Below are 72,089 nucleotides of genomic sequence, written 5' to 3' on the forward strand. Positions count from 1 at the left end.
GCTCGCTGACGGCGTCACTCTGTGAGTAACCAACTTGAGGAGGGAGCGAGGCTGCCGCCCCCTGAAAAAATCCCCCAGTTGAATTCCCAGGCCATTTTTAGTGTTCACTCGCCAGATTTAGTAACACACAACCCCCCTGTTACCCCTCACAACCCAAGCCAGCCCCTGAGGTCAGCGTGAGGGGTCAAAGGTCAGGTGGCCATTTTAAAAACTACTACGAATGCTGAAGTTAAAAATAGCAGATGGGACAATACTTCCTTGGGATGAGCAGTCAGCAGCTTCCCTGACTTGTGGAGCGTGGCGGCTATTTTTTGCCCTGGAGGACTGGGACAGGAAGGTACGTCTCACTTCCTGTTAAGGGGGCTGGAGTGTGCGATGGCGAGTCATCGTTGTTTTGACAACGGAAGCCGCGTGGATGTTGGTGTTTTGTTTTGACGTTCCTTTTTCTTCCTTCTTTCTTCTCTCGACACCCGTCACGTATTTGCCCCCTCAGGGGAGGCAGGTGGCCTCTTTAGCCCCGGGGGTCAGGTGAGAATTTATGCCCATTCATGCATACACAAGCAAGCCAAACGAATGACACCTTGCCCTGAAAGAATGCCGTCAAGTTGACACTTCACCCTCGTGATTGGCCGTGCGACGCCGAGAACGTGTTTCGTCTTGATGTCGGAACAGCGCTCAAAGGCACGACCTGCCGCTTCACCCGCGGTCAGAGCTCAAGGTGCGGATAGAGAACCCGGGCAAGATAATAAACTTTCTCCTGGCTTGCGGTTACCCCTGGCAACCAAAGGCTTGTTTGGAGAAGCACGAGGAGCGTGAATTGATGTTTTGTTTTTTCACAGTAAAGCTGTGTGAGTTGGCTGCGGTTTGACTCAAGGTAGCCTGACCGAAAATAAAGAAGTCACGAACATTTCATGCTTGTGTAATAAACCCTATCCAATTGACTTTCTATTTCTTTACTTTAGTTGAGTGCTGCATCCAAAATCAACTGGACTTTTATCTGGAGTTTATCATAGCTACAAAAAAGAAAAATGACATAAATAAATAAGGCATCTATGTTTGTTTATTGTGCGAGTAACACACCTAATGGCAGGGACTGAACATGGATAAAGTGCATGTTTGTTTTGAAGACGTGACATCCGCAACCCTGACCCTCCCCCCAGCCCCACTCGTCCCGTCCACTGACTCCTGTGCAGGGGCTTGACGCTGGGATGAGACATCATGAGTGGTGCATCCACTCCACTCCAGCTTCCTTCCTGCTGTCTGTTATAGGGGGCACTCCCAGGGTGGGCCTGTATTGTCTCTCCCCTCCCCTCCCGCATCTGGCTGCATCTCTCTGGGAAGCTGCTGAGCGGCCTCCAGGAAATGATGTCTGCGGGAAGGGAAGTGCCGTGGCGGTGGTGGTGGCACAGGTGGAGGATGCCGGTGACTAGCCGACCACTGGTGTCCCAAACCTCCCCACACCCACAGCCCCCAAAGTGGGGAGATGACCCTGAGCCTATCTCCTTAACCCAGTCGGAAGGAAAGGGCCAGCATCCGACTGTCATCTGTCCTCATCTGCCTGCCTGACGACAGGACCTCTCACACCTGCCACTGGTGCAGGAGGAGTGCAGACAGGGCTGAGAAAGACAAGATAAGCAGGAAGAGACTGATGTCATCTTCACTGACTCTGTTTAGCAGCTTTCCTCCAAGGTCACTGGCACACATGCGTTCCATAAGGAACCTCAAGGCAATTTGTAATTCTTGAAAATTAAATAAAGAGGAAAAAGAGGAAAAAACTGAGACTTTAAGTCATAAAGCAAAGTGGGATGCCCACTTTGTGTGCGACATAAGACATAGTGAGATTTTCATTTCCAAGACAACAAGCTGTCTTTTATGATGAGGACTTGTTGGCAGGGCGCAGGAGATATTTTGAAAGTGAGGGGACCAAATTGTGAACACAAACCCATAGTGAGATCAGATTTCCAGATATCGGATCGCCATCTCTGGCCCACTTTTCGACCATCATATTTTAAACTTGCCAGAATATTAAGATAATACCATTGATTGTTTTCAAAATATTTTTTGATTAAAATGGTCAAAACTGTGAGATGAGCACAACGCCAGATCTGCCCTCAGACCAGCTTCTTGCTATGTGCAATTCTACTTTTATTTAATTTTTTTAGATTTATTTTACACTACTTGGGCCAATGGTAGAATACTCTAAAAGCAACATGATGTTGATATTTTATGAAGCCATGAATGAATCATCATGCCTATGATCCAAACATAGACTACATGATCAAATAGCCTAGTTAGGCCTACAGTACCTAAATTGTCTGGTATAAACCAAATCAACTCTCCACTATGTGTCTGCAGTTAATATTTGTGCAATGTTAGAACATGTTGGCTTAACAAGTTACCAGTCCAGAACACACAGAAAATTGCAACAGAAAGTTGCCTTTATAATCAACTACTATTTGTTCCAACAGCATTTAAACAAAGCATTTATAAAATTGAAAAAAAAATATATTACATAAGAAGTAAAATAAAATACTGTTACTGTAGTAACTGTACCACATTATCCCAAGCTTCAAAGAGCTCCCCATGTCTGTGACAGCCAGACGTGACACCGCTAAATTCTCAGCTTGTTTATACCCCACACTGAACGCGTAAGAAAGGCCCATCACTCTGGGGTGTGGTAGCCTACTCTCTGGGTTTTATGCACCAAGGTAACTGAAGTATCCAATTTGTGTCTTGAAATTATGTTTGAAATAAATGTCTTAGAACAAAAACTTTGGGTAGGCCTATATACTTGTATTTTATAGTTAGGCTAGTGAAAACGAGTTGATCAGTAGGCTAGTTGAGTTTGTTATCAATAAACATAACAGCTAATGTCATGTTGAGCAGGAGATAGGCTACCATAAATCCTCAAATTATGCCCGGGATTGATTCTATTTATAGCCGGACAAATAAAGGCAGGTTCCCATATTTGCCTATACCATACCAACAATTGCCATCAGTCCACCAGCACTAGAAGACATTGCTTCGATTTAAGTCAATGAAATAACACCTCTTCTTAATATTTTATTATATTGTTGGTTGGATTAATAAAGTCGTTTTCCTACCATGGGTCTCCAACACACGCTCTCAAGCTCATTGTCTTGCCGCCCCTTTCGAGCTAATTGCCAGAGGCTGAAGCCTACTACATTTAACGCAATTGTTGAGTGACTCAAGGCATTCCAGCCTACGAATTTAATAAAAAGTAGCCTACTAAATCATGCATAATTAAACAATAACTCAATTTAGGCTACTTGGCTACGCAAAGGTTCTATTACAGCACAACCCCTATTCAATGGCTGTCTTGTCTCGCAATAAACAGCGGTGGAAATCCCGACACTTTTTCAACTGCATGAAACATAACAGTGAACCATCAAATATCTCCCAGAGTTCAGTGCCCATCAGTCCCAACATTTAGCAATATAATCAAACAGTCCAAAAGTAAATTAGATCCCAAACCAAACTGAAAATGTTATGCTTTTGATGGCCTACCAGTATGCCGCTCCAAACGAAAAGCATCTCTAATGATGGTTGTTAGTAGACAAACTGGCTTCAGATATCCAACAGAGTGAATATGAGATTGTGCAGTCTTACAGTACTGTAGATGGCTGTGGTTAGTGATGTGATGCTGTTAATGGGGAGTTTTACATAGTTAGCGCAAACCCTATAGGTTATTATTTATTTAGCGTATATAAGGCTTTTTTTCCTTATCAAAAGTGAGGGGGACGACGGCCGTCTCTTCAGCACTGCGTGGGACATATCCCCCACGTCCCCCGTACCTCCTGCTCTGAATACCAGACGGTGCGTGAAAATCCCAGACGAGAATGAGTCCCAGAGAAAGCGAGCAGTGCATGCTACTCCTGCTCCTAGCCCAAGCATTAAGCGCCATCTTATGGTCATGTTATGTCATTACAATCTTCAGCAAGAATAGCTTCCGGTTCACAATCAGCACTTGTTTACAGAGAGGTATGGACAATATGTTGCAGTTTATGAAACTTATTGGTCAGCTAAAGGTAAGCCACCTACGTTTAATTAATGCTTGAGGGTATCAACCAACGTTCACATAATTGTCTTTTAGAGCTTATGTGTTTTAAACTTAGGCTACTCTTAGATTTTGAAAATGCGAGAAAACATACCATTAGAGCATAGCTTCTCAAAGTGCGGCCCGCGGAAACATTTCTGGCGGCCCGCATTAACATCTGTAAAACTCTTAAAACTGTACAACTGTACTGTGTACTTTGAAAAGAATGAATCTCCGTTTAGTGGTGTTTAGTGGCCGTCAGGTTTTCCTGTGGTGCTTTGGTAGCTGGAATTGGCCCTGAATAAGGCCTATGCTGATAAGAAGCAAGGCACACTGAGACTTTGTTCTAAATACTGGTAAGCTTGTACTTGAAATGGACTGCACACAGGACTGTTATATCCCACATTAGTCTGTTGAAGGTAGAGAACCCCAGGGGTTGTGTGTGCATTGCAATTTTTTTAAGATTTTCACAAGTTTTGCCAGGTTTAGCCTCAGTTATGAATTAAAATGTGTTTAATGCAATAAATATACTGTAAACTGTAGAGATGCAACCTGGTCATTAAAATGATTACAAATAGGATTTATTTTCCAGGTTTTTTTTTCTCCACCCGCCCCTTTGGTGGCCCTCAGTTCAATGTTGGGTTCCTGAATTGGCCCTCATCAATCAAAACTTTGAGAACCCCTGCATTAGAGGATCATTCAGTAGGCTACATTACATAACCTAGTCTACTTTCTATACGTAGCGTGTGCCACGCACGGGCTGGGTGTACAGAAATGTGAAACAACCGGAGAGCGTTTCAGATCACATGTACAGAATGTCCATGATGGCTCTTACGATTGAAGATCGCAACCTCAATAAGGACAGGTATGTATTTCTCAGAAAATATGTGCTGTTAGAGTTATATGGAATACATGTGTTTCTAACCATGTCTGCATTCCTTTGGTAGTTATAATAGGCTACAACACAATTAGCAATGTAATTGACCTGATGGTACACTAATCATCACTGTATTTAATATCGCTCATTTCAAGGTGCATGAAATTGGCCCTAGTTCATGATATGGCAGAGTGCATTGTGGGGGACATTGCCCCTGCAGACAACATAAGCAAACCAGAGAAACACAGGAGAGAGAAGGTCAGTTTTTCCGTGAAGGACACTACTGTGCCTACTATAAAACGCAAATATGAGATTCCCTATTTGAGAACAAGCTGTCCACATCATTAGTCTATCCATGTTTGAGTGACGCTATATAGATTGTGGTAAAATAACACATTTGTGTATTCATACATGCTTGTAATCTTAGCATATTTGTACCTCACTTGCTTTATACATTCTTTGTGTACATTTACAAAACTTTGCAGGAGGCCATGGAACACTTGACAGGACTACTAAGTGATGGTCTTCGGAAGGAAATTTACGATTTATGGAATGTAAGTGTTTACTCTCTCTCTCTCTCTGAAGTATGGTTTCAAGACCTCCCGTTTAGCCGATTGATACCAATTTCTAAGGTAATTGACAGCGTTTCTGATCCAGTACACCATGTCCTGAGGGTTGTTTGTGTTTGTGTTTGTGTAAAACCCTTCCCATTCCCAGTAGGCCTCTTTGTGTTGTATAGGAGTTTAATGTGTGTTCCACTTCCCTAAATCAAGTCTGCTCTTCAGGGTTCAGAAATATTTCCAGGCCAACTTGAAACCCAAATCTTTTTGCCTGTTAGACCAAACCAGATGTTTTTCAGAGAAGTTAACTTTACTCCAGCGGGACTCGTAAATGACAGCTCAGATTTAGCTGTTTGTCTTGACTGACTGAGTGGTCCTGGTTTCATGGTGTAGGAGTACGAGACGCAGTCCAGCCCCGAGGCCAAGCTGGTAAAGGAGCTGGACCAGCTGGAGATGATCCTGCAGGCCCACGAGTACGAGCAGCTGGAGGGCACGCCAGGACGCCTGGAGGAGTTCTTTACCTCCACCCGTGGTGGGTCGCCAGTCCTAGTTCTGGTTCCTTATCGGTCTGAGGAACTAACTTTTACACTGGCAACCAGACATAGACTACTTTACTGCTCCTTAAAGGAACGCTGTAGTGTATTTATGTACAGTGCATGTAGCTAGAGTATACTATATGTGATTTCCATGCATCCACTCTATCTCTGTGTTGAATGACTTCATGTATCGAAGAGGTGGGGTGCTCTGTACTGTTACATAAGAGTTAACAGATTTAGTTGAACATAAACATAATTATTTGCAGCAATCTCAATCTTTTCAAATCCTGCTGCGTTGTCTTCGTATGAAGCATTTCAGCCACTTAACTCGTACTAATCTGGCGATGCCGAGTAGCTAAATGGCTTGATTTGATTTCCTCATCAGCGTAATTGATTATGGGAGATCTGTTTTCCTCTCTTTTCCCGGTTTCTATAGGCCGCTTTCACCACCCAGAGGTGCTGCGATTGGTGGAGAGCTTGAATGACGAGAGAGCAAGGCACATGGGTAAGGGGGAGGCTGAGCAACCAGCAGCAGCAGCAACACAGGAGAAAACGGACACTTCAACAAACACACCATCTAGCTCCTCATGACTGACATACGCCTCAAATCCTCCACTGGACTGATATGTTTGTGTGTGCCTGCGCTCAACCCCCTCATAATGTCACTATTTGGAACACACTGTGATGCGTACGGTGAATTGTAATTGAGTTGTCATACACATGGTGGTGCTGCAACTCAAATCAACAAAATATAAATAAAGGGTGAAAGAGTAACTATTTGTAGTAAGGTTGAACCCTTACAATTTCTGAGCAAATGTCACGATTTACCTCAGGCAACTTGGAGATGATGATGGATAATCCAAGCTGCCAAAAGAAAATAAGTGTCTATTCAGAAATAGATGCAATAGACTTAGCACCACATTAAAGTCATTACTTGAAATGTTGCATTTTATTGTTAATTAATCATCTAAACATGACAGTTCTAGTTTTTAAATGCATGTCAGCAGTATTTGAAAAAGTATTTCTTTACCTTTTCTTTATTTGTATTTGTTATTGTGGTTAGAGTAGGCATCACAAAGTTCTGTGTTGCCTTCAGTATAGTGGTTTGTTTTTGTTTTTCTTTGGATATTACCAAACTGTTAACTATAAATATTTGTATGTTTCTTTTTAAACCTTGATCTTTTTAAGTTTTCCCTTCTGAATACAAATGCAAGATTCTGAAAAAGTCATGTTCAGCCTGGTGCTTTGTCTTTTTCAACTGAGCAAAACGTACATCATTAGTTAGTTGCATTATTATTTATTTGATCATAACACAAGTCTTTTGGACTAGAATATATGAAGTCCAAAACTTGATAAACATTAGCAGGGACATATTTTAGTAGAGAAAAGAAAAAAAAAAACGGAGCTTCACTAACAGTTTAAGTGTATCGATTATTATTATTATTATTATTATTATAACATTACATTTCAGAATTGCTTGAAAAAACAGCAGAAAACTCAAGTCAATACATAAACACGACCATTCACTCACCAGTATACACAAACACACACACATTCTCTCAAACAATTTGAGTTAAGTAAAGGGATGTAACAGTTTCTGTTCACTTATTTGAGTCACATTTTACAATAATGAAAAACCTAGGGCACTTTGTAACAGCTGCTTAGCTAAGGAATGCTAACTGAATTTGGACCATGAGCTTTTGATGTGCGTGCACCACCAGATGAGCCTGGAGGTGAGGGCTTGGGTGCAGTTTGGTGCACAGAGATGAAACAATGTGATTCTTATTCAAGTACATTTGGTCTTGGTCCTTATCTTATAGTGCAGTGTAACGCTATTGTGCATGCCATTTCAAGTATTAGAAATAGGAAACATTGTATGCCACATTTGTTGTTTTGTTGAAAGGTATCTGACGGTGTTCTGACAAAGGAAGTCTGCAAATAAGCCTTAATCTTGAGAAAATACACTTAAAAACATTGTTTGAATCAAATCTAATTAGTACAAATTTGCTTTACTGGGTCAACTTACTTCGGATAGAAAAAAAGCATTCAGAGTTGTCCATGAACAGTGACAGTTACAAGCTTCTTACAGCAACACAATCTCTTCTCTGGCATGTACCATAGAAACAGGTGTGGCTGGCAGGTAACGTTATACTGTGGGTTTGCAGTCTGAGTCTTAAAGACCTCCTGTAGTGTTTTTCTGTCCCTGGCCTGCAGTGTGACCTCCTAGCCAGAGGGGGCGGCAGAGTGCCGTCAGGGTCTGAACAGAAGGACTGTGGTGGTGGTGGTGGTGGTGGTGGTGGCGTCACTCTAGCAGGGGTGTTCGGTGCTCTCGCTCAGGGTGTTGGTAGGCGTGTCCTGGGAGCTGGCGTTTGCGGCAGAGGAGAGGACCTCCTCGAAGTTGCCCCCTCCACCTCCAGCTCCGGGACCCACCTTGGACTGCACACATGCGCCACACACACACACACACACACACACACACACACACACACAGAGAGAGAAAAAGAGTGTAGCAAAGATGCATAAATGAGAATATGAGAAGAATCTAGAGTAGTTGGTTCAATAGAAAGCACTGAAGATGAGTGGTGTGATGAGCTACAGTTGTTGCTTGTACCGAATGGATGCTACCAAAGTGGAGTACCAAAAAGGAAGCCGATAAATCATTAACAACACACAAATTCCTCTTTCCACATTTAAAGGATGACTTCAATGGTCTCCAGTTCCCGGCTGAGCCTCGATCAATACAGCTACATGGACGTCTCACGTTACCTTGATGGTGGTAACAGTATTCTCCACCTTCTCTTCGAAAGATCTGAAACTAGGCGAATTCCTGTCGGAAGAGGGAATGATTTAGTTTTACAAAAATGTCAAATTGATTTCAATCTGGTGCCAAATACAACTATATAGAGTACAGCCATTCACCATCTTAAAAAACACAAATCTTTAAAAAAGGGGGAAAAAAACACAAACAAAAACATCTCAATCTGAATTTGTTTTTAACATCAGAAGAAAAACAGCTGTGTGAGTCTTGGGAGAGATGTCCAACCTAAAGGTAGGTGTGGGAAAGATACATCTAGGTGATTTGAAATGTAACCCAATATGCTATGTTCACCTGATTTAAAACCAAGATGATGATAATGATTTGAAGAACAGGACAAGGCAAGGGACACAGAGATCTAGCAAGAGTGTGTGTGAGAGCGAGAGAGCGAGCAAGAGAGAGGGAGAGCAAGAGAGGGAGGGGGGGGGGGCATAGACACAAAAGCACATTTACCTCATTGCAGGCATACTCATTGAGTGGCGGATAGAGTAGCTGTCCCCAGAGAGCAAGTCCCAGACAAGAGAGGAGTTAAGTGATTAAACATGGATTCACAGGCAGAGCACACAACAGAGAGAGAGAGGCTTGACAAGCTCACTGAAAACAAGTGCTTTGGACATAGATTACATTAGCAGATTTTGTGCTATTAAATATGTTTTTTTAGATTAACATTAGGGATGTTTCCCAATTTTACAATTGCATGTATACATTCATGTTAGTAAGGTATCTGGTTAATTACAAGACTAAGAAACAGCACAGCAGGAATTGAACAAACATTAATTTTGTTAAATAAATCTTTGAATTAAAGTAAACAAAAAAACACCAATACAGTAGACACTGAACACAGAACAAACTGTTCAAAGCATAATCTTGGGGGTGGGGGTGGGGTGACACACAATTCTATACCACATAACTAGACTGCAAAAACTGCTTTAAGACTCCTTAAAATAAGTCAAACTCTTCTTAAATTAAGTCAAAATGATCTTTCAAGAGAGCACTAGGTATGTCTCTTCATACTAAAAACCAATCGATTTGTTTACCTTAATACAAAATGAATAACCTTTTTTTTTTTTGCAGTGATTTACATTACTTTGTTAGTAATGTACATTTTTGGGAACTAAAACAATAGGAGCTATGTATACACTACTGTTATGCTTGTTGTGTGGAATCGTGTCAGTGTGTGCAAACTGAAGTCTGGTCATTTACAAGTCTGGTCATTTACATCAATTACGGAGAACCTTGATGTGTATTATTGAGTCTGTTCAATATACCATATCTCATTAATACTGTGCATTCCAGATGTGTGAAGCCACCAAGAGAATCTCTGGCACTTGATGGTACATTGATTATGCACTACTTAGTTCCGTCAAGCACACTATCTCTACCAAGACGGGAACACACTACTGGGTCCACATAGACAGACAGAGCCTTACCCTAAGGAGTTTGATCTTAAGATGTGCAGAGGGAGATGAGGGATAAAAAAAAAAAAAAAAAAGTGTGTTACTCTTAAGGGATGGAGACATGTCAAGTAGGTTTACACTTCACACTGGCACACCCAAAACCAGTCAAAAGAACACACCAAAAAGAGCTAAATTCAGAGAAGTAAAGAAGACGAAGACACACACACACACACACACACACACACACACACACACACACATAGCTGGTGGAACTAAAATAGATGGCCACCCAAATGAGGAGTCATTAACAGAACAGAAAGAACAACCCCCCCATTCCCATACAGATGTTCCATTTAAAAGTGAATTCCTCACATGTTTTTTTTGTTTTTTGCTTTTCTCCAAAAGCAAATGGACATTTTGATACAATGCCCTTTTGACTAGATGTGTTAAACATAAGGTCCTAAAGACACAAGACCCCTTTACAGACAGCAAACACTATTTCTGTTACCACTGTTATCTATTTACAGGGACAGTACAGATATCATAGTCATTAGCATCATACTTTTAGTATCAAAGTGACCCACTAGTGAGAAATGCAGAACATTAAACCACATATTGGAATATTGGGCATAATGCAGAACATTAAACCACATATTGGAATATTGGGCATAATGCAGAACATTAGACCACATATTGGAATATTGGACATAATGTTCTATTCCAAGCCGACACCCAATTGAAACAGGACAAATATGAGCAGCAGTAGCGCTAACACTCTCAAGCTCATTTGGGAAAAGCCTCCCACACACACAAGACCAGAAGGCCATTAAACCGAGCTCCAAGAACCCATCCCTAGATTACATCATATGTGATTGGCTGATTTAATTTGTAATCATCTTCATGTGAGGCGATAAACATTGGTGCCACTGGTATCCGAGCTCATTTGGGAAAAGCCTACCACCCACAGAAGACAAAGAGTGGCCATTAAACCGAGCTCTAACCCATCTAAGAGCCCATCCCGAAAATACCCAACTGAATCATGTTTCAAAAGGGAGAGCCATTGTGGCACAGCTGGATCAGACAAGTCTCTGAATATTTTAATGGAATGGGACAGTGTAAGTCAGACTCAAAGAACGTCCCTGGGAAAGGTGAACCATCTGGTGAGCTCTATTTTAGAATTTTCTAGATTACATCATATGTGATTGGCTGATTTAATCTGTAATCATCTTCATGTGAGGGGATAAACATTGGTGCCACTGGTATCTGAGGTCAGGTATATGAGCTACTTCAATTTATTATTCAGTCGGTCTGAAGCTAGTAGTATTTACATTGCAAATAGTCATGCAAAAGAGCTCCAACATGCTTTATCATATGTGATTGGCTGATTTAATCTGTAATCATCTTCATGTGAGGGATAAACATTGGTGCCACTGGTATCTGAGGTCAGGTATATGAGCTACTTCAATTTATTATTCAGTCGGTCTGAAGCTAGTAGTATTTACATTGCAAATAGTCATGCAAAAGAGCTCCAACATGCTTTATGACAGTATAGATTCACACAGAAACACACACACACACACACACACACACACTACCTTCTTGGATACAGCAACTCCAACAAGCTGCGACAACACAGAATGACATCTTGAACACTGACAACTCTCTCACACACACACACACACACACACACACATACACACACACTCAAGAAGTGGCAGTGAACATAAGCAAACTGTAGTCTCCTCTGCGTACACACACACACACACACACACACACACACACACACACATAAGGCACAATGACATACGGCCTGGTGAGGGGTCAGACACATGATGTACATTGATGTAGTGTTCCACAACCACGCTCATGGAATACCAGTCACTATCAGTAAGGACAGTGCCCACCTTACAGGTAACAGCTGTTTCCTAATCACTCTCCGCTCAAGGTTGTGCAACAATGCAAGTCTATGCTAGCATATGCTAACTGCTACCCAGAGTAATACAGTTCTGTATTTAACTGCCAAATGATGACGTTTAGCATTTCCTCAAGGATTGTGCCTGTGTGAGCGTGTACCAACAAATGATGACATTCATGTGCAGAATTGTTCATATTTGGGAAAGGAAAGCTTGCTGATTAATCTGCTGCTCTTGCCACATCTGTTGTACAAGAAGGCTCAAACAAACTAGTACGCAAACATCTCCTCTCTAAAGTGCACCAGCTTGCCTCGGGCTCTATCCAAGCTGTTCTTCATTACCGGGGCTGACGTAAGGGCTGATGGGAACTGTAGTTTTAAGCGCCGCTGGCCATCTCTGGCTCGCGACTTCTTCAGCGTCTGCTAACTAACTAGCGTCTCAGGAGGCCCTGCTGCATGTACCACCCACCCAGGCACTGCGTCCAGCCACTGCCCCTTGAAAGCTGCTTAAATCCTGGCCTTACATAACACCCAACACCCCCGTCTCTCTGACAGATTGCGTGGGTCAGCACTGGTCAAGGGTGCCGTAATGAGAGTTACAGCATACAGCCGGCAGGGTGGGCAGGGTATCTATCCTCTGCTATATGTTAGGGTTAGAGTATTTAGTGTGACAATAGTGCAATATTAGTATTATCCTTTTAACTGGCATGTATGCTGTTGAATGGAGTGGAGGCTTTGCAGGACTGGACAGATGGATGAAAGTGAAAGATGGAATGTTGGATAGCTGGATGGAGTGGCGGATAGGTTGTGTGAGCAGCTGAAAGTGATGAATTTGTACCTCATGTCTCCAAACTTCCTGGTGATTGCAGAGCCAAGGTTGGTAAATGCTGCTGTGGTCTTCTGTCCAGCTGTGGTCAGTGTTTCAGAGGTCTTCTTGTAACTGACACACACGCACATAAAAATATAGACACACACACACAAAGACACACACACACACCTGACTTAATGATAGTATTGAGGAGCAATTACAGATCTTTATGATAATTAAAATTTAGGTCAAATGTGCAAATTCTCACAGGACCAAAGTAAACAGCACAAAGTATCATTCTTCACATTCCTTCAACTTTCAATGCAGTGCCTATTTTTGTACAGCAAAACACCTTGTTCAACTTAGTGATGACAAACACGGGCTATCAACAAGCACAAGCCCTCTCCTAAGGGGCCGTTTATACGAGAACGATTGCGAAGGAAGACGACAAAATATTTTATCATAAGTGCCTTTCGTTTACACGGCGACCCCGCCATCGGGGCTTGAAGACACAAAAATCTGAAGACTCCTTCCAGAGTGTAGAGTTTTGAAGACGACCGGGGTTGCGTCTCCGTCTAAACGGCTAAACCAAAGATCCTGGATTGCGTCTTCATATAAACAAAGATTTCCCCCTGGGAATGCTCGTCTAAACGCGAATAAAAAAATGAAGACGAGACGCCACTTCTGCGTCTTCTCTTTTCATCGTCACCGTATAAACGTAGCCTAAATCTACAGATCTGGGGACTCACATTTTTGAAGAGGATGACTAAAAGCACACAAGCAGAAAAGGAGACTATAAAACAACCCCAAACACTTACATTTCATCCACGTCCCTGAGCCGGTGTGAAAGAGAAGAGGTTTGCTTTGATCAGTAGTACACAGAGTCAAGCGTGCTCATAAGGGGGCTTGTGTCTTGGGATAGACAGTGAAAGATGGATTCCCATTGATTTCACACTTTTTTGTTTTCTCATCAAGGGCCTTTTTCTCTTGCGTGTGCTTCGAGCATCTCTTAGCTTTGCACTTGAAATGTCCATTGAGACAAAGACAAAGCAATGCAGTAACCACACACACACACACACACACAGTCTTCAGCCCTTCCTCTCTCACACACACACACACACACACCCCTCATGCTGGCCAATCGCTCTGGTCCGAGGGTAAATTAAGCCTCTAAAAGAGACAAGTGCCTTTAAACACCGAACAGTGGCCATCCATCAGGAGCACTTATCCTTGGTCGGACTCCGCTTTAATTAACTCAGGAATGTGCACTGCCTCACTGTGGAGTCAATGGACAGGATAGAGGCCAAACATGCTTGAACCGAGCCATGGTGTGTCTGATTAGTCTGATTTGCATTTAGGCATTTGCATGTTAAGATGGATATGTTCACACAGCGCTGTCGAAACGTGTTTTTCCTGAATGGGCCATGTGCTGAAATGTGACTAGTCATACTAATGCTATTTCAATCAAACTAAACATTAAAAAAATCCCATGCCAAAGATAAAGTCATTCCACCATTAACAGGAGGATAATGATATGGTGATGCAACCATTAGAAACCGAAAGTCTATGCACAGCCCACATGACACCATCATATGACTGTTCAGCTTCTCCCATCAAACTGTTCACATCTAGACGGCTAGAACTATCGACTCGAGTAGCCGCCACCCGATCGCTATTACCCCCATCACTCTGTGGCCTCCTCGCCATGGCAACCGTGATAAGAGACGGTTTTTCGGAATGTGGCTCTGCTCGTCCTGTGACTCAGAGGTAACTAAATAGCACTGGAGCCACAGAGCAGGAACACGAGGCACTGAGCCTGGAAAATGATGGCCGGGGAACTGAACTCGGAATGACATTTCTGCTCTAGGATTTTCAGTTCTGATTTGTGGTGGAAAATGTGGGTCTCTTCTTTGTTATATTTAGGAGTTTCCTGAGTTTCCTCAGGTGCCAGATCAGATGAAGTCCAACTGCAGGAAGATGGCCTGGTAAACAGGCAGTGGGGTTGTGGGGCCCCTCTATGGCTGAACACTGCTGACACAGCCCTGCTGCAGCTCCCCCCTCCGCCATTACATAACGCGCTGAAGTGAACTCAAACGAAAGTGAGGCCAGAGAAAGCCCATCTGTGGCCCTCTCTCTATTTCTCTCTTTCTTTCTCCCTCACCTCCACAATCTCTCTATCTCTCTCTCTCTTTCTCCCTCTCCCTCACCTCCACGCCCCCCCTCTCTCTCTCCCCCTCACCTCCATGCTCTCCCTCTTTTTCTCTATCTCTCTCACCTCCATGCGCTCTCTCTCTCCCTCTCTCACCTTTGTGCTCTCTCACATGGTTTCATCTCAGGCTCCTCTCTGCCCTAGGGTCCACACCTCTTCCTTAACTACACACACTGTCAATCCCGTGGTGGCTGCTTGTTATGCACACTACAAAAACAAACAGCCCCAGCAGCTAAAATAAAACAAACATTTCCCCTTCGCATAAACAACTGAAATGCTGATTACACAATGGCCAACTAAACAATAACATAGGAAGTATTCACTTCCTATGTTAGGCATGGAACAACTAACATGGCTGAACATTTCCAGTCCAACAGAGTGTAGGATTGGCACATGTGATCTCTTCATGCGAGGTCAGAGGGGTCTACTAAGAGGCAAGGTTACTGGGTTACCCAGGTAACTTCAGGAGTAACCGCTGATCTCCAAACAATGTGTCTCTTTCAAAACAATCACTGCTCAGTGCAGTGTTCTTTTAGAGATCAGGGGTTACTCCCAAAGTTACCTGGGTTACCTCACCTCGTAGTCCAGCCCTCTGAATAGAGATGGATGCACTGGCCATGTGGTGTGTGTGTTGTATAAGCAGAGACTGAGAGCCGAGATGAGCCATGAGCAAGCGAGACACTCTGTCCTTCCAACAGACATGGTCTGCTTTCTCTCAGACCATCACCGAGTGAGTGTGAGTGTGTGTTGTGTGGACACAAGGCAGAGCCGGCAGGTGCAGCTCTGTGACGATCACAGGGCAAATCTCAGCCCACAGGAGGAGACAAAACAGAAACCCCTCCAAGGCCTAATGGCTGTTTCATAAGAGGTTATTTTTTTATCTAATAATGTGTATGTTTGTGCGTGTGTGTGTGTGTGTGTGTGTGTGTGTGTGTGTGTGTGTGTGTGGGGGTGGGTGGGGGGACTGCTCTTAGTTCTAAAACAACAATGATGGTTTCAAGCTTTTGTCCTTTAAGACAGACCATTAGTGGCCATAAGGTAATGCTGTGAAATACCATGCATGCTCCGCCTTTGGTGCGTGGGAGATAAAAAATGGAACCAAGAAGCATAACAAAAAGGTCACAGTCTCCAGTAAGGCATAACAAATGGATCTGTTTAGTCTCTGACAAGATCCTCCGTCACACACAGACACAAATAGCACTGGATGAATTGACGGACAATGCAATGCAATGTCAGCTCCGCATCCTTCTTCAATCTGCATCTTTGTCAATCGGAGGATAAGTAATAAGCTTTATTTGTATAGAAGTGTACTCAAAGTGTACTCATCCTAAGATCATGGCGCTGAAAACATACACTGCTACACCTGCTTTCAGTGTAGAACATCAGCTTCAATAAACTCAGAGCTGATGCTCAGACTACACTTACAGCACTCCAACGCTGACAGCACAACACAGTCATGTTCCAAATAGTTGAAAAACAAATGCCAGACCCATCTTCCTTGTCCTTTCAGAAACTAGGCCATTGAGATGCCACGGACAAGTGACTTCAATCATGCACAGGACTTGAGAGCACAGATTAAGCAAGCTCAGTGACCTATACAGCTACTCAGAACATGAGGACACAATAGACATCACTGCTCTCCCTCCAAAAAGCCTTAGATAAGGACTCGGCTACAGCGTGCACTCAGCTACAATGTACGGTGTCACGTTTGATGTCTGCAACTTTAATTCAGTCTGAGGACTTTTGGAGCCTTGAACCTTTGACTGAGTTCAAATGGTTTTGTGCTGTACTGGATAGTGTACCTCTGTGTTCTCATTGGTGCAGGTGTGGTCACACCATCTAGAGTGAAGAGATCTCTCAGTTTATTACTTTTTTAAGATCAAGAACCAGTCATCATATGATATTACAAGTGGACACCATTTATGAATGCATTGATGAGATATATTTAAGGGGGTGTGACCAGTTTTGTCACATTCTATGCAGTTGACCGCAACTGGGTTCAATAACAAGTCATTGCTTTGGATGAAAGCGTCCTTTTACCTTTTACATATTTGCAGAAGTATGATTATCACGCTAATGTCCGAAACCCCTGGCTTTAAAAATGACCCCGTAAGGCCACTGTACCCTTACAGGGCGGAGAGTACTCACACGGTGGAGGTCTGCATGTCGGTCCAGCTGCGGTTGAAGTTCTGCCGGAGCTCGCTCAGGGGCGTGATGCCCAGCTTCTGCTTCAGCTCGAAGTGACGCTTCTCCTTGGAGGCCAGGACCTGCTTCAGGGTGGAGATCTCCTCCTCCAGCTAAAAGAGGGACCCACAGAGGGGGCTTGGTCAGATGACAGATGCAGGCTTGTTTCTGGAGCTTGTTTAGGATTCAATTACCTACCAAATACCAGACTAGTAAAATGAAGGGGATAGGACAAGTTCATTTATGATGGTGTGTGTGTGTGTCTGTGTGTGTGTTTATCCAGGATATCTGTTTTGGGGATTACAGATAGGTCTTAAACTAAACTGCAATGTGCATTGGGAGATCATCCAGGTATAAAATCAATTTGGACAGAAACGTGTCTTCTGCCAGTTCTGTTTCCTCACTGCAATTAAACATTAATGGGAGATAGTTACTGATGTGGCCAGAGGTCCCTAATAATCATCTTAATAATTCACTGTGATTTAATGTGAGCAGGATTCTCCCCTTGTTCATTAGGCCTTCCTGCTTGTTTCTGCCAAAACAACTTCTGTTTACACCGTCTCTACCACCCTGATAACACACAGTGAGTACTTTAGCCTCTGCTGGTGAGCGCTCTATTTTTAGCTCTCTGGGGATTAGTATGCTAACCCTTTTCATATCAGCCTCAAACAGCACAGACATAGCGCTCAACCATCGCTTGATGCACCAGCAGCACAACAATGGACTACAAAATCTACAGAGACATTTGGCCTCAGGTGGTAAAAGTGTTTAGCTTTCACATGCATGGCTGAGTGGGACATCACTTATGGCCAGGAGCTACGGAATGCCAGTGCCAGAGTGATCACATGACCCGCACTTCTCCTGAGCAAGAAGAGGAAGTGGAGTTGCGAGCACACCTCAGCTTTTCCCATTTGTGTGTGTGTGTGTGTGTGTGTGTGTGTGTGTGTTAGTGAGTGAGTGAGTGAGTGAGTAAGAAAGAAAGAAAGAAAGGAAGAAAGGAGAGACCCCACAGCACAGCACACACACTGTGCAACCTCTGGACAAGAGAAGCAGAAACACCCAGAAAGCCACATAGGCTGAGCTGCTGAGTCACTCAGGCCCACTGGCGGACGCTGCTGCCACTGGACGTTCCAGCTAGTTCCAGGATTTGCATAAGCATTCCAATCCCTCCCTCCTCTGTGCCAACCTCACTCTGTTCTGGTGCTGTAACAACACAGCAGCCCTGGTAGGGAGCCAGTGTGGGGTTTTTCTCTCTCATACTTGCTTTTTAATATGATCTCCCTCTGAAGGAGAGGGCAAACTGAGTACAAACTGGAATACACAGCCAATCAAAGGCATAATCCCTGCATCTGAAGAAAAGTTGTTGATATTTGATCTCAACAGCCAATCAAATTACACTTCTCCCCTCCATGCATGAATGATCACTATAACGATAACTATAAAAAAAATTATTGTTCTCGTTAATATGAATGATAATCACTTTCAGAGCGCTTTTGAGAACGATAAAAAGCTACCAGCCAATCAGAAACAATCACATTTTAGCCATCACATTACATTCATTAACACAAAGAGAGACTTTGCTTATTGTTGGTCAGTGTGGACGCTTTTATCATTATGGTTATGGTTATCGTTCTTGGTGTGAACAACCCTTTACACCACCACAGTAAGCAAAGGAAATGTATAGCAAGTGTGGGTGGGAGACTGTGTGTGTGTGTGTGTGTGTGTGTGTGCCAGTTACAAGACTTCTTAAACACTGACCACAGTTGCGGTATGGTATGATAACCATGGTAGTGCAGATATGGCGGCTCACCTTGACTAGTTCATTGTTCATCTCCTCTCTCTCCTCATCGGTAACACTATTGTTGAGGTCCACCTCGGACACCATGTCCTCGTCCACCTCCCGCAAAGGCTCTGTCTCCAAAAGGCCTGGACACAGCAACACAAAGATGGACTCATGTCAACATGTAGAAGTCATGTTGTAGTTTTTCTGTTTGGATCCACAACACATACTGTATGTCATATGGGAGAATAGTCTCCATACACAGGCCAAGCCAAACAATACCTCTTCATTTTTCACCATACACTCTAGAACTTCTTAAAGTATTAGACACAAGACTAAACGTCTCTTGGCTTCCTTTGCCGAGAAAAGAACTTCAAATTGACAAATGCACCACACTTATTTGCCGCTCATCTCACAATGAAGCAATCAGGCTGAGCCTCCGGTCTAATTTCCATTGTTGCTGAGGTTAGCAGCGAGGAGGAAATGATGCCACTGAAAATGCTCACTAAGACAATTACAGCATAGCACTGTCTTCTGGAGGCTTTCAAAATCACTTTGTGGTGGGAACGTCAGAGTGTCTTCTGGTAAAAAGGTAGCCTAAAAAACGAGGGTAAAGTTCATGTGGGAAGGTGACACGCCATTCTGTTGTCATGGGAACGACACTACTGCGTGGTGTGCAGTCTTCATCCCTCCATCACCGTGACAACTCTGCCCAACCACAGACACTTTTAACGACCACCTTTTGTCTGCAATTATCTCCTCTTGGGACTCTCAGGCGCTCAGCGGAGCTTTATTTTTACACATTTAATGGAAGGTTCTAGATGAAGGAATGATTCAAAACACCTCCATAATTTTGCGAGTTTCACCCATTATGGAGAGTTCTTTATATAGATTAGAGAGTTTAAATGTCAGATAGGGCATGGAGATAAAAGACAATTCAATTGAATAACACTAAACCTTGTCATAAGGAAAGGAGTATAAAGTCAAAATTCTTTATATATTAAATGTTGGTATTGGGTGACAAACTTAACGCACATGTAATGTCTTGTCTCCTTAGGCCTTATTTTAATACCGGGACACACTGCATTAGTCTCTTAATCCTGTGATATAAGACTAAAAAAACCTTCTCTCTGATATCTTGGAGTTTGTAGAGTAAAGAAATGCTCAACCTCAAATCAGTTAAAACCTGACAAATCTTTCAGTCAGTGGTCTTTCAGCCAGCTCCATTGTGTGATTTAGCTGCCCAACCGAACTCAATAAATCATCGCTTATAAGCTTCAGTCGCTTTTACAGAAAAAAGGGCCATTTGTGGAGCAGCAGTGTTCGATTTTTCCCATTACAAACAGTTCAGCCTCTGCTCTTCTCTCCTCTTCTCTCCTCTTCCTCTTCTCTCCTCTCACATGATGGCAGGTCTAATCGCACATCAGTTGAACAGCGATCAACAACTAATCACATTTGCTCTTATCATCCAGCAGAAACCTGATTACCGGAGAGCCCTCCAGGCCATCCTTCCCAACAGACAGAGCAGGCGCTACAGCTGGCCGCTCGGCTCACAATGTAACAGTTAGTGGGCTGTGAGGGTCACTACACACCTTTTGGCACCTCAGAACACACACACAGGGCAGTAAAGGAATGAATGGGTGGTAAAGGAGCAGTCATGGTCAAGGGTAGAAATTAGGGAGCACATGGGATGAATGGACAGACACACACACACACACACACACACACACACACACACACACACTTTCAAATACATAGTTTGTGATGAGGGGGAGGTGAAGTGAAATTAGGAGGCGAGCCTAGGAGGAGCCGTGCAAAGTACGGGTCTGTCTGTCTGCCACACTGTGCTCTCTGTGTCCCTTCATTGAAAGAATCCTTGGACCTTGATTCTGATTCTGAAGGACAACCCTACAGAGTCCTTTGCCTGCGATTTTGATTGATTGAAGGACAGTCCTACTTCTGCGCTCACACACATAGGCACATACGCACAGACACACACACACACACACACACGCACAGGAATAATGAGGAGAGCATCTTTCCTTCCCTTCTTGCTGTAGTTGATGATTCACCCAGCGAGCCAAAGCACACAGAGGCTGTGCTGGAATGGATCATGCATCATGACGTGGGGGACCACTGAGCTCCGGGAGGTAAATGGCCGACTTGGCACAGCCCTGCACGTCCATCAAACCCCTCAACACCACCATACACAGCATCCATCAACAAACCCCTCAACACCACCTTACACAGCATCCATCAACAAACCTCTCAACACCACCATACACAGCATCCATCAACAAACCTCTCAACACCACCATCCACAGCATCTATACCCCATACTCAACACCATCCACAGCATCTATACCCCATACTCAACACCATCCACAGCATCCATCAACAAACCTCTCAACACCACCATACACAGCATCTATACCCCATACTCAACACCATCCACAGCATCTATACCCCATACTCAACACCATCCACAGCATCTATACCCCACTTTGCCAAACCCTCTCAACACCAGGGGCAGTGATAGCGTAATGGCTAAGGTGCGGGCTAGCATGCAGTAGCCTGAAAAGTGGGTTAAATGCCCGACTGCCACCACTGTGCCCTTGAGCAAGACACTTAACGCCAAGTTCCTCTGGGGACAACGGCCCTAGTCATATAATTGGCATATATCGCTTTGGATAAAAAGCGTCTGCTAAGTGAATAAATGTAAGTGAAATGTAAACACTACATAGCATCCATACTCTATATACTCTGGGAAACCCTCTGCTTGTTTGTTTGCTTTCTGCCTTTCTTGTTTGCTCTTCTGGCTCAAGTGAAACACAGGAATGTACAGTTCACAGAGCCAACGGTCATTACCTCAGCAGATGATCGGAGTAGCGTGGCAGAGGAACTTGTGATCCTGTTTTCGTTTGGGGGGTTTGTTTGTTTGCTTGCCTGGTAACTCACATCGCCCGGACGCAACCAGGTTCTTGGGTTTGGCCAAAAAGTTGCATCTGACATACTCACTTTCGGCCACATTTTCACAAACAAGCCGAATAGATGCCACCTTACGGACGGCCAAAAATTCTCCCAGCTTGGAAACTGCAAATCCACATAGACAACATACTCTTGTGTCCACCAGTAAAATGGCAGCTAATTAGCTTGTTTGTGAAAATGTGGTCACAAGTGATCAAGTCTGATGTCAAACCTGAACCCCTCTTCATCGGCTGACCTAGAATCAAAGCTTTTTGTCAGTCCAGGTTTGATGCAGCTACTTTTGTCTGTTTGTCATTGCATAAACAAAACATTTTCACTGCAATTAAGAATTCTGAAATAATGTTAGAATTGGCATTCAAATTGGCAAAATCTGTCTTCAATCTGTTTGCCACAGATGGATCTGCAGTTCTTAGAGTTGATCTGCTGCAGTCCTCCAGGATATGATGTGCTATGAAGTCTGTAATTGTGAACCTTGTCTTGCTGACTGCCCAAATGTCTTAAATATTTAACTGACGTAAAGCCAACAGTATGTGACTAAGTGTCAAACGATGTACCACTAATACCCATCACTGTGCGAATATTTGGGATTTTTGGTCCAACTTCACTTGAGCTTCACAAAGGAGACACCCCCTTGAGAAGTAAGCAGCCTCCCTTTCAACAGTGATGAGAGAGTGATTTTCCATGGAAGGGAAGTTACATGGAAGATTCAATACTACCACTCTCTTCCCTTGCTTTGCTCTAAAAGTTTCCTTGTTATCCTAAACCCCTGCACATTTTAAATCTCTAGGTCAAATCTCCTTTAAAAAAAAAAAAAAAAAAAAAAATCAGGCTTACCTGATGGTGGGCACGGAAATAAAAAATAAGTCCTCTGTCAGTGCACTTATGCAATACTTATCAGATTGTCTTCCGGGAAAAAAAAAAAAAAACACATCCACACCACTACATTTAGAGCTGCTTAACCAAACTAGAGCCTGACAGAGATTCACATTAGTGAGTCATGTCTACTATTAAGCTACACAATCTGGAGAAGACAGTGTACCTCCATGATATAGACCAGCAGGAACTCATGGAGAGATTGAGTTCATTTGAACGGCCTTGATTACTATAACACTTTATTCTCGCTTATGATATAGTCCAGAAACACCAATCGTCCTGTCAGTCTTACATCTCACACACACACATTCGTCTTGGACCTGAAAGCTCTGCACGTGAGATTATAATTCCTCCTTTCTGCACCAGTTCTCATTCCCGCCAGTAATCTAGAGCTAGGTTGAATGAATGTCTGCAATGTAATCCTTGAGTTGAGGAAGAAGGGGCAGGGAAGAGTGACCTAGACATCCAGAACATCTTTGTTGCCTGACTTAGTCAAAACTTTATAACCTTTGAGGAAAGATTGAGTTTGTTTAATGATCAATACTCAGCAACACAGATGTACACAAAATGTAGTTACATCCCAAAGCAGAAGACATCTAGTGTCAGCTAGATCAGTTGTTGACTAGCCACAAAGGACTCAGCTAAAATCTTTACGAGCCATAGTCTTGTGGATGCTGTCTGATTGAACCAATGACCAATGTTTAAAGGTGAAATCTAATAGTATGGGGAGGTGGTATAGGTCATCCTGGCCTTTCCCTGTTTTAGAACATCTCTGGGCAACCCTTGAGATGCAGAACAATCCTCCTCATTGTCCTCACAACTGAATTCCTTTCTACGCTCTTAGTGCCTTTAAGCCAAAATTCAATGAGGAAACAGCAGACATGTTGTTTGGTTATTGGCACAGCTCTGTAATACTGTTTTGACTTTGACTCGTCTCACTGCAGATGAGACAGCACCTTTCATTTGCTTTTACACTGATAAGGGTAGAGGGATGGCTCCCGTTTAACTGATTAGCTTTTAATCTCATTAAACAATATCACTCTACATGCTATGCTGTTGTGTTGAAAAGTGGCTTCTAAAAGTTCATAAAACAAGGCCTTATACCCACAACAAGCAAACACACACAGACACAAAATAAAACTTCTAAAAAGGTTAGGTATAATTCCAACAAAAACGTTCACTGCTACCAAGCAATGCTTAAAGTGTCTACAACTAGGCTAAGCACTGTTAAACAACATGATAAATGCAGTGAAAAGTTGCAGTGCTGTTACACTAAATGCTGTAACAGCAATATCAGGCTGACTTTTGTCAAATCAAATTCCTAGACTGGACCTAACCTGGCCTTATATGAAAAGAGGGAACATGTAAGGGAGGTGTATGGGCAGGACAGACAGAGAGGAGGGAGAAACTGGCAGTCATGTGAACATCACATTGCCGTTTCAACACATGACTTGGTACTTAAAACACACACACACACACCACACACACACACACACACACACACAGCAACATATGCAGGCATACGTACACACACAAAACAAGCAAGCCAACAAATCTGTAAAACACACCACTGCTGTCTTCAGCACCAATACCTTGGACCTTCATTTCAGCATCCCCATCTAAATGTATCACCATCACCCTGCAGTGCAACCAGGCGAATGCTCTCTGAAGGCAAGCATCCTACTACTCTTCATCATGTTTCAAAGCTGCCACCATCATACCTGTGCCGAAGAAAACTGCTCCATCCTGCTTCAATGACTACCGCCCTGTGGCACTGACACCAATCATCATGAAGTGCTTCGAGCGGCTTGTCATGTCACATATCAAAGCCATTCTCCCCCCCACCCTGGACCCCTTCCAGTTTGCATACCAAGCCAAGCGGTCTACAGAGGATGCAATCTGCTCTGCCCTCCACCCAGCCCTCACCCACCTGGAAAAAAGAGACTCATATGTGAGATTGCTGTTTATAGACTTCAGTTCTGCATTCAACACCATAATACCATAACAACTCATCTGCAAACTTGACAAACTGGGACTCAGTACCTACCTCTGCAACTGGCTACTGGACTTCCTCTGTCAGAGGCCCCAAGTAGTACGTGTTGGCAACAATACCTCAAGCAGCATCACACTGAGCACAGGGGCCCCCCAAGGCAAGGCTGTGCTCAGTCCGCTGCTCTTCACCCTGCTGACGCATGACTGCACTGCAACCTACAGCAACAATCACATAGTGAAATTTGCTGACGACACAACTCTGGTGGGTCTCATCACTAAGGGCGACGAGACTCAATACAGGTTGGAGGTCGACCATCTGACCACGTGGTGCAGGGACAACAACCTCCTGCTGAACGTCAGCAAGACCAAAGAGATTGTTGTTGACTTCCGGAGAGGTCACACCCAACACCTGCCACTGACCATCGACGGTGCTGTGGTGGAGAGAGCGAGCAGCACCAAATTCCTGGGGGTGCACATCAGTGAAGACCTCTCCTGGACCACCAACACTGCATCACTGGCTAAGAGAGCTCAGCGCCCCGCCTGTACTTCCTCGCGGAAACTCAGGCGCAGCAAGTGCTCCACCAGCCATCATGACCACATTCTACCGAGGCACCATTGAGAGCATCCTCTCCAGCTGTATCGCTGTGTGGGGCGGAAGCTGCACTGAATACAACAGGAAAGCTGGAAGGATTATTGGTGCTTCACTCCCCTCCCTGAAGGACATTTACACCACCCACCTCACCCGCAAGGCGACCAAAATTGTGAGTGATGCAAGTCACCACGCTCACAATCTGTTTGATCTACTGCCCTCTGGGAAGAGGTACAGAAGCCTGCACTCCCGCACTATCAGACTCACCAACAGCTTCATTCACCAAGCTGTAAGGATGCTGAACTCTCTCCCTCCTCTCCCCCCTCCACCCTCAGCTACATAACATCCTGGACATTGGACCCAAAATGGCCGCCTGCACTACTCCACTTGCACTTGCACACTTGCACATGTACACTTTACAACTTGGTGTTGTTGTCCTGAAAACACAACACTTCTGCTGCTCTTACATAACTTGCACCACTATGCCACTTTCTTTCTTACTTAGGTCAAACAGAACTACCCAAGCCTTTTACTGGCCTGACTTTGCACTAGTATTTTATTGACTGTCTATGCACAATTTCAACCAAATTTTGCTGCTCTTATTTTTTCATTATTATATGTGCCCTCTTATTTACTTACTTTTTTGTTTACTTGAATGTTATGTTTGTCTGTGGACCTAAATTGGCAAAATATGTCTTGTCTTCACCGTGGGATAGTGAGAAACGTAATTTCAATCTCTTTGTATGTCTGGAACATGTGAAGAAATTGACAATAAAGCTGACTTTGACTTTGACTTTGACTTTGACTTCAGGAGAGCTGAGTCATGGGGATGAATAGCTGCAGTCACATGAATCAGATCAAGCAGCGCTTACAAGACCAGCCCAGCAACAATTAATCGATTAGTTGATTACTGGTCAACTGGACTTCATTTAACCGCTAAACAGGTAATCGATTAATCGGAAAAAAAGAATTGACAGATTAAATCAACTATGAAAATAATCATTAGTTGCAGCCCTAGAGCTCACTAGCCCTCACCATCATTACATCCCTTACTCATCATCCATCCATTTGTCCATTCATCCACTAATTTATTTGATTTCTCAACACACACTATATTTCTCTTCTTTTTATTTCTAACATCCACCATTTCTTTCTCCTCACCTCTTTCTTTCCCTCTTCTTGCCGCTCTCCCTCATTTTCTCACCTGTACTCCCACCCACGCAAGCCTCTCTCCCTCATTTTCTCACCTGTACTCCCACCCACGCAAGCCTCTCTCCCTCATCTTCTCACCTGTACTCCCACCCACGCAAGCCTCTCTCCCTCATTTTCTCACCTGTACTCCCACCCACGCAAGCCTCTCTCCCTCATCTTCTCACCTGTCCTCCCACCCACGCAAGCCTCTCGAAGTCAGCTTTGTGTTCCTCAACTGCTTTCAAGACACCACAGACACCGTCCACAAACGCTCTAGTGTGTTCCGTGTGTGTGTGTGTGTGTGTGTGGTAGAGAGGCTGGCAGTGTGAAAAAGGAGGGAGTTAAGCCTCGGTCAGACGCGGATAATGGACAGCTATCACACTCATTCCCTCTGCACGCTGCACCGGCTCTCTGGTGAATGAGATATTCTGTTCAGTTGAGGCCAACGTTTATCCCTCAACCAATCGAAGCCATGTGTGCGTGTGTCTCACTTACGTGGAGCCACACAAACGAAAGCAATCATTGATGTTCAATCCAAATCTTAGATAAATGTCTGGCTTCCTTATCCGTAGCCTGAAACAATCTCAGAAAACAAACTAAGGGGCAAAAAAAGGGGTTGCATAATATCTGTGGTGGTTTTGGAAACCGGTTTTGGAAGGCTGAACACAGCAAGTGAAGTCCAGAGTTATCCCTGACTGTCTCCTCAGAGGTAACCTTTACATTAAACAGCTCATACAGCTCATTCCCCGCTGTAGCATGACCAGTCCACCATGTCCAATGCTAACGTCATGTAACAGATCATCGCTGACACTAACCGAACCGACCAGCAAATTCCTTTCACAGGGCAAAGGGGGGGATGGTATTGCAAACAGGATAACTCGGTTTTCGGGGTTAAATGAATCAAATCAATCCATTGAAGGATAAGTGGAGGTGGGAGGCTATGTCGACAATGGCGGGTTCCAGGGACTTAACCCCCAAAACTTCACCCCAACCCCCGACCCAATGTTTGAGAGTCCGATTGCACTGAGCAATGGAGGCATAATCAGGGATTTTCTTCACGGATTATCAGCCCGGATTTATCCCAGAGCTGCATGCTCTGCCACACAGAGCATTACACACAGAGGCGACATGTCAAAGATGGCCTTCGGGAGAAGGCCGTGCGTAGAGTCAGGTTGTTATGTAACTCTTGGAGAACAAAAACACCACTAGCACAACATGCAAATTGATACAGTTCATCACCACACAGAGGGGGAACAAAACAGAAAACCTAAGATGAACTTACCTGTTCTTAGATGGCCACCGTCTTCCATGGGCAAGCACAAAGGTTAAAGAGAAAGATCTGTCAGGGCTTTTTAAATAGGCTAAACACAACACTGGCTTTCAGAGAGACCTCTCAGCGGTTGAGGTAAAATTTTATTACAAATGAAATAGAAACGGCTTTGCATGAGATGTGCCATTTTGGCCTGACTAGATGGTCTTTGATGGGCTTTGATTAGTTTGTTCTGCAAGTGCCTTGGAGAAGCTCCTTATCGTTGCAAAAACAAGAATCAGGCAGCAACATCAGAGCACATACAAGACACTGAAAGAGAGTTCTAAAACACCATGCAAATGGATCTTCACAAAAAACACTCTAAAAAGATGATTGACATGACCAAAGATTATAGGAGTGGCACTCTAGAATCTTGGGGCATGCCTGATCGGTGCCTAAGCAATCAACTAGGCTACATGGTTCTCCACTACACAATCACTCACAGGGAACTACAAGCATACACTAGGCCTACATGCATGCATACACCAACACATACAAAAACTGCTGAGCTGCAGAAAACATACCCCCCATCCACTGGGATCAAATCAATGGCTTAGGCCAAAATGTATACTGCATATAAATTCACCAGTCCTAAAAGCCTAAGTCTACTGAATTCTCACATAAAGGCCTAAGCCTACTGAAAACACAAATACTGAATGGCATTCACAACTAAATGGGAGGTGGGATGAGGTAAGGGTGGGTGGAGGGGATATCTAGGCAAGGCAAAGCCTGTCACCTTCAGTGTAGAGATGGAGTGAAAAATTGCTTGGCATAACCCATTCATCGGAGATTGAGGTCTTACCCCATTCCCCAGCCTCAGGACTCAGTACACTAGAGTACAGCTCTGTGACATTTTGTGTGGAAATGAGATGAGACAAAAAGGTTACAAACACACTCAAACTTACTCACTCACTCACTCACACACACACACACACACACACACAATCTGAAATGGCATGCTTGTAAAAGTTAATTATTGAATCAAAGTTAGTGAGATGAAATAGAATCTCCTATGTCGGGATGGAACTATAAGCCAGAACCTGTAAATACCTGAGGTCACAAGTTTTCAATTTTTTTGGAAACCAGTGATCACGTGGGAAGCAAAAATGGGTGACCGCCAGCAAGTCATATGTTTTGCGAAACGACCAACTGCTAAGCGAACATCCGTTGCAATAGACAGTTACTGCACTGAAGTGTATAATTTGTTTACATGCTTTCGCGTTCTGGCCATGGAAAAGTTTGTCACATGCCCCTTAAATAAACAGGCAAAGATGCGGTCCACTAGGCAAAACAGGTCACAACTGTTAGCTTTGACCACCTAAAGAGGAATCAGCTACCCCAATATCGGAAAAGGAATTACATGCAAAAATAAACGGCACATAAAGAAGTACCTGGAATGATGTCATATTTCCCTGCCCAATGAATCAATGAAAGCCCATTATGACTATAGCACGTGTGAATAAAACCATTTCTCTGTGAACATGCATCTCCCTGACAAAAAACTCGACGAGAAGCGTCTCGACAGCGGGATTTTATTCATGATTTAAGTTGAACTTTTCAAGCAAATTCATTTGTGGGGTAGGCTAGTTTAAATGCACCCTTACCCTGTTGCCGCGGCTCCATGACAGCGGTAGGTTACCGTCCCTACCGACAGGTCCAGTACACACAAGTCCAGAACTTCAGGCACACAGACGGCTCCTCGATCAGCTGTTTAGTGTTCTGTCTCCGCGTCTGCTCTTCAAAATCCTTGTTTACGAGATTACGCATTTCGACGCTGTCGTCACCGCCTCCATAGGCGGGGCGCTCAGAATTACTCAATATGCCGGATTATTATTCGAAGATACACCATGCAGGAGAGGGAAATTACAATATATTTATTTAACCATAAATTGTGTAACCGTAATATTACTCCAACTAAGATATCTTAAGAGACGTTTTATCCGCGTTGTCGATATTTTTTTTTAATTCAAATTCATTTCAATAAGGATTCCATATTGAAACGTCTAGTCTAGCGATAGGTTTGCGATTGCATGCATACAAGTAGGCTAGGTTATAATTCCATTTGCTCAGTTAAGGACATTGGACACAGTTTGTTTACATTTGATCTCATAAATTGCATTTATCCCATTATCGTATGCTATCTCCACCTCTCAATGTTGCGTGGCTGTTTTACGCATTAGCCAGTTTTATTTCTTACCAACAAACCTTCCCCAGGGATCATTAACATTCGAGATAGCCTAATTAGTCAGTCACATATTTGAGATTATGCAACCGAAATTGTAAATTTGTCTTACAGTTGCTCGACGAATACAATATATTAAATTACTTGTGTAGTCATAAATTAGTCTGATGCACGAAGAATCAAACAAAACATCATAATTTTAAATGAAATGATTTAACCTCTCAAGTCTTCATGACAGAGTATACAACAGGACCATTATTTTGTGTAACACTGCCATCGTCTGTAGATTTTTGGTAAGTACATGTTTACAAGGAACTACGGAAGTTCTGGGGGAGGAAACGAATGAATGAATTAGGGGTTTGCACCGACGTCACGTTCTGGCCGGTAACTATGGTAACCCAGCACGCGCGGCCATATTGGCGATACAAGGAAACAAGGAAGTTTATGCTTATGCAGACGGGCTCTGGCGATACTCAGTAAATGAAGTAGCCTAGGCTACAATAAGGTGACCAGATTTCTGAGACAAAATCCGGGGACATTTTCAGTTGAGAAGCGTAAAACGTGTAATGTTTTAATCATTGTAAACTTAAAAGGGGACACTGTCCCAGGGGCATCACTAGACTAGATCTCCACAAGACCCCCTAGGGGTGTTCGGGGGCATGCTCCCCCGTAAGAAAATTTGGTATATTTTAACGTTTAAATGCATCAATCTGGTGCACTTTGAAAAGAAATTCAGAGGTTAGACTTCATTATTCTTATCTATGGATGGAAATATTTGTGCTGTAGCCTAAACTTCCACTTCAGAATTTTAACTATGCACACACAGTTGGAATAGTTGTAATATTGCAATAAGTTATGATATTGCCCATCCACAAAGCATATTTTCTTCACAGTTTCACAGTTCAGAAATGGTCCAAAATAGTATTGGCTACATTTCAGCACTCTATGAAATGATATCATAGTGGCAGTGCTGTTCAGACAGTTATTCTAGCTAGTTATCTTGGTCGTTGTAATGCCTATCTTCTTTTTTCAAGACAGTCTGTGCTTTACCCATATCTGAGAATGTATGATGTGATAATATTTGTCTTATGTAGCCTAATAGGGCCTATATGTTGTCAGTCTTATATCAAGAAAAAATAACTCACGTCTCATGCTTTTTTTTCTTTATATTTTTGTCTTAATGTCACTAGGAAGCATGCCAGTAGAAATATAGGCTATATTCATATTTGTAGGCGATTGTCTGGAATCTGGCAATATGAGAACCATTATGGTGGGATAGGCCTACTCTGGCTAAACAATTTACAAAAATGTTTGTACTGACATAAATCGTTGAGAATAGGCCTACATTATAATTTTGGCCCAAAGTTGTAGACCATGTAGAAACTTGTTGCAATTGGCCTACCTATGCTAGTTGTCACATAAATTCATTGTTAATTTTCTCGCGAACCATTTATCACAGCAATTTGTCGCTAATATCATTGGAAAGCTTAGATTCCGGCCGTTCACGTGCTATTTGCGTATGATATGCTATCTGTGTGACGGGTTCTCCGCAATTTTAGTTTAACCTGGACTTGAGCAGCTGGCACGTTCGTGATGAATGGTTTAATAATTCCCCCGCAGAAGTGGTTTCGTTTCAAAGATTCTACCGCGCTGCTATTTCACCAATCGAAATAGCCTACCAGAAATATGGGCATTCTAGAACATCTTGGAGGTCTGAGCTGAGCGCTTGCTTTGACTGGCTTGAGCCTGTGCGTGAAGGGTGCGCAACTGTACGTTTGGTCAGTGTTTTCTTTTTCTTTTATTCCAATTTCGGGTCTGTCAGTCACAGTGAAAACCGGGGACTTTTCCGGGGACAGCTCCAGCCGGGGACAGGTCACCGAAATCGGGGACTGTCCCCGGAAACAGGGGACGTCTGGTCACCCTAAAGTACAATGGAGTATTATGCACTTTGGATATCTTACGTGATTGTAGCGTGTCTAAACAACAGAAAAGCTCATCAAAATGCGTCTAAGATGCAAAGGCATATAGGGCAGGACTTGGACCACAAGAAAAGGCGCGATATTTCGAGAAATTACGGATTATTGGCAGCGCAGATCCATATGAGTTGGGTGAGGGAGACTAAGTACCAAGTTCAACCACAAGCGCCCCCCTTCCTCTGATAACTTCTGGCATTATTGTCCTTTCTCCCTGTTTTTTTTTAATAACTTTTGGAAGTCGATACCTACACCAGATGTTTTTCTCAGTCTGACCTATTGGTACAACCTAAAACACGGCAATAATTAACCATTTTCCTTGACGATGTTAGGGATTTACTTCAGTGCCTAATGCTTTCTAATGAGGCGAGAATCTCCAATATGGCGATGTCCAGATCTGATGACAAACCCCTAATAACTGGCTGAATGAATAAAAGAGCCAGTGCATAGGGTGTATGAGGGATTCTGGCATTTCTTCCTCACCAAACCAAATATGTATTTTCGCAGTTCAACTAAATAAATTAAATCCTCATGAAATTCATAACAAATACCACAACTGACCGAAAAAAAAAAAAAAAACTTCTTCTGTAGGCCTACTATATTTCATGTATTTGCATGAAATAATACTCTAATTTCATGAGAAGTCCTACATATATTTTAAGCAGGGATAATGTGTAAACATCAGTGTATCAATGTTGCCAGTTATAAGCACTCTGGTATTATTATATTCAAAGATGGCCCAGAAAAACTTGCTTTCAACTGGATATCCACATCAATCTGAGTGTATGTGGGAGATAGAGGGGGTGGAGCAAGTAGAGAGAGAGAGAGAGAGAGGGCAACACTTGGTGTATTGAACAGACACCACTTAAGCAGGCAGAAAATTCATTATGTTGGTGTGTCCATTATCTGATGCAAGTAGGCTAGGTGATAAATGAGACCAAAATAAACATTAAGAACAAAAGTAAGAAAAACTAAACCAATCCTCTAAGCAATCGCCTGATAAGGACTGAATCAGAAAGATGTGTGAGTACACAGTTCACACACAGGAGCTGGATGATATCAACATTGTATTATTTAGTGCCGAAGTAGGGCCAGGAAGTAGGGAGATGGTGTTTTCTCTGATCCCACTCTGCAGGAAGCGAAGCAACGGTTACACTATTGGGCTTTCAGCTTGGAGGATGTCAGCTGGCCTGAGATCAGCTGACAGCTGAGTCAGCACTGAGCCAGGCTGAACACCACAAATATATGTGATTTTACATTTTGCATATGTGCATTATTATCTTATATGTTATGAAGATTAATGGCCACCTTACACCAAACAACTTTGACAAGATTTGGGAAAGATTCTTGAAAGATTGTAGTCTTTTAACTAATGCCCCCATTCAAGACTCAAAAGACTAATCTTCCAAGAATCTTTCCCGAATCTTGTCATAGTTGTTTAGTTTCAGGAGGCCATAAGTTGTTGTGCTGGCTACTTGCTGTGAACCAAATTGCCCCTAGGGGACATTAAAGACTAAAAAAAAACAGACACAGATGAGGAAGAAGAGAAGGAAACATCAATATGTGGCTCTGATAAAAGTGCTGTGACTGATTTGATGGCTGCTCTGCTGATTAGTGTTAAACCTGGGTAAGATCAAAATCACATCTTTTTATGCAGCACTTTTTCTACACGCTCTGCAACTCCAAAGTGCTTCATCACCCTGACACGATGAAAACAGGAAGCCTATTTAGACATATGCAACTTGATAGCTGAAGAAGAATATAGAGGCCTATAATAGTTCAAGGAAAAACCTGATAGAACAGGAGGTTATCATGCATCTATCTGGGGTATTTACACTAAGCATGTCTGTTAATGAAAAAGGCCTTTTTATTGGCTGAATTCTGCCGGTGTATGAGAAGAAGAAAATGGTGACACGGTCTTTACTGAGAAAAATGAAGTTATTGTACGTCACTGTTTTTCCCAACAATAGCCGATTCCCCAAAGGGCAACAGGCGCGCACACACACACACACACACACAAATTCAGTTTCTTTTAATGGGTTTCCACGATAAGATATGCACAGTGGCTGCCTGACATTTGGTTGTTTTCTTTCACCAGACTTTGGAGATAAATAAAGTGCAGCAGCAAAACATCTCAGAAAAAAGCGTGATGTGCTTTAGTTCTTAATCATTTGGTATCGTGTTTTCCTGAAGGTGTGAGTGTGAAAGGAAACAAGTCTCTTGTAGTTTCATACCACGTACTACGCCAAAATGTGTACACCAATGGTGTACATTTCAAAGAAATACACTTTGTCCTGTGTGCTAGAAGGTTTCTAAGGAGAACATTTTAGGTGACCCTCTTGACAAAAGTAGATAAACATATTTTATACATAACTAAACCCCCATATAAATAACATACAGAGGAAGGCACAGGGGAAGGCTCCATAGCAACGTCATCACAATGGTGCAACCAGGTCTTCTATCAAACCAAATCTTGAGTTGAATCAGTGGGTGGAATAAAAGACCTTTACAGAAGGAATATACAGTCAAAATGGAAACAAAATTGTTTGTAAACAGTTATTTGCAATAAAGTAAATAAAAAATGTGTGAACTGAAAACAGGTATGACCTAAATGCCCCAAGGAGATTCTTTTGGCCAGGTTTCATGTAGAGTATAGTGCACAAGGTAGGAACGAGGATTGAAATCAGCAGTTGTTTGTACAGCAATACCTGAGAAGAATCACTTACATCCTTCTAATTCAAATATCGTGCCTTTGGACATTCTGTGATTACTCACAGTTCTTTGAGCCATTGAGTGAACTTGAGGAGATCGGAGATATACTCCAAGAATCTCTCTCACTGCCTCTCCCGATAAAAGTGGCACAGCCTTGCTGGGGTTGCCTAGTTACACCGCAGCATCTAACAAAGTAACCCCTCTACCATCAGACGAGGGCCCAGGGCTGTGTGTGTGTGTGTGTGTGTTCATGGGCTGCGACAGAGGGCCCTGAAGCTTGAAGAGGCAGCCACAAGCAAACGCACAAAGTGGACTCTGCGTCTGTCGAGGGGGTGACCTTACCGACCACTCGACGGGCACCCATCATGCCACCTGCTACGTCCTCGCTGACCCTGGTGCCAGCCGGCATCAGTAGCACCAGCAACAGAGGCAGTGGCCAGGCTTGCCCAGAAACCGTGTGAGTGCCTGGCAGAGGTCTGCTAAAAGCCCTACTGGCTAATATGGCTCTGATTGAATTTGGACAGTGGAGTAAAGCCATACGCCCCAATCTCGAAGAGTGACGCTGGACCACAGAGGGATGTCGAACTACAATTCATCCTCTTAAAACATGTCTCTGAAACATAATAAGTGGGTCTTAAAACACTGTTGGCCGACTCAGCTACAAATCCTTTAACCTCAGGCCAGTATAATTAAAACATATGATCCCTGACAACTAAAAAGAATTCAAGAGATATGGGTGACCCCATGCGTCTTGCACACTCCAGTGACTTATTTACAGTGGTGGGAAAAGAGACAAACAAAAACAAAAACAAAACAAAAAACACAGTGACCATTTCATGCAGTGTTGGTTTGACACAGGGTTGGACAATCCTTGGCTCATGAGACATGCTACAGCAATAAATAACTTTTGACCACCACCAAACCCACTCCCTCTCCCATCCCCCGAACACACCTACCCGTCCAGTGGGAGAGTGACCGCTGAGCCTGGCGTTTAAAATGCGTTTTCCGTCCTCCTCATCTCTCGGGCTGGCCTCCCATGTGCAAAAGCTAAAAACACGATTCAGAAGCGTGTGAACCAGTCATGCTTAGGAGGGAGGTGGGAGAATGAGTCTTTGACTTAAAAAAAAAAAAAAAAAATCTCTGAGCAGTCTTACAATTACAATTCAACCTTTTCTCATCAGTGGGCATTCATTTCAGTCCTTAATTTTGTGCAAAATCCTGAGAGCAAAAGAGAGAGAATTTCAACTTCATTTTGTTGCATTTTTCTTCTCAAAAGACGTTGGGTGTGCGTCACGGGGCAAAACAAACATTTGGCATAGCAAAACCCCACACGAGAAAAGTGACAGACTCTTATATTGGCACTGAAGTTGCAGCAGAGCAGTCTGCAACTGTTGTGACCTACTGTTTGGTTCTTCTAAAAAAAAAAAAAAAAAAAGAGAGCAGATTTGAATGCGTTTTTGTCAGTGATGCACATACCAGCGAGCTTGGCACAGCCCTCATGTAGGATTTGAAGGGAGTGGAGATTACGAAGAGAGGTGCTTAGCAAAAACAGAGGCCACTAAAATGACCAGGCTGGCAACTATCTGCAACCCACCCTCCCCTCCGAACATCATCCTTAACACTGTTCAGAATCTTCAAACGGTCTTGATCAGAACATTCTAGGTTCCTACAGAGGGCTTCATTCTGTGCCAGAAAGGGGCCAGATCAGTTTTGGAAACACCTGCTACTAAAAAAAAAAAAAAAAACCTTACATACTTTGGTTAATATCAGCAAACAAGTCCTGCTATAAACCACGAGTCATATTTGTTTGTATATTAACATGTACAGTTAATTGCCAACTCAAATGAGTTTGTGTGTGCGCCGTTTCCGATGATAATAATTTTAAATCTGTTTACGCTCGCTGACTCCGCATTAGCATTTCCAGTTGCTTAGCAACATTGGCAGCCAATGGTTATCAGTAGCCTGGGATCAAAACGGCTGTGCTGACCACGTCTCCTCAGCGGGCAAGCTTTTGGTTATCTGTGACTTGGTTATCACGATGTCCAGAGAAATTATTCGGCACAGACCGGTCACACTCTCTGCTCTCTCCACACTCAGCAAAAAAAAAAAGTCCCTGAAAATGAAAAACGGTAAAAGTATTTTCTAGGGGGGGTCTGAACATGCCACTGACCCTTATAAGACTAAGGAAAAAGTGTGCAATGGTATACAACAGTTAAGTCTGTCAACAGTTATAGGTTGATTCATACGTCAAGTCCTTGTAGTGTGCAGAATTAAGGGTTTCCCATGTTGTTGTTGAAAGGGTTCTTGGTTGAGTCTGATCTAAAAGCCTTCATTCTCATCTCAGTTTAAAAGTCTGTTCGGTAGCCACGGTGATGCCACTCCCATAGAGATGCATCATTTGAAACAGTGGAGGAGTGAGTGTGCTGGATGTGTGTGGGAGTGAGTAGTATCCAACAGAACTAAATGGTACTCAGCAGGACATGACTGCTGTGCTTGGGTTTGAGTTTGTCTGTCCCTGTCTGTAACTGCCTCATTAGTGGGCGAGAGGTTGGCTCAGCCTTCTTCCTCTCTCTATTGCAGATACCGAGGACACAGGAGAAGGCAGGGGTGTGTGTGTCTGTCTGTGTGTCTGTCTGTGTGTCTGTCTGTGTGTCTGTCTGTGTGTCTGTCTGTGTGTCTGTCTGTGTGTCTGTGTGTCTGTGTGTCTGTCTGTGTGTCTGTCTGTGTGTCTGTCTGTGTGTTTTGGTTTGTCTGCTCATCCGTAGCCAATGGGCCCACCCATCGGTGTCCTCCGTTGACCCCAGTGCTGGGCTGGACCAGCAGCAGAAGCAGAAGCAGCAGTGGAGTAGCATGGGATGGAGGAGGAGGAGTAGCAGTAGTAGGAGGTGGTGGAGGAACAGTAGGAGGAGGAGAAGGAGTTGTAGTTGGTGGAGGCCCTTCAGGAGAACCAGTACTCGGTCCCTTGGGGCCTCTTCCTGCGCTTCTTGCAGCAGTAGATGGGGAAGATCAGCAGAGCTGCAGGGGGAACAGCAGAGGAACGCTCTGAGACACAGCTACAGAGGTCTACACCACATATTACAGCAACACGGCTCTATCTGTCATAACTCTATACGAGATAACCCATTAACCAGACAACTGGGACACATCAAAAAGATGCCGATTAAAAAGCATGATTATAACGCAGCTGTGTCTTAGACTGGTCACAATGAAAGGCCACTCTAAAATCTGCAGTTTTATAACACAACACAATGTGGATGTCACAAGTTTTGTGGGAGCAGGCAATGGACGTGCTGACTGTGGGGACGTCCACTAGAGTGGCTACCTGTGAACTGAATGTGCAGGTGAAGTGCTCACTTCTAAAACGGATACTTCCGGTCCTTGATTATGATTGGCTGAATGGAAACGAAAGCAAAACATTGTGCCTTAGCTGTTCTAAAAATCAGTGCAACCTACAGCCTCTCAGGGCGTATTGCTTAATTAGTTATCATGGGGCTTTGTTGGAACAGCATTTAGATGCACAATTAATGTGGGATAACTACAACATAATAACCATAGAACGGCTACTTTTGCCTTTGGCCAAAGTCGGTAATTAAAATAACATGAACAAAACCAGTGAGGCTTCAAAGCAACTTCATATACAGCCTTGACAAAGTGCCAGCTCCTGATGTTAAAGTGATAGCTATGCAAAGCTCCCAAACCCTACACGGTCCACGATTAAAGATATGAGGCATTTTAAAAGCTCCCGTTCAGGTGAACATAGTGGAGCTGGGGACTGATATCAATCTCAGGGGCAAACAAAGCTGCCATTCATTAAACAAATAAAGGGCTGCTTTATGAGTGCAACATCCGGGAAATGTTTCATTCAACATTTCTTCCAGTGGTCATTCAAATGTGTTTCATTTAATTTCAACGATTGCCTACTGACGACTTAACAGGTTGCCTTTAAAATTCAATGTTGCCATTCAAACACAGAACCTATATAAACCTGACCAAATCAAAGATGTGTTTGAAAAGAGCAGGCTCTGTGTGTCCATCTGTGTGGGGTTCAGTCCTTGGCGAAGTATGAGAGTGTGTTGAGTATGTGTTCTTTCCGATGTTTGTTTTAAAGAGAGCCTTACCAACAACGATGACCACTGCACCAACCACCACCGTGAGCACAATCACCAATGGACACAACAGCAGTTTTGTCACTGTGAAGGCACAGACACACACACACAAACATAAACACAGTGTAATTTTATACTCCTCTAACAGGTACACATTCAAAAAGATAGTGTTGAGAATAGTGTAGTGTATACATTACGTAAGGGATAATGGACGACACGCCGTTCGACTAGACAAAGTTAATACACGTTCTAGACACCATCTAGAAAAGTGTATTAACTTTGTCTAGTCGAACGGTGTGAAGTCCATTATCCCGTTTATTCCACTGTTGCCACTTGCGTTGTGTTCATTTCCTGTTATAATGGAAACGTTTTAATCTCTAAAACAGTATTGTAAGTAGAACTACCTCTTTCCGTCACATATCAACAAATTTCTCAACTTGCAGCACAAACTGCCATTACTAGTTGAACTGTACTGTACCGTTACTTGTTGAAACCAAAGATTGAGGTTGAAACTGCCAACAACAACCGTCTCTGGCCAAACTGTTCTAAATGGATGGTTGCTATGGATGAGTTCCATCTCCCCCGTTGTCAAGCAGGCATATCTCAGGATTATGATGAACCTTATCTTTGAAACATCGCTATTTTACTTAATGAAGCCTACATGTCATCTAACTAGCTAAACATCCGTCCGTCATATGCTACAATGTTACTATGTTCTGAACATCTGTATTTTACGAGTTAGGCGAATTAATATACAAGTGTTATACGGCCAACAAATTGGATCTTATTCATAGGTGTGCAAATAACATACTGTTAATACACGTTCTAAATTACGCAGGACAATGGGAAATTCAACCAAGCAGTGGAATAAATTACATTACATTACATCTGGCTGACGCTTTTTAACCCAAAGAGACTCCCAACAAGGGAATCAATCAAGGTAGAGTACGATAAGGACAAGTTAGTGCAGCAGCGAGTGCTATTTCCATACAGTCAAGTGCCAGTTCTAGTCAGGTAAGTGCTAAAATTAGCAAGTCTAGTTGTAGGTAGTGCTACGAGAGGAGTATGTGTAGTGGGGCACCTAGGCATTACACCTACAGGAAGGAACTTTAATGACATGCCAATGTGAATTCATAGGCATAGGGCAGCTATAACACCTTACACTCTTCTAGAAGAGTGTTCCACAAGATTTTGGAGTGTGTATCTGGGAATTGTTGCGAATTACTCCAGAAGAGCATTTGTGAGGTCAGACACTGACGTCGGACGTGAAACCCTGACTCACAATCTCGTTTTAAGCGATCCAAAAGGCGCTCGATGAGGCTGAGGTCAGGGTCTCTGTGTAGGCCAGTCTTTCTGCGACAGAAAAGGGCATTCCCACGACTGTTCTCACAAAGTGTGAAACGCAGAACTACCCAAAATGTCCTTGTTTGCTGAAACATTAAAATGTCCCTTCCTTCTCTGGAGCTTAGGGGGCCCCATGAATTCAGTGATTAAGAGATTTGATCCAATACATTTGTCCATTTAGTGTACATACCCACACACACACACACACTCCGACCCTGCATACACTGCACACTGCAGTGCCCTATGTCTGTGTGTGTATGTGTATATAAGTGTGTGTGTGTGTGTGTATGTGTATATAAGTGTGTGTGTGTGTGTGTATGTGTATATAAGAGTGTGTGTGTGTGTGTGTGTGTGTGTGTGTGTGTGTGTGTGTGTGTGTGTGAGAGAGAGAGAGACTCACCACAGACTGAGCCCCTGACGAAGCGGCGCAGGTGGGGTTTGTTGGGCAGGTAGCGGTACTTGCAGCCGAACACGCTCAAGTCGGAGGTGTGGTCGCCGAAGAAGCGCATGTGCCGGTACCTCTCCCCACAGCGGTAGCAGAAGTTGGTGTTGCACTGCGTGCAGGTCATGTGATCGCAGCCCTCAGTCCTCTGGATGTGGATCTGTAAGCAAGAGAGAGTGTGAGAGTGTGTATGTGTGTGTGTACACAGATGGTTGTAAGATGATGGTGTAAGTTACTGCTTTGTTTTCAAGCTCTATTCTCATGCTTCAAACTGCCCATATTGACAGTCAATTGCACATGCGTGAAGCGTGTAAGATGTTGGAGGCCATGGAATGCTTACCCAACAAGTAGAAAATATGTGAAATCTAAATATGGACCGTAATACACAGAGCAATTCTACAGCATACTGAAAATAACAAGACAAAATTGTTGTTTTAAGGTAAAAAAAAAAAATTAGGGGGCCTTTCATGAGCGCAAAATGTACTTTAATGACCGCAGCAGATACTAAAGAAGCCAAAAAGGCTGGTTGATGCTTCCCAGATGAAAGTCTGAAAACATACATGCCCATGACGGGAATGTATAACTGGATGACCGGCGAACCTGCACCGACCGACTGTGCATAGTTGCCTTTTTCTGCTCACTTGGAACAAGAACTACCAGTTACAGACTCTCCCTCAGCTCCCTGGCCTGTGCAGTCTGTCACGTTTCCCGCCTGGCCAACCGGGAGGCTACACCAGGCACATAACTGCAGTGCTACGTTTGCAGAGCGTAAAAATAGTTTTAGAAGACTGGTCTAATTTTTTCCAACATACACTACTCACAAAAAGTCAGGGATATTCGGGTTTTGAGTGAAATGTTTTAGGATGAACCTAAAATCCACTGTACCCTTTACAGGTGAACTTAATGTGACCTTCTCTAAACTTGAGTGTTAATGTCTACCAGTTCAACAGTGTATTGAAACCAGAAAGCCAGATATCCCTAACTTTTTGTGAGTAGTGTATGCGCCGCTATTAAGTCTGGTGTAGCCAGTTCCATTGTGGAAGTTAATTGTTGCAGCTGACGCTGCGTGAATGGAATCTGTTACATGAACGGTGATGCCTCCCTGTTAAGTGCCATACACTACCAGCACTTACTTTGACGTCATTTCACTGTGCTGACGTCTTTATTTACTCTACGGCTCTCACTACATTGTATTATTATAACGACGGGGTGTCTGTGGCTGGTTCTCCTTAAGCAACACTGTGGCTGAGCCACACAAAGAAACGAAACTGAACAAGGTGGCAGTGAGAAGAGTCACACTGACAAGACTATCAAAGCTGCAGCAAGTGATGGAGTTGTATTTAAATGGCTCTCTGTATGAGTGAGAGAAAGGGGTGTGTGTGTGTGTGTGTGTGAGAGAGAGAGAGACACTAAACAGGCATTTGTCTGGGGAACAAAAGGCTGCCAAGGCTGCAGTGAAAATGTAATTCACTTATTTCCTTCCTGGAGTGCCACGTTTCAACTGAGCGTTATGAGAGAGAGAGAGAGAGAAAGATAAAGAGATAGAGAGAGAGAGAGAGAGAGAACATGGTCTAAAAAGAAAACAAACATTTTCTGTCCCCATCCTTTCAGACACTACGGTTTTGGTGATAATGGCTGTGTGGTATGATCTTGATGACACTGTAAACTGCCCTCCTGCCTCTCTGATAGTTTGGCAACACATCTTTGTAGAACAGAATCCTGTCCCTTGACACAATATATTTGAGATCTCTCCCTTGATACCAATACATTTGATAAATGAGTGGAAAAGATGACATTCATGGTATTGGCAGATATGAGTATATATGTATGCAGTGGGAAGAATCTTTTGTAAATGTTTTAAATGGACTATGCCAAATGAAGCTCAAGCTCTGTATGTGTCTGTGGGCAAATGCCTGTTTTTTCGTGTGGGGGTTGTGATGGCCATTCAGGTTAAGGTAAGCCGGTACCCTCTGCCCACCTTGCACCGTGGGCACTTCTGGGCGTTCCTCTGTCCATGCTCGATGACACTGGCCCAGTCGCGCAGCAGCTTGTCTCCCTTCCTGTAGTCGCGGCACTTGAGGCCGTCGTGCCAGGGGGCGTGGCACCTGAAGCACCACACAAACTGGCACTTACTACACTGGACCTGCACAGAGACACGGAGAGCAGAGAACAGGGTTGGGACTGGAACACAGAGAACTGGGTTAGAACCAGGACACACAGATACAGAGAACAGGGTGAGGACTGGGACACACAGACACAAAAAACAGGGTTATGACTGGAACACAGACACACAGAAAACAGGGTTAGGACGGAGACACAGAGAACAGGGTTAGAACTGGAACAAAGAGAAGAAGGTTAGAACTGGAACACAGACACAGGATTACCATCTGGGTTTGATTCATTATAAAAACTATAACTAGAGAACTGCTTCACACATTGGGCCATTTTACATGACATGGATGTGCAATGCATTCCCTTTATACCAACCCACACAAATGTCACAAACTGGGCAAAACATTTAGCTAATTTAATACCACGCAACCCCATGCTACCTGAACGCACTGGTAGGTCACTCAGCGCACACTAGATGAGGAAGTTCTCAGTAAATTAACTTGCTTAAAAGTGACACTATTTGCACAAAACATCTGAAAATCATAGATGTATTATCTAAAGTCAACGTACAGCATGATCGATGAACACACCTTGTTTTGGGTAGAGGAGTGTCTGTAATATCAATATATCCAAAGCAAACACTTCTTTCATAACTACTAGGCAGGTCAGGCATTCACGCCTGTGCCGTCGTGATTAGCGCAAATGAAATTACGATAGGTGCATGTTCACCCCTAAAGGAGTGGCCAGTTTGTTCACCTTTATTTACCCATGGTGTTCGACAAGCTGTTCAATAAAGGCTGGACATGAAGACCACAGGGCTGAAAACCTGAGCCAATACCTTCTCAGTTCCAGCTCGACTACGAAATCTGTGGTCTTTGAACTCAACCAACCCCTGATTATTCAATGTGTGAGTCGCCTTGAGCCGCTGAAATGGCCCAAGAGTTATTCTGAATGGAGGTGGTGTTAATCGTTTAAGCATTACAGGCGGGTTAGGCCAAAAGTAATCTGCATGATAATTCAACTTCTTGTAAACAACCTAATGATGTAGATTATAATCATCACCTCTAACACACCCTGCAATAAAAACAATAAACAATACCTTCTATCTATGTTCCTATACGTCATTGCTGTTGAGCCGACAGTCTCCTTTTCTTGGTTCTAGTTGGTTCGCCACATCTCACTCAGTTGTCGAATTCATCTTAAAATCTCTTAGCCAACCCAGCTACATTTCTACATTTCTAACTAGTTTAATTCACTCATAGACATAATGTAACATTAATAATAACTAAACAAGCCATTAATAATAAATAAACAAACCATTTTTTTGTTTTTTCTGTTTTGGTTTAAAAAACGAATAATGAATGAACGGATTTGTAACCTCGTTTGCTCTACCTTGAGCTAAATGAAGATTATCTCTCCTTGTTCTTAGTACTCTAACCTCCATTTTTGAATATCTCAGACTTCTGCCCCCAACCAAAATCTCTTAATATCGCATGTGTGCATGTGCACCCCTGTACTCCGCACACCTTGTACTTGTGCTCTGCGCTGCGGGTGGACGCGGGTGCCCCGCCGCGGCTCTTGAGCGAGGTGAACTGGTTGCACTGCGGGCATGGCTTGGTGCCGACGTCCAGGCGGCTCAGCTCCAGGAAGTACTTGTACTTGTCCACGTCCTCGGCGGCCAGGTGGGCCAGCACCACGCTCTCCTCCAGGAAACCACTGCACTCCGTGATTGGACAGGCCACGACCGCACGGCCCACACGCACCTGGGGTGGAGGTGGGGTTGGGGGTGGAAGGGCAGAGAAAGATACATAAATACCCCAACAATTTCATTTCAGCTATATAGGTTTAGTCTACATTACATTTAGTCTTTATTTCAGCAACCAAAATCTCTTAATATCGCATTCAAAGATATTGAAGAAAAGATATTGAAGCCCTAAAGCTATATTACAGCACACAGTGGCACAGAAAGCCTGAGTAACGTTCATGGGGAGGATGAAGGTGTATTAGAGAAGTTAGGAAGTTTAATCATATCAGCTTTTTGTTTTGGTCTGAGCCTTGTAAAGAGTTTCAAGAACCTTGACATCAATAAATGTGATTATTAACAATTTGCAACATTCATCTTGTAGGCCTACAAGAAATCATTCAGCAGTGGCTCTTGTTTAATGTTCTCATCGTCACGGTGTTGCAAAAGTGTTCGGTTCAACAGCCGCCCCTTGAATTGATCAGTGAGGACACACTCACACTCACACACACACACACACACACACACACACACAAACACACACACACACACAAACACACACAAACACACACAAACACACACAAACACACCCATTGATTCCTGATTACAGAGAACTGATTCCAAAATGCTTACAAATTACCTTCAATAGGATGATATGGACCACAACAAACTATTATGCTATTCGCCTATTCAAAACTCCCTGCAGTCAACAGGGAGCAATATAGAACATTCAGGATCAAGCATCCAGCATTAATGTTCTCAGACAGAAATTCCCCTTGTGATCAATAGGTTGTGCAAACAGCCTCCGGGCGGTGTGTTGGAGTGGAACACAACACAAGCCTACATTCTATTGCCTCAGTAGATCATGTATCTTGCCTCAGTATATCATGTACATTCGCTTGTACAAACACCTCACCATAGCTTAGACCAGTTAAGCAGCACTGAACAAAGTCCACTTTCCTTCCCTTCCTCTCCCAACACACATGGCAGTGAGCTTGATGATGTGTGCTCATACCTCGTCCTTCTCACTCAAAACAGAGTATTACAGTTTCTCGATTGCTTTGACCTGCTTAAAGAAACTGGGATTTACTTGGTCTTCATTAACACCTTCTTTGCACAGCAGAAGTCATCTCTTGTAAAGGTGCTCATTTCTTTACAAGAGAAAAAGAACATTTCTCATTTCTCACACCCTTTTGCAAAACAGTTAACACAGAGGTCATTCAAAGACTCATATTGCTTTCCCTGTGCTAAACAAAAGGAAAACATCTATTCACAGGAGGTAGAGATTCCTTGCATAAGTCTGAATATCTGATACACCTGTGTGAATCTCCTTTGCACAATTCTTCAATCAGCAATCCTTCATTATCTATAAGAGATACCATGTCTGTTCTGTGTTGCTATTTGGCCAAGTCATTTTGGCCAGTGCTTTTGTTTAGACCTGCATGTTAATTGTTTTAAAAACATGATGTCAGAGTTGACACCAGCATTAAAGTGATCGAGAAAAACTGTACAAGTATGGGAAGGTGATGAGCTATGTGCCAGTGAGGTACTGCCAATAAAAGTAATGACATTAACATGCTCTCTGTGACTGTGAGAAAAGATTGTTGATATTTGAGTACAATCAAATTGCAAACCTCCCTGTCATTGGCTGGGATAGCTTATGGCTTATTCTCCATGTTTGTCTCCTTTTCACAGAGGCAAGACACGTCGGACACCCGGGACGGTCACCTTGAGGAGTAACTTACTGAATTCGACAAAAGTGTATTGGAATAGAGTTGTGGACTTTAAAGGACCTTTCTAACTGGCGGCCATCTTGGTGACAAATGCCTGTCTGCTCCGTGACCTTTCCCTGGTCTACAGGGAGGGAGCCGTGGCAACAGCAGCTGCGGGAGGGTTCCATTTCAGGGTAAAAATAAGGCCGGAGGGCCATTGCAGAGAACTTGTTGACCTAAGTGCTGCATTTAGTGCCTGACTTAAGTGACCAGAGTGCCGTGCAGGATGCTCTAGAGGGTACTTTGGAAACTGTGGGGGCACACAAGTCTGGAGGCAAGGTTATCTGGGTCAAGATTTTTTTGACTGTCCACTTCCGCTGAAATGCACGCTAGGCCTCCGAGAGAGAGAACGCGTGCAGAGGAAAGAGCAGCCGATTACAATCGGGATTACACAGCAGTGACATCGGGAGAGAGAAAGAGAGAGAGAGAGCAAGAGAGAGGGAAAGAGAGAGAGAGAGAGAGAGAGAGAGAGAGAGCGCAGTGCGGCCTCAATCCCGCCTGAAACAGGTTACGCAACAGTCTGAAAAGCAACAGGAAAGGGAGCATAAATCATGTACGTGTATGGGAGAGATGGATGGCCAGTGAAGCCTAGGTGCTGACTCAGCCCAAAACGTCCGGTGCTCTCTCAGTCTTCCGTGTGGGTCACACACTAAACGTAGCCCAGCAGGCAGAGCAAGGCGCTGGAGACACCCTTAGTCAAAGGGCCCAGTTCCAACGCAAATGTTTGTCTGCAGTGCACACACTGTGCCACCCTGGGTAAAGGGATCTGCTGTATGGCCACACCGTTGGTCATAAGGTAGTCCGCAGCCTAATTGCATTAGCTATTGCTACAGACGTGTGGTTTTACAGTGTTAGAAAAAGTTGTGTTCAGGGCCACATCTTTGTCTAAATAAAAAAAAACCTGAGTGGAAGTGTGAGCTAATGAGTGGAGGTGGTTGGCTTGATTTAGCCGAGGGCTTAAAGAAGGCCTGTGATTCCCAGGAGATTGGCGAAGCCTTTGGAGCGCGCCCATGTGGCCTCGATGTGCTGCGTGCCATGAAGGACTACAACTCCTCCAGCTTAAGGGAAGACAGCTCAGCTCAGGCTTCCAGCTGCGCCAATGGGTGACAACCTCCGTAAACAAACTAATGTCAGTCAAGTCCAAGGGGAGCCAGACAGATTGGAACAGGAAGACAGCAGTATTAGTAGCAGCTTTACTGTGAGTGTATGAGTCCTCAACGCACACTCTCCACTATCCCTCACGGCCCACGGCGACACTGGGGTGGACGATGCAATGCGAAGGGCTCGCGAGCCCCAGTGCCTGATGGGAAGTGACAAATCGCAGACGGGTGACCAGGGCAGTAATAAAGCCCTAGGGACGCCCGCGGACACCCCTAGCAGAGCAGAGGCATGAAACCAGCGGACACCTCCACTCGATGCTTCAGTGACCACTGAACCTCCAGGGTGTAGTCTCTGTGTGTGAGTGTGAGAGACACTGGGCTTGTTTATTTTTAGGCATCTCTGTAAGATAGGTTGTGTCCACTTTCCATGTGTGAGATGGTGTCAGTGTGAGAGAGAGATCAAGAGACAGATATTGGGCTTGCTAATTTGCATGTTTGTTTTCCTGTATCAGTTTTGTTTATGGTCAGAATTTGAATAGTTGTGGGTGAGATTATCATGCACAGATATGTCCATATGTTTGACCCATTTTCTATTCGTAGTGCACTTTCACAAATTCTTTTTAATTATATCGGGCACTCACTCACTTCCCCCTGGCTTGCTTACGGTTTGACTTCATAGAACCAGGTTTCAGTTAGACTTCTTGACACAGCACGATCTTACTGACTAATCAATCAGGCAGGCCAGAGTAGGATGGACAATAGATGATGTTGTGACAAGCTCAACATGTTACAAGTAATTTAACTGTCTTTGTGTGTATGTTTGCTTTTGAAGTAAAGGGAAATGATTATACGATATGGCTCTACCTCTTAAGATGTTCTATGCTAATGAGAGGAGGGAAGATTTGGCCATTATACTTTCTCTTCTCTTAGTATATAATTAGCACAGTTCGACTAATGACAAGCCTCACAAATCAACTACAGCAGGCAGGCATAACAAGTTCAAATGACCTAAGGTGACCTCAGCTGCGTCAGAGCTCAATCATCCGTTAACAGGCATCCCCTGATACTCTCTCTCAAACACTCAAAAACACACACACACACACACGCATGATCTCATCTTTAAGGAAAAAAACTATGCATGACAAACCAGTGGAACCAGCTAACTGAGCAGGTGAAACTTGATCTGATAGAGGGATTTTTGGTGACAAAACACTGAGAGGGGTCGCCTCGCCTCGCTTTGTCTACAACTGCACAACATTGTAGTTCAAAACAATAAATGGCAGGGAGGCAGAGCCAAATGCTCCCATAGACACTCTCCTGTAAATTCAAAGCCTCATCATCATCATCAAAAAATTCCACTTGGCATTTGTGTTAAGTGTTGTGCCGGTGCTGTAGTATGTGTTTTTGCAGCTGCATCGCTGTTCTGTCTCTATCTCTCTGAGTCAGACTGGCTCAGCACAATGACTTGCATATAGTCATGGAGGATGACTGATGGCTAAATGAACACCTGTTTATCAGTTGGACTCTGCTGTGGCTTGTAAAGAGGTTGCTCAGGCTCAGGGAATGTTAACACACCGCTAGTAAGCTCGGCTGAAATGTTTAAAATGTGCTTTTGGAAACTGTGATCTCACACTGCATCATACTTTTGTCAGCCACGTTGGTCAAAGCATAGCAATGATGATGTAGTTTCTCTTCGAATCACTTATATGGTCTTCATCATGCTGTTTTTGTGTTGCTGTGCTTTCTTTTTTTCACAATTTTAGACATGTTGAGCTGAGTTTGGACATAGGGTTGGGTTAGGACTTTCATAACTCATTAAGAACCTCAGCATGCACGAAAACCAATGAAACAGGTCTTTTCTCACAGGGCATTAACTAGAGAGTCAAGTGTATAGAATATCAATCACCGTTAACATGATTTTGGATGTATTTCTTCAGGGGCATCACTGCATTTAATCAAGAGAACAACTTTACTTTTCTTGGCAGTGAGGATTTAAATGATCTCACGGCAGTGCATTTCACAATTCAAAAGCATATTTCAATACAATGTTTAAACTAGTGTTTCCAGGTGCCTTCAAGTCAGTCATTTCAACTATGCAAACACAAAGGACAGCCAAACTACCAGTCATTTGATCACTAAGGTTGCTAATCAACACAACCACAGATGAGGGAGAAGCAGTAACTCATGGCCCATCTACTTAGACTAACTGAAGTTTCGCTACATAATCATGAGCTCAATACAGACTAAACCGGTGACATCATAGCCTCCAATTAATCCATACATTAGGCTCATATAATTTTATTCAACATAGCACATGACGAGAGTTGGGTAAGTACTATTGACACTTGCTCCTGACAGGCAAATCTTTGCGTAGACTTTAACTTAGGCCCCACTGAAAGGGGTCTCGGATGACCAAATGAGCACCCTCCTCTCGGTCAGACCTCCTTTTAAGGTGATGCGTCTGAACACTGCGGTGGTCTAGTTGGCATTTCTCTACCACTCATTTCACCAAAACGACTCAAGCCCCCCCTCCCCCCTCCACTCATCCCTCTCACCCCTCACTCTACCCTCTTCCCTTCTGTTACCCGAACAAGGATAATAAAGTCATGGAGCGGCTCCCTCTCGTTCACAGTTAGAAATTAGCCATTTAAATCAGGCCCCTTTTGTCCTGCGGGCTCCCCGCCCGTGTTGTCTTCCTACCCCAGCAGATTACACAGATCAAGCGAGGCCATTTACATCCCTTTCATCTGTCTGTAGCCGTAGCTCTATTTGCCAATGATATGACCATTTCAGCATATGCCTCACGGGGGCACAGCATCCTGTGATCATGACTCCCCCATTTCTTCCTCAAAGGAATAAGAATAAAGACATTAAATTGATGCCTTCTTTCTGCTGTGCCATGCATTGCCTATCCCCATCTGCCTTCATGAGAAACTTCAAATAATATGTGAATGGCATCCACCCACCTCTCTCTCTCTCTTTCCATACCTCTCTCCAATCACTTTAGACTTGGCAAAAGGCCTTGAGTATACTTTTAGTATTGATTGCACAAGTTGCTCTTTCTCCCACATGGGCAACTGTTCTTTTCTTGAGGAGATTTACAGATGTACTCCCATGTTTTCTTGTAAAAAAAAAAAAAAAAAACATGTGAGGGGAGTGCGCAGCATTCTTTTTTTTTTGTTGCGAATGTCAGCAATCAAGGAGAGAGAGAAAAGAGAAAGACAGTCCGAGAGAGAGAGAGAGAGAGAGAGAGAGAGAGAGCCGAGAGCTTACAGGACTTAAAGCTGCATGGGAGCAAATCCTACTAAATCTACTTTTAATGCACAGCGATGCAAAGGGCTTACTGCATCAGACACTACCACAGCAAGCACTGCCACTTGGCAGCCAGAAGGTCCCTTCCCTGATTGCAGAGCACAGGCCAGGTCCAGCCTGATAAATGCTCATAGAATGGCCTACATAAGGGCAGCCTTTCAATGTGAACTGGTTGGACGGGTTACATGGGGGTTTGCCACAGCATTCAAATGTGAAGTAACTTCAGCTCTTCAGGGGGTAAATGGGACATCAACTGGGGTTAATAGCCAGGGCATGGGCATTATAGAGCCTTCAGTATAGATCAAATGGAGGCTGTATGTTTGTTTGCAAAGTTGTGTTTTGCCTTCTGAGAGTGTATGAAGATGGGAGGAAGAACTAGCTCTGAAAACAATTGTGTTCTACACTCTCATTCACAAGGGGTTTTTATGCTTGTATGAGGAAGCACTACAAAGATTTCAAAGCTACCCTAGACTGAGACCAGAAGCCACAGGCAAATAACACCCTCCTTCACTTCCAGGAAGCTCTCACATTGTTCCAGTGCCTTTCCAAAAACCCACTTTGCCACCTCACCCCCCATCGCCACCACAACCCCAAAAAAGAAACCTAAATAAAATCAAATCGGGGCGACAGGCGGGACGGTTACATGATTACAGTGACAAGATCCCTCCAGCCAGACAACTAACTGCTTTTTGTGGAGACTGTGGAGACGGCTTAGCTGGGCCTTTGCTGAACAGCACGAGTAATATAATTATGGGTCGGGGAGGCAGAGCTCGGTGATTAAGCAATCAATTACAGAAACAACACAACTACAAGCTTCCTCCCACTTCCCACGTCTCCGTCGTGAGGGAAAATCGAGGCCCTCGCTCGACTCGACTAACAGAGGAAGCCGATCCACTGTCCCTAAATGCGCCAGCGGCTGCTCACTTCACTGAGCCATGAGGCACGCGCACACAAAGCCAGGAAGAGAGAGCCCCTCGGCATCTGTTGTTAAAGTTGTCTTGAAAAGATCCCTGGCCTCACTGTATCTGAAATGACCAGTGAACACAATGATCCCCGGCCCAGGAAGCGTGTTGTTTCCCTAAACATTATCAACAAACGCAGTGTCGTCTCAACACACAATGGACAGGGAAGTCCCATATCAAACTCAAAGACTGGTCAGGGGAGATACGCATCTTTCCTGTCAAAACATCAATGATCTCGTCAGCGCCGATCCCTCGTGATGTTCTTAATGTTATTGCCCTCAATTGGGTAACCCCTTTGCAGGTCAGTTGACAAACTATGTGATCAGTAGGCCTATACCTGAGAGATGAAAGCAAACTTCTGCCAGTCGAATAGTTAGTTAGCCTACCTGTGAACTGGTGTATGTTTCCAGACATTCCTCACAGACAGCCTTTTTGCAACAATGTAGCGGCTTTATGTGTTTATCTTCCAGACAAATGCGGCAAGTCAATACAGCTGACAAACTCGAATCCCCTTTATAAAAGTTGTTCAAAGCGGTAGCATCCACCAGATCTGCTAAGGTAAAAGGCTCGGGATATCCTGTGACCTCCGATTCACTCTGTTGCGGGGATTGTGTATTTTGTTCCAGTGATGTGTTGGATGTCGAGGGGGTAACTGTCCGATGATCCTCTTCGCCTACCGTGATATCCACGGAATTTCTGTAACTGTCGTTGGCAATACAGTAAACGGAGCAGTAGACATGTTGTTTCAACTCACGCATACTACCGTCTTCTTTAGGTTTAACTCTAGACTTTAAAGTTTCCTCTGAATCATCAGGCCTAATTTCAACATCTTCTACATCGGAAAATTCTGATTCCATTTGACATTCTAACTTTACTTCCACTTGTCCATTATGGTCCGAGGGTTCTTCATTCGTTTCGGAGTGTCCCATTTGCATGTTGCTAATTGTAAAAACTACATCCTCTGGATCTCTGTAATCCTCCGTGAAAGTGAAGTTTCGACGTGAACGTCCGAAATTTCTTCTTAAAATATCCACTGCAGTGGTCTTTCGGTCTCTTTCAACACTGTCTTTGTTTTCAGGTCTGTGCTTATGCAGTTCCAAAACACTGTCAGGAACACACACTTTGGTTTCCCCATCATCCTGCACAAAATATGTGCTTGGTGCCCCAACTTCGCTGGACTCATCTGTTATATTGCTTTCGTTATCTTCGTCGTAAGTGCCGATAAATGTCGGCATCGTTTTCACGTAGGCATTCAAAACAATGCCCTCATTTTCCATCACCGACGCTCAACTTGTCATTCGCGTGTTGATCGTTTCTCCACCAAACTCACACAAACAAATGGAGCAACTCGCTTGTAGCCTACTACTTCCGGGTCTCTGTAAATCCGTAGTGTAGCTGTCCCAAACTGCTATGACACCCGGCTTATCATGTCCTCACTCTGAGAAGAGAGATAATAATTAGCCATTCACACCCAAATGAACCGCTCAACTGAGAACCACGCATTTTTGAAAATACGTGTAAATATACGGAGAGTTTCGTGAGGTCTCGCAAATAGCAGCACAGCAGCTTACTTTTCCTAGTCCTTGCTGGTTGATGTCTATTACCGTCTGGCTTGAAATAGAAGCTCATTTAAAAAGTTTGCAAAGGTACCGCGGCATTTGCGTCACTTGCGTCACCTTATTTGTAGGCTAGGCTACCATTAGGTCGGTGATTCCATAGACTGTATGATGATACTAGGACTAAAGATGATCATAGGACATGGACCTATAAGATATATATATATATATATATATATATATATATATATATATATATAAATGCATGTAGACACACAAACGGAAGACGTGGGATCTTTAAGCTGTCTGTTTTACGTACGTTTTAATTCATTAGTAATTAGTAATGGTTAATGAGCAATTATGGTAGGCCTAGTCTGCATACGATTACACTGTAAAAGGGGAAGAAAAAGCTTTAGCAAAAGTTCATAACCAAACTTTCAGAGTCTAGGCCTACATCTCAAAGGAAAGACAGATGAGTAGCATAGCCCAGTGGTTTTCAAAGTGGGGGCCGCGAGGGGGTGCCAGGGGGGCCTCAGCAAGTTGGAAAGAAAAATGGTTGTTATACAATGCCACTATAATAATTTGTCACATATCTGAACATTATATTTCCCATGATAATAACTGGGAATAATAGTAGAGTGAAAACTCTCATATAGCAGAAAGCCCCAAATGCAATTTTTACACACTGTATGCTCCATCGCGAAGTGCTTGTGGCTAAAATAATAATTAGGATTTGCTTAATGTATTTTTACATTTGCCGTAGTATTGTCGATGGGTTTAATAACAAGGGGGTCCTTGGCCAGAACCTAGTGGTATTTAGGGGGCCTTGTCATGGAAAAGTTTGGGAACCCCTGGCATAGCCTACCCTGCTAAACGCTAGAGGGGAGTAGAGTAACTATGCTGTAGGCCAGAATGAATGTTATGTTACAGTTTTTTCTGATTGCACATTTTTTGTAACTATTGGCTATTTTTTGCAAAACTCTACACACAAATAAGAAAACCTTTCACCAAATCAGCAAAACATTATAGTTCTCTTGCAAAAGCTAATAAACTTTGCTTAACTCTTCACAACCTCGTAAAAATGGTATTTTCGTATCAAATAGGTAACACAAGGCATCACATTAATAAGCACACAATGTGCCAACACTGATGTTATGAATGAAAAACACATGTGGCTTTTGCTTTCTCTGTGCACAAGGTAGGCTATGTCAGCTTGAGGTCATTGTCATAGTTCTGTAAACATACAGGGATCCGAACATCAAGTACAGTGGGGAAAATAAGTATTGAACACGTCAAAAAAATTTTCAGTAAGCCTATACTTCCAATGAGGCTATTTGCATGAAATTTTCACCAGACATTAGTATTAACTCAGATAATCCACCCATATGACAAAATCCAAACATTAATATCCATAAGTAGAATTATGTGTAATAAAGTGGAAAGACACAGGAAAAAAGTATTGAACACGCATACTAAAATTTCTCAAATACTTTGTGGAAAAGCCTTTATTTGTAATGACAGCTTCAAGGCATTTCCTGTATGACGAAACTAATCAGTTGCAGTATTCAGGTGTGATTTTGGCCCATTTTTTTAAAAAAAAAAACAGATAATCTTTTAATATTGAAGATTCCAGGGGTCCCCCTTGTGAATCCTGATCTTTAGTTAACTTCCAAAACTGTTCAATGGGATTCAAGGTCAGGGCCTTGATTTCCTTTCTCTGAAACCAATCGAGAGTTTCCTTTGCTGAATGCTTTGGATCATTGTCCTGCTGGAAGGTCTAGCCATGTCTCATCCTCATCATCCTGGTGGATGGCAAGATTCTCCAAAATGACTCCATTCATCATTCCTTCAACTGTATGAAGTCTGCCAGTACCATGAGATGAAAAACAGCCCCACACCATGATGCCTCCACCTCCAAACCTCACTGTTGGTATGGTATTTTTAGGGTGATGCACAGTGCCATTTCTCCTTCAAATATGGTGTGTAGTATGACAAAAAAGTTCCATTTTGCTCTCGCCTGAGAATACATTCTATCAGTATTTCATAGGCTTGTCCAAATGTTGTGTAGCAAACTTTCAATGAGCTTCAACATGTTTTTTTTTTTTCAGTAATAGAGTCATGCAGGGAGAGCGTGCATAGAGGTCATGACGGTGGAGTGCATCACCTATTATTTTCTCTGTAACAAATGTTGCCTGCTGCCTCCGAGTCTTTCTGGAGCTTTCTCCGAGTGGTCCCTGGCTCTTGGGCTACTCTTCTGACTATCCTTCTGACTTCCAGGTCAGAAATCTTGCAAGGAGATTCTGTGCATGGCCGGTTGATGATGCAGTGATGTTCCTTCCACTTGCAGATAATGGTTCCAATACTGCTTACTGGATGATTCTGAAGTTTTGAAATGCATCTGTAACCAGTTCCATTGATATGTTTTGCAACAATAAGGTTGCAAAGGTCTTGGGAGAGCTCTTTGCTTTTACCCATCATGAAATGTTTCTTGTGTGACACCTTTGTAACGAAAAACCTTTTTATAGCCCATCAATATGTACTAACCCAGCTTATATGAATTTGCACAGATAGGAGGGACAATTAATCTCTAACTACTTATAGATTCCAGCTTGTTCCTTGCCATTTCTTGCCTTTGTGTACTGCTTTTTGTTAGCGTGTTCAATACTTTTTTCCTGTGCCAGTCCACTTTTTTACTCATAACTCTACTTATGAACATTAATGTTTGGATTTTTTTATATGTGTGGATTACCTAAGTTAATACTAATGTCTGGTAAAAATTTAATGCGAATAGCCTCAATGGAAGTATACTTACTGAAAAAAATGTTGACGTGTTCAATACGTATTTTCCCCGCTGTATTGGTATTTATTTACACACATCAAAACAAACACAAGTGTTTTTTTCCAAGTCAAAACACAAAATAGTAATTTCACTGAGACAAAAAAAAAAAAAAAATCAGTCTACATCGTGTCTTCTTCCTGGGTCTGGCCACAACGTTTTGTGTGCATCACATGCAATGTCCTGTAGTCCAAGACACCGGGAAAAATATCTTCTGGAATACCGTATCCAAGCCTGACATGATGCCTGGTCAATATCCCCACATGCCTCCTCTATTGCCTGTAAAAGCTATGCGTTGATGGGGATGACGGTCATAGACCTTCCAGGCAGAGAAGAACTCTTCAATTGGATTCAAGAATGGAGAGTATGGGGGGAGGTTGAGTACAGTGAAGAGTGGGTGTTCAGTAACTGACCAAAGCAGCCCTATGGAAACTAACATTGTCCCATATGATGACGTATCTGGTCTGCTCTGGTCTCTGAACATTAGTGAGCATGTCATGTAAGGTGTCCAGGAATGTAATAATGTGCAGTGTTATATGGGCCTAGGGTTGCATGATGGTGAACAACATTGATGATGGTGAACAACATTGATGAACCATTTTGACTTATACTGAAGCTGCACACATAGTTATGTTACCACCACGTTGTCCTGGGACTTTGATTATGGCACGGTGTAATGTTCCTGCCACGTCTCCTTGTTTTAGTGAAGTTACTGTAAAACCTGCCTCATCCACAAAAAGCAGCTCATGACCCATGGCATCTGCCTCTAGCTCCATCACACTCTGGACAAGACAAAACAAATGCAGCACTGCAGGCCCATGTACAGCACTACAGTATGCACTTCCAGATTCAGTACCAATGATAGCTACCTGCACATAGTCATATCGCAGTTGTTTTACACATTTACTGTTTCTTTCAAAAGGGACTCTGTAGATTTGTTTCATTCGGATTCTGTTGCGGGCAAGTACATGACATAATACAGAAATGCTGTGTATATTTTGGAAGGTGGTGTCATCCTCAATTATGCACTGCTGTATTTCTTGTAGCCTTATGGAATTATTTGCAATTTGCTTATGTATAGTGCTTAGGCTGATTGCAAAGTGAACTAATGATCTAAAACAGTTTTCAAATTAGACAGTGTGCCAGACAGTAGGCCAGTGGACTAAAGGGCCAAGCCCTCCATGTACTCATTGTAGCCTACTGACAAGTGCAACATCTTAAAGGCCTACATTGGATCTTTTAGTCTGCAGGCAAAAGCTTTGTCCTTATCCAAGATTGGGGCCCACATTAAGGGGACAGATCAATTCATTTTCCTGGAGTAATGAAATGTTAGTGATTACGCTTGTGTCACAATAGTTGCTTTAGCCAAGACAAGAAAAACATGTCTTCAAGTTCAAACACACATAGCTTCTTGATACTACAGTATCCTGCATGGTAGTGTCCTATGTGCCACATGCAGCGTTATGGTCAAATCTTACAATCTATGACAATGCCTGTCCTTAAAAGAAAGTCAACATTAGAGTTGAAATGGGTACTGCTGAACAAGAAGAATAAATGGAATTTATGTTAGCATGGTTGTCACGTTTGTGAAAAACCAAACCAAACAAATTCTGTTGTGAATACTGACATAATTGTTCGCATGATTTGAGTGCTAATGTGTTAGATCAGTTAAATTGAGCAAGTCTCATATACACAGGATTGGCAAAGCAACTTCCTGAACAGAAGAAAAGCTAGTTATTAATTAGTAACAACACCAGATCAAAGGTATTAGTCATGCTTAGACACCTATCTGTGAAACACGAACACTGGAATGTGGAAAGCAAAAGACCACGTTCATTATTATTTCTGTAAAATCAAATGATGTTTCACTGGTGGTTTATGCATGTGTGTGTGTGTGTTATTTTGGCTCCCACTGACAATGTGTCATATCACGTGGTGGCCAAGTTGAGTCACACAAACAATGATACACTCAGCTGCCTCCCTGCAGTCTGAAATTTTGGCTGCTTTGTGAAGCATATGGCTCAACTGTTTACCATGTAGGCATACTTTCATTGCAAGTTAAATGCACTTAATTGATTTATTACTGAGCTGATTTACTTGAGATTGTATGTGATTTTAAAGTCTATGATTTCAAAACTGGAAATGATTTCATGACGGATTGAAAGGATTAACCCCCACACTTAATTGATTTATTACTGAGCTGATTTACTTGAGATTGTATGTGACCAAGTTAAGAGTTAACCTGAATTGATAGTCTTTCTTCAGAAGTCTCCACTGATGCCTTGTAATTATTTGAAGGGAATGAACCATTTAGACACTATTATACAAACAAAATATTTGCATTGCTTGCATCCCACTGAAAAAAAAACCCAAGAAAAGAAGTGGTGACAAGGCCTCAACAGTATACATTACTTACTATATGGGCCTTACTCTCATCAATTCCCTGTATAAAATATTACACAGCGTATAAACACTTAAACTGCCGTATGTATGGTTTCTCTGGCATCCAGCCCAGGCTGAGTGTTTAATGGCAGAAGACATTTATGGAGGGGAAAGCCTGTGTCATCAAAAAGACTCCTGAAAATGTCCCTGATGCCTTCTGCTGCTGCGGCACTTAGCATCGCACATATGTGGGCTGGCTATCAATCAGGTCTGCAGGCTTAAAGACCAGAGTCAGGGATCCTTTAAAGGTGCCATGTGTACTGTCCGCCAAAAAATCCATTCATACTCCACATTCCATAAAAGATGGGGGCAGTATACCTCCAGAAAGGGTATTGCAGTTTGGCTGGTGGTTATGTTGCCCATGTTGTTCCCATGGCCGAAACTGGTAATATGACACCTGTCGGGCTGTGGCTAGTAATTTAGCATGCTAATTCAGGTTGATATCTCTGCAGCACTATACCTTGTCATTTTTTTAATGACATCATCGCCCTTATTTCTTCTCATTCTTTTGATGCGTGTAGCTCATTTTTTGAATATTTTTACCTCAATTCTTACACATGGCACCTTTAACAACATGTAGCCCATAGTCCATGATGTAGCCAGAAAGTCATGAAATGTTTCTTGTGTGACACCTTTGTAACGGAAAACCTTTTTATAGCCCATCAATATGTACTAACCCAGCTTATATTAATTTGCACAGATAGGAGAGACAATTACTCTCTAACTAAGCCAGAAAGTCTTTGAGCAACTGTACTGAATACCTTTTAGCTATGGGCATTTCTGTGTCGTCTTCCAGGTGAAAGAATGTCCTGGATAGGCCTACTCTCATCAGACAGCAGTTTGTTTCTCAGTATCTGTGTGTTGCATTTTTGTGTAAACCCTAAACTGACAAGTAAGCTAGCTATGTAAAGATACACACAAGGACAAAAAGACACACACACACACCTAACAATATGTAATGCATAGGGGTCATCTACTTAACAACTGAAATACCTTTACTGGCTTTACATTGTAGTCAGCATAGTTATATAATTTCCTAACTTTGTGACACCTAATAGCTACTATCGCTGTTGCCATTTTACAGTAATAGCTTCTCTCCCTCAGCCAGTCATTGTTCACAGTTTTTCCTAAGGCCCTTGAGCATACAGTATAAGGGGGCGGGGGGGAATACTGATGAGCTATACTGTAACAATAGTGGGAGGTAGCCATTGATTTCACTTTCTCTTTAACGCATCCATGGCTTGGGTATTATGCAAAGATGTGACTTATTTTTCAATCGACTCATTGCGAGGAGATCTGATTTCCCTGTGCAGAGAGGGGGCTACATTATCTTCCCTCCTTCCAGAGGGCAAGGCTTTGTCTACAACTGAAAAGTGATAAAAGGCCTCAGAGTTTCAGGGAAGAATGGCATTCATGCTCCGTATATTTAAAAAAAAAAAAAAAAAAAAGGGGAGGGGGGTACAAATGAAGGGGCTTAACGTTCAGGCACAAGATAGAGAGAAGAAAACAGAGGAACAGGAAATTGTACATACTGAGCACCTTCCTTTGAATTTCCAAACTCATGGGACACTGCATGTGTGCTATTATCAAGAGCCCTCCATTGTTGTGGAGAGAACTTGAAGGCACATGTGTTGTTTGAGCTATGAGACACAATGGTTAAGATAAAAGGTTTTCAGATTTACTGCTGTATAGGCCTACACAAATAAAAGAAGCATACCTTCAAATTGTGTTTTCTAGAAACTTGGCAATGAATTTGTTGGATAGTGGATATGATATTGTTTAACCACTAAGCTGAAGAATGTCTTGAATATAAATTCTCTCCTCAGAAAACTATCCTACTGACTTCCATAAGAAGGGATTTAAATACAGAGGAGGTCAAACCTGATGCTCGCTATGGTAAATCCTACACCCCCGAAACTGTATCAAACATCCCAACTATTTCCTATTCTAATAATTAAAAAAACACATTTAGAGAACACAACCTTCATGGCACACATGGTAAACTAGGTCACAGATGGTTGATGAGGAAGGTTTGTTTGCCGTGTGTTTGTTTGTGGGTCAGAGACTGGGGTGATGGGGACAATTGGGGCCTGTTTACATTTGTTTTTTGAATGTGTCTTGGGTGATCCAATCACAACAGGCCAGTTCTACAAGTGTAAACAATTAACAAGATGCATTGTAAGCTCATTACCTGCTGAGCTGGTCTGAGATGCATTTGACCACATTTGTTTTGTAGTGTAAACGCAAATGCATTCTGATGTGTCCCGGACAATGGGAGTTCTAATGACTGTGACGTTGTGCAGTAATGTAATCTTAACATGAGTCATCAATGGCGACACCTACACACTTTGGATGTGTAAACAAACAGTGATGTGTCTCGGCTGACCTCTTGTGATCGGATCACCCAAAACATATTTTCAAAACAAGTGTAAAAAGGCCCATAGTTAGCAGGTGTGTGGGCTGTGCTGGCTTCAAATTCAGGCAGATCTCTAAGGTTGTACTGAGGACTCACCTTTTACTGTCACTCATAATGCCATGTCACTCTGGAGAGAAACACGTTCTTGGTGAAAGCAGGAAGTTTAGAGGAAGGGGATATTGGGAAGGTATATGGGAGAAATGCTGTCCAACAAACTTGAGAATGAGAGTAGGATTAGAGATTTCCACTGTCTTGTCTTGTTTTTTTTATTATATGTACAGTCATTTTTGAAAAGTAACAGAAATAGAAAATAGCTAAATCTATTCCAAAAGTAGAAGACAGCACTGAACCCAACCCAGACCACTGTGGCCCTGCGTCAGAACTTTGTGAAGTTCACTTGTGTTGGCATTGCACATGAAAAAAAAGTAACCCAAACAAAAACCAGACAAAAAGAGCACTGCTGTCATATGTGATTACATACAGCCTACAGTAATTGGAAATTTAGTTCAATACACTATACTGTATATATCCCACAAAGTACTGGACATGGCTACGGTCTCAAGTGTTATTATTTACAAACTGGCATCAGCTCAGAGAAGGGAGAGTGATGAGCAGGAGCAGTTCTGTTGGAACCATAGACTGTATATATAGAATGCCTCGGTGGCTTCAATTCTATAGAACATAGCTGAATGGAGCCACTCTGTCCTATATACAGTCTATGGTTGGAACTACCCCTCAGTGATGGTTGGTCTCCTGGGAGTAAACTTCATGCAGCAGTAGCACCGGTGTATCAGGACCATTTCCTCTCGTCCTCCACGCTTTTCTCTTCTCTGTCCATCCATCACCATTTTAATGACCACAGACACAGCAGGGGGGGGGAGGCGAGGGGAGAACAGAAAAAAACAAACAAAAAAAAAACAGGACGTAGGTTGACATCTCGCGGGTGACTAAGTCTTGGAGAGAAACGATGAGACAAGTTCCCGTGGTGGTGTAATTTGGACGGTGTCCGTCTCTCTGGATGACCTCAGCTTCCACACTAATGAATACCACACACCACTCAACCATAGCAAGGGACTTAGCTAAGCTTCATCATAATACCAGGTAAAACTGCAATGAGATAGCACTGTATCATATATAGTATATGTGTACATTCCACACTATTCAGATTCAAAGTCAGTTGTATGTAATTCTCTTGTATGCTTCATTTTATTAATGGGTCTCACTGAACCTAAACTGCCTTGGGCTAAACCAGTCGAGCAGTGGAAGGCTCTATAGAACTCTAAATACTCTAATCCCCCCCAGACAAACACATTGAACCCATGAAGGTACGACTGTATGTCTCAAATTCAGTCTCCAACCCCCACATCAGTCTGAAATCTGTCTGAAATCCAATAGAATCTTAATGAGAAAAAGATCTCCCCATAAATCATTTCTCTTGTAGAATTAGTCAGATTTAACAGAATTATTTTTTAAAAATACTAAAATAGAACAACTAAACATACAGTATTTGCTTTCTCACAGTCTCTGACTTGTAATGGCTCCAAGCCTCTATAAGCTCTGTCATGTTGGTTTATTGTCATGACGTGGATCTAGGCACTCTCTCTCTCTCTGAAGATGCAACCTCTGTACCACTTAAAAATGCTTATGAGTGATGCAATTTGGCGATAGTGCCTTCATTCCACTATGCAAGTGCTTGCTAAACTTGTCTACGCAGCTCCGCAGAGGGCTGCATTAGTGGACCACACACAACAGAGGGATACATATTTAATGGACCATCTCTGGAATAGATATGTGTATGTGTGTGATTGATTGAGTAAACAAGTCCACAACACCCCTCACACCATTTTTGTAGTTCCCAGCAGGCTGGTCCATATCCAGACGTGGCGAGTTTGGGCTGCATGAACCTCTTGTCATTGAGAGAGAGAGTCGCCATTGGTTAATTTTAGCTCATCATGGCAGATACATAGTACGTTCACAATAAAAAAAAAAGCCAATAGTTTCACACCACTGAAGAGAAAGGGACAACAATAAGTATATTTACTGAGTGGCCCCTGGGATTTCATAGTAGCAGTCTTCAGAGTTAGATGTTCAATAATAGTGCATTATCTTATACTACCTTCCCCTATCTCTCCCATTCATTGAGGGAGGCAGAGGGTCTGTGGCCCAGCTGGGGTCCATGAGCTGTCGACTACACAATGCACAAAGACTTAGTGGCAACATGAACCCCAAGCTGCACTGTCCTCTCTCCACGCCTCTCGCTGTTAGCAAACGTTATCTTTACGAGGGGTTTCCTCCTTGTAACTTTGTACAGTTTCAAAGACAAAAAGAAAAACAAAAAGCCCACTTACACAACATAATAAATTATTAGTCCACTATAAAAAAGAGTAAACACAGCCACACATGTTAAAAAAGCTTGAAGTTGAAAGTTACAACCGTATTTCTTCTTTTTTCCTTTTTTTTGTTACTTTGTTGGGATTTTTTTTTGTCAAACGAGACTCAAGGCTGTCTTATAAAAGCACAAAATTCACATAACCTTACAAAGCAACCACAGCTGCCTGTAGGCCAACTGTTATTTCTACCAAGGTTGGGTTATTTCGGGCTCTCACAGATTAAATATGCAACAGATTTGGACACCTCATGCAAACAAATACAGTCGATCTCGATAGTGACTTTGAACAGTTGTCAAAGACGGAAATCTGTGGAGTAAATGGTAACTACATTTTTTGACTGCTGTTGAAAACTCATCAAACCATCCCAGTATCTCAGGGCAGCTTTCAACGTCCACCTGGAACAGTTAGTCTTGGCACTTTCAAGATAAATACATCCACTGTAGAGTACTGTAACAAAAGCTTGGTTGGGAAAGACATTTGTGTGCCCCCACACCTCCCCAGTACAATGGCTCCGATAGATCCATCCGCCATTGCTACGAGTAGCCACCTGTCAATCATGGCATCAACACCATACGTCTGCTTCTCTTCCACCCAGTCTTGCTTGAACTACATTGGATGACTAAAGCCTTAATGGCTGATTATTGAACATTCATTAAAGTGAACAGTATTTATACTCAAGATAACACACTTAGCACTCATTTAGTTCACAATTCTTTCCATACATGGCACATATCCAAAGGTTCCCTTTTTTCTAGCACCCCCCTCTAAAACCCCCCTCCACATATACACGGTCTCGCTCGCTCACACACACACACACACACTCTAGTTCTCTCTCTCTCTCTATCTCACACACACACACACACACACACACACACACACACAGACCTACACCCTCCCCTCTCACCCTAACCCCCCTTTTCCAGGTAACATCCAACAAAATGTATCCATGCACTCTCTCCATCCACCCTCTCTGCCATCGGAAAGAACGAGGGGGGGGCATTATATGTAGGTGCAAGGGCCTGCAGTTGCAGTCTTGGTCCTCCAGGGGGCGCTGTTGTTCCTGCAGACACTCCTACTCCCCAGTTCAGAAGAGGGACCGGCTCAATGATTAAAGAAAAAATAAAACAGGGCAGGGCAAAAACAAAGGAAATCCAGAGTGTGTGTGTGTGTTCATTAGCTTTTTTGTCCATTCATGTGTTTGGGTCTTTCAGGTCACAGGTCAAAGTGTCGATGTCCGGCCCTTCCTCAGGTACATTTGTAAGACACTATCAGCATTAAGACATTTAAGAAAGATGACAAAAAAATTGTTGCAACAACAGTTCCTTCTCCTATTTGATTGGTTCATAAGGCAGTGTGTCCTTGCTATTTCGACCTGTGAAAGGAAAGAGACGAGAGCAAAAGTAGATTGTGAGCAAGACCACATTTCACACCAACATTCCCTAATATGCTTAAGAAACATTATAAAACATCTTGTACATCCTACACAGCTGCAATACAAAATGTCTATATCAACTTACTGCCGTTGACACTGATCAGAGCTGTGAAGAAACTATCATGCTTTAATAATGGACTCTTTCTGGGATGTGACCCACACATCAGTCAGGCCGACTCTCTCTCTTCTCTGTGTGTGAGTGAAGTGAGCTCCACTTCGATTCCGTCTCAGTGATTTGCTCTGCCAAAAGGTCCAATCTGCTAAAACCTGACCTTCAATCTAATAATAGTGTGAGCTATAACATGTCTAGAGTGACTAAGAGATTTAATCCTCATCGGGGTGAAGTTCTCATCTTGCCTAAATGTTTCCCCTTGGCTCTCTATCACCAGCTATTTTGAAGGACAAGAGAGGGAGAGGGAGAGGGAGAGTCTTTACAACAAAGTGGGACTTTTCATAGGAAGAGGAAGCCATATCATAATAGGGTGCAATACAAGATACAATACAGACATGCTGGATGATTATAGAAGAGAGAGCAAGTGTGTGTGTGTGTCTGTGTGTGTGTGTGTGTGTGTGTGTGTGTGTGTGTACGTGTGCGTGCACACTCTAATGGAGTGACACAATCCCCTTCACCACTGGAATAATCCACTTCCTTTAATTTGAAATGACATAATCTCCAATCACCCGTGTTTTAATCCGTCTGCTGTCTGCACACAAGGCTGGACTCCTCTTGTGGATCTCGCTCTCAATCTTAACTGTCCCGTGGACAGTCTGCATTTGTCTCCATCCTCATACTTTGTGTTTACATTTGTGTTTGATGTAATACTGTTCGTCAGATGCAATCAACATGATGGCGTTTATCAAAGAGACAATGTGACTCTACTCTGAAACCGTCCATCGTGGGCCTCCTGGGCCTTTACTTGTCCAACTGACGGCTACAAAGCTTGTCTTGGCATAGAAAAAGTGGTCTTCTTGTACACAGAAGTTCTCTAATCAAGAACCAAAGTCAACTTTTCAAACTGTGAGAGTGTTTAAGATCCCTTTCCAACCTGCAAACAAGATTCACTGAAAACTTTACACCCATTGAGCTGGCTGTGCTCTCTCTCCTCTCTTAACTTTTCCTGGCTGCTGCCCCTCCCCTGTTTCTCTGGCACCCGAGTGCGCCCCGTGGCACTAAGAGGGGGCAGCTAGTGGGCAGCCAGCACACCAATCTGCGCCCAGATCAGACGGAACACATTGTCCTCTGAATTGGTCCAAGTCTGGCCACGGCCGCCACGCCTCCCTAGCCATTACCTCACCTTTCTTAGCCCACAAAGAGGAGGTGATTTATGGTGAAGAGAGTATTGGATTCTCACCACAAGCAATCCAAATGTATCTGCCCATTAATGTCTTTATTTATTAAGGGGAATGCCATTGTGTTTATGTAGGGCAATACATCTCGACTTCTCGACTACCCTCTGCCCAAAAGGCTGGCACTACTTCACAGAGCCCCCCCCCCCCCCTTTACCACTCTCGCCAAACGCCACTCACATGCCCAGTCAGTCAGATCTGCTGTGCCCGGATGTCTCTGGGGAGCGACAGCCCTGTGTGTGTGTGTGTGTGTGTGTGTGTGTGTGTGTGTGTGTGTGTGTGTAAGAGTGTGTGTGTGTGTGTGTGTATGTGTGTGTGTGTGTGTGTGTGTGTGTGTGTGTGTGTGTGTGTGTGAGAGAGAGAGTGTGTGTGTGTGTGAGAGAGAGAGAGTGTGTGTGTGTTAGGGGTGAGGTTGTGCCCAGACTAGTCTTGCCCATCACCACAGGCTCCTTGCTCGGTGCCTGGTAATTGGCACAGACTGGGAGGTTGTACCCACCCTGCCGGGCATTTACATACATGATCAGCCTGGGCTCTTGTCGCCTCGCGGAGGGAGGGCGATAGGACTCTCTGGAGGTGACTTTGGGTGAAGTCGGAGGAATGCCTGACGCACTGTGGGCAGTCTCCTGGGAGATCGGCTAATGATCTCCGCTAGCTAGCTCCCTCCACACAGCCACAGAGCTCAATTAAAACAGCAATATAAACAAATGCCAGGGGGAGAGGAGCTGTTGGAATGGGCCAGATATTTTAGTCAGCTAAAAGAGCCTGATATAACACCTGCTGAAATGACCCAGCCTATCCTGGTATTAACTACGGGGCTTTTACTCAGCTGAATGACAGCTTTGACAGTTGAATGAAGTGGTGCTTCACAACATTTTAACAGCAGGGATAGAGGCAGCCGTTCAAACTATGGAATGTTTCAGCATAATTTGAACAGAGACACACTTGACTAATGTGCACATTGAATGACTGGTTTCACAGAATGCAGTTAGATATCACTCAGATTAGTGTGAACTAAAACATACCATTTCATCCATACTAACTCTCTCTCTCTCCCCCCCCCTCTCTGTCTATATGTCTTGTATGAGCTACTGTATTGGACTTTTCTGTATACTGAAACCTGGGAAAGAAGAACTATAAATCACTGGATACAGTCAGATATGATTCAAATGACTCTCGACTAACACAAACTATTCATCCATACTAACTCCTCTCTCTCTCTCTCTCTCTTTCTCTCTCTCTCTCTGTCTCTGCATATGAACTACTGTACTGGACTCGGTGTGCTGTACACTGTGAGCTGAGAGAGCAGAACTATCTCCAGTCCATCAGTGTCAATAAGAGGGGAAATCCTCCTAACCCCTCTGTGTGAGTGCGCCACAGCTCCTGCCTGGGTGCACTCGAGCGCGTCCCCCTTCCTACAACTTCTAAAGCCGGCGGCCTCCTCGGAGCATACGCTCGCCTTCTTCTCCTCCTGTTGACCCAGGTTATTATCCAGCCTGTGTTGACTGTGATATCATTTTTCCCTGGGATTTCACACACACACACACACACACACACACACACATATTTACACACACACCTTGATGCCTTGCACACACACCTTTACATTATATACACACACACACACACACACACACACACACACATTCTCTTCATCTTCTCATTCTTTCTGGAGTCCTGGGAAGAGGATTCCTTCTGTGTCTTGCTCTCGTCTGACTACACTCTCTCTGAATGCGCTGCAGGATACTACGATCCATCCAATTTGTGTCGGAGGAGGTAAACACAGAAGGGTGTGTGTGTGTGTGTGTGTGTGTGTGTGTGTGTGTGTGTGTGTGTGTGTGTGTGTGTGTGGTTTGGACTGGGAGTGCTCCACAAAGGCTTTGACTGGTTACAACAACAACAGCAGCAGTAACTGCAGCAGTGAGTGCAAGGCCAGAGACTGGTGTATCTGGCAGGATGGAGGCCTGTGTGTGTGTGAGTGTGTGTGTGTGTGTGTGTGTGTGTGTGTGTGTGTGTGTGTGTGTGTGTGTGTGTGTGTGTGTGTTTGTGTGTGTGTGTGTGTGTGTGTGTGTGGCCAGAGACTGGTGTGTGTGGCAGGCAGGAGGCATCCACTCACATGTACATTGGTTGTAGTTGCAAATGCGATGTCTTCTGAGGGCCCTGATATCCGTAGGAGTCGAAACCGCCTATAAAGTCAACTGCAAGAGAGAAAGAGAGAGAAAGAGAAAGAAAGAGAGAGGGAAACAGAAAGAGAAAGAGATAAAGAGAAAGGGAAAGATAGAGAGAAAGAAGACATAGAGTGAGACATAAAGGAAGGGCAGAGTAGAGAGTGGAAGTAGGGAGAAGCACAGAAGGGAGACAATTTGATCACTGCATCCAATCAGGTCGTGCTGTTCATCTACAACGTGTCTGTGTTTGTGAGTGAGTTTGTATGTATGTGTGAGTGTGTGTCTGTGTGTGTGTGTGTGTGTGTGTGTGTGTGTGTGTGTGTGTGTGTGTGTGTGTGTGTGTGTGTGTGTGTGTGTGTGTTTGAGAATGCGTGGAGATGGCAGTGAGCCTACATCAGAGTGATAATCCCGACCAGTGGATGATCAGTCGCCGGGACCGACTACAGGGAACTGGGCTGGGTGTGATATCCACCCTGACTCTCCAACACACACACACACACTCTCTCTTTTCCACGCTGGATTAGCAAGCGAGGGTAAAATAACAAGCTGGACAGGATTAGCCGGCGACCCCACAGCGGAGGCCGGCCAACGGGTTTGAAGCCGCAGCGGGTCCAAGTCTATCTGGACCGGACCACAAAGCACCAGGGGCAGTGCGGCGATAACGATCCCATGTTGGCCAGAGCCAGAGCCTGTTTCTCCGACAAACGAACACAGGGAGATAAGCCCTCGGAATTAGACTGACGAGCTTTTCCACAGGCCAAATCAAAGGAGCCAGACAAAGAGAGAGAGAGAAGAGAAGAGAAAGAGAGAGAAGACAGAGAGAGGGAGACAGAAGAGAGAGAGAGAGAGAGAGAGAGGAGAGAGAGGTGACCAAAGAAACGAGAGAACAGAAGTAAGATTGGAAGTTATTAGCTTTCTAATGACAGATTTTGGGAGAGGTGCTGTCCACCCTCCTCCTCCTCTTCGTCCTCTTCCTCCTTAAATCCCTAAATCCCCACAGATCTCTCTCGGTGCCTCTGGGGCCGCCCGGCTCCTGTTCCATCTTATCAGGGCGGCGGCAGAGGTCAGCTTAGGCATGCTGTGGTCAGCCAAGCAGATCTACTGCTGCAGCGCGAGTGTGGACAGAAGGGGGGCTCCTTAAATTTTTTTTTTTAAAAATCGACCGTGAATATGATAATTAGCCTTCCACCAATGGCCTGCTTCCTCATCTGTGAAATAAAATCAATATAAACCACAGTGGATATACACGGAGATTTAAACTGCCCCCCAAAGGGCTAGGCTACAGGCCGCCTGGAATGTTGACTGTGTATTACAACAAATATTTAAATGTGCTCCCTGCATTATGAAACTGTCCTCATCATTATACAGCTATGAACCACATATGCATCGTGAAATATAACACTAAAGAAGAAAATGCATATGAATGACCTTCTGTAGGCGCTGTGAACTGTATGAACTTATCCACAGGCTACATTGCTAATGCCAGACAGCCATTGTGTTTGCAGTACAAATGCTCTTTTTTAAATATCTCCTGCTTTTGATGTGGCAAATACTCTCTAAAAGGTCCTAATGGCTTAATGCCTCCTGGCTATACATGTATGCCTAATTAATGAAAAAATGATATTCAGCTGTGGAAGACTAAAACAAATCCTGGCTGTATGGGTTTGTGACAAAATATGCTTACTGGAAATGCCACTAGAGCTCACTGGAATACTGCATAACCCCCCCCCCCACACACACACACACCCACACACACCCACACACACACACACAAAAGGCACATTGATTTAGTCTTTTAAGCAGCCAATTCTTTGTTCAAGTGTGTGTTTTTGGTGGAGGCGTGGTAGTGGTAGGAGATATAACACAACAGGAGCATCTTCTACACTCCCCTCTGTGCTGGTTCAACATTCCCCTTGCTTGCCAAATGATGAGTTCAACAAATATCATCAGAGATGGAAGAGAGAGGAAAGCTCATCAGTTTCCGCATGTCGGCACTCTGCTGTCTGAGTCTGATTGCAATTGTCCCATACACAGGGACACAATGACTACGACCTCATTTTCTTGTTATGAATGCAGAAAGCACCCCCCTCTTTCTCTCTCTATCTCACTCCCTGTATTAGTCAACCTCTGCTTACTCTATCATGGCGGCGGTGTGTGTGTGTGTGTGTGGGGGGGATGCTTCTTCACCACCTCTCTCTCTTTCCCTCTCATTCTCTTGTTCCCTCTCCACTTTAAGAAGCTAAAAATCGTTTTAAATACCATCCTTTTTTTATTTAAATGCCCCCCCCCACCCGGAACATTACCCTTGATAGTAGCTGTAATTATGGCGCGAGGGCGTTGATTGGCTCGGGCTGCTCATTACCTTGGCTGAGGTGCTTCATGTACTATATTAATTAGAACTTTAATAGCTGCTGCAGCCCCCAGATTAGTGTTCCCTCATGTCTAAGGGATCAAACCATCAATATCGCTCTCATTCCTCCGACTTGGGATGGGGATGAGGTTGGGGGTTGTTGGGGGTTGTGTGTGTGTGTGTGTGTGTGTGGGGGGGGGGGTGTTGTTGTTGTATGCTGAATGTTTGACAATGTTATTACTGCGTGTTTGGCCAAATTAAGAGACGCCGGCCGTGTCTCAGGCGATGTTTCATTTGCGAAGGGGAATCAAAGTTTTCCGATACGCCGGTGGCGCCGTTAATCACTTCTGCTGCCAGCAGGCAACAGCTTCATTTGCGAGCTCTCTGTACAGGTGTAGAGGAGAGTTCTTAAGAGAGTAGTGGTGGGGGAAGGGGGAGGCGAGTGGGGGAGGCGATGAGTAAAGCAAGTGATTTAGGGTCGGGAGAAGAGAGTTTAAAGACAGGCAAGGAGGTAGACGTGTTGTTGCTGGTACATACAGTATCAATTTATACGTTTGTATTTGTATGTGTATGGTTGCTGCTGTCTAGCCAGATACTCTATGAACATTACTGTCTATCTGTCACATGAGAGACTGTGGTTGGGGGTGGGAGATATAGTTCAGTTCAACTTAAACTTCAGTTAGAAGATAAGAATAAGGGAAATGTCTGCATAAACTCCCAAAAGACAGTTTCAGACAGTTACAGTAATTAATGAGCATGACCCCAGCTTTAACAATACACTAGCTGGTGATTGAACTGGCAAGGATGTTGATAGGATTTTGATAGAATTTTTCAAATCTGAGACCTTGATGGTCCTCCATTGCTAGTGGCCTTGACTAAAACAGCAATCTTCCTTAGTTGCCTCCCTACTACAGTGTCCTTGAAATGTGTTCCTGAAAAAGGAACTATCAAACTCCCTTAAAATATTTAAAGGACAACTCTGGTCCAAAATGCAGCTGCTCGCACACTCACTAGAACTAAAAAATATGAACATATTTCCCCTATCCTGGCATCTCTACACTGGCTGCCTGTTAAAAGTCGCATCGACTTCAAAATACTACTTCTAACATACAAAGCCATTAATGGCCAGGCACCAGAATATATTAAAGATCTCCTAGTCCCATATAACCCACCCAGACCGCTACGATCACAGAATACTGGCCTTCTTGTAATTCCAAGAATCTCAAAAACTAAGGTAGGCAGAGCTTTCAGCTATCGTGCACCCCTCCTCTGGAATAATCTCCCTTCCCCAATTCGACTAGCAGACACCCTCCCTATTTT

The 72,089-nt window shown here is 43.5% G+C and overlaps 4 protein-coding genes across 9 annotated transcripts in view; 1 reads left to right on the forward strand and 3 right to left on the reverse strand.

Annotated features, from left to right (window-relative positions):
• The first annotated feature begins 3,976 nt into the window (after positions 1 to 3,976).
• Positions 3,977 to 7,259, forward strand: hddc2 (HD domain containing 2). Its single transcript, XM_048250190.1, has 6 exons — positions 3,977 to 4,049; positions 4,801 to 4,922; positions 5,090 to 5,192; positions 5,420 to 5,488; positions 5,888 to 6,026; positions 6,467 to 7,259. The coding sequence occupies exons 1-6, from the start codon at positions 4,005 to 4,007 to the stop codon at positions 6,619 to 6,621; spliced, it is 633 nt and encodes a 210-aa protein (XP_048106147.1). The 5' UTR covers positions 3,977 to 4,004; the 3' UTR covers positions 6,622 to 7,259.
• Positions 7,260 to 7,311: 52 nt separating this feature from the next.
• tpd52l1 (tpd52 like 1) lies at positions 7,312 to 29,846 on the reverse strand. Of its 6 annotated transcripts, none has more exons than XM_048250183.1 (10): positions 29,682 to 29,846; positions 28,814 to 28,921; positions 28,051 to 28,071; positions 19,166 to 19,281; positions 17,320 to 17,468; positions 12,993 to 13,094; positions 10,276 to 10,290; positions 9,299 to 9,337; positions 8,797 to 8,857; positions 7,312 to 8,466 (listed from the first exon to the last, which is right to left on the reverse strand). In XM_048250183.1, exons 1-10 carry the CDS (start codon positions 29,698 to 29,700, stop codon positions 8,338 to 8,340), a joined length of 759 nt encoding a protein of 252 aa, XP_048106140.1. In that variant the 5' UTR covers positions 29,701 to 29,846; the 3' UTR covers positions 7,312 to 8,337. The 6 variants fall into 6 exon arrangements, with proteins under 6 accessions (XP_048106140.1, XP_048106143.1, XP_048106141.1 ...); XM_048250186.1 differs by having other exon boundaries at positions 28,880 to 28,921; positions 29,682 to 29,843; XM_048250184.1 differs by lacking the exon at positions 10,276 to 10,290 and having other exon boundaries at positions 29,682 to 29,845.
• A 7,767-nt stretch (positions 29,847 to 37,613) lies between these two features.
• On the reverse strand, positions 37,614 to 53,417 carry rnf217 (ring finger protein 217). Its single transcript, XM_048251218.1, has 6 exons — positions 52,222 to 53,417; positions 44,475 to 44,711; positions 42,815 to 42,979; positions 40,795 to 40,996; positions 39,063 to 39,134; positions 37,614 to 37,959 (listed from the first exon to the last, which is right to left on the reverse strand). Exons 1-6 carry the CDS (start codon positions 53,110 to 53,112, stop codon positions 37,883 to 37,885), a joined length of 1,644 nt encoding a protein of 547 aa, XP_048107175.1. The 5' UTR covers positions 53,113 to 53,417; the 3' UTR covers positions 37,614 to 37,882.
• Positions 53,418 to 61,319: 7,902 nt separating this feature from the next.
• The window catches only part of nkain2 (sodium/potassium transporting ATPase interacting 2), a 166,094-nt gene continuing 155,324 nt past the window's right edge, over positions 61,320 to 72,089 (reverse strand). Inside the window, exons 6-7 of the mRNA XM_048250887.1 lie at positions 68,368 to 68,449; positions 61,320 to 64,847 (exon numbers count right to left, since the gene is read on the reverse strand). Coding sequence (XP_048106844.1) covers positions 64,838 to 64,847; positions 68,368 to 68,449 — 92 coding nt within the window. The 3' untranslated portion in view covers positions 61,320 to 64,837. The remainder of the gene's footprint in view (positions 64,848 to 68,367; positions 68,450 to 72,089) is intronic.

The sequence above is a fragment of the Alosa alosa genome, chromosome 8, assembly GCF_017589495.1.
Source record: "Alosa alosa isolate M-15738 ecotype Scorff River chromosome 8, AALO_Geno_1.1, whole genome shotgun sequence".
Taxonomy (NCBI): domain Eukaryota; kingdom Metazoa; phylum Chordata; class Actinopteri; order Clupeiformes; family Clupeidae; genus Alosa; species Alosa alosa.

Coding starts and splice junctions, on each gene's coding strand:
- hddc2 (XM_048250190.1), top strand. CDS start 4,005: ATGGACAATATGTTGCAGTTTATGAAACTTATTGGTCAGCTAAAG. Junction 5,193..5,419: donor AGAAACACAGGAGAGAGAAG/GTCAGTTTTTCC, acceptor AAAACTTTGCAG/GAGGCCATGGAACACTTGAC. Junction 5,489..5,887: donor AAATTTACGATTTATGGAAT/GTAAGTGTTTAC, acceptor TTCATGGTGTAG/GAGTACGAGACGCAGTCCAG.
- tpd52l1 (XM_048250183.1), bottom strand. Junction 17,469..19,165: donor TGAACAATGAACTAGTCAAG/GTGAGCCGCCAT, acceptor TCCCTCTTTTAG/CTGGAGGAGGAGATCTCCAC. Junction 13,095..17,319: donor GACATGCAGACCTCCACCGT/GTGAGTACTCTC, acceptor CGTGTGTGTCAG/TTACAAGAAGACCTCTGAAA.
- rnf217 (XM_048251218.1), bottom strand. CDS start 53,112: ATGGAAAATGAGGGCATTGTTTTGAATGCCTACGTGAAAACGATGCCG. Junction 44,712..52,221: donor AAACATACACCAGTTCACAG/GTAGGCTAACTA, acceptor CCTCCACCCCAG/GTGCGTGTGGGCCGTGCGGT. Junction 39,135..40,794: donor CGTCAGGGGCTCAGTCTGTG/GTGAGTCTCTCT, acceptor GTGCCTTCACAG/TGACAAAACTGCTGTTGTGT.